We start from the raw sequence: 60,948 nt of genomic DNA on the forward strand, positions 1-60,948 counted from the left end.
TGCCTGGAAGTGCCACCAATGCCGTGAGCACTATGGACCAGGTTTTCCATTTGCCATTGGGGATGGCAGGTGCCTTCTACTCCCTTTTAAGCGGATTCTGCTTTTAAAACATACCAGTCAGGTGGAACATTGCAATATTCTGCCCCAGACTTTACAATGTCAGCTCAGGACTTGCAAGTGTGAGTAAGCAGCAGTGAACTTGCTGTTTTTAAAGGGGAGAAAGTAGAAGTGAAGAGTGATTCTCCTCCCACAGAAATAACGTGCACAACTTCCCAAGAGATCGGAATAACTTGGAGAAGACTCAGAAGACATTTTTGCTCCTCTGCTCCTGGGAAGAAGTAATTTGCAGCTCTGTCAGAAGCTGTGAGTCCCAGCAGGTACCTTGGGCCCTGCAGTCTGGCCTTTGCAGCGACCTCAGAGCACCCAAATCTCCACAGACACAGAGCTGCTTTGCCTCTCACCTCAGAGAGGTGACCACAAGGCAGAGCTCTGTTCTTATTCACCTCCAAAAATTATTCTAAAGATTGACTTTCAGTTTACTCTTCTGGCCTAAAACAAGAGCCAGATCTACAGCTCAAAATGGGTTCACAGGCATCAGTACCTACCTTTGATGACTTGAAAAAAACCACCATTTTCATAGAAAAATGAGGAATAAAAGATCACAGGCAGTAACCACATTATTTTGAGTATCTTGTGCTGGATTACACTTTATGGGTATGTCCATCACCTGGCAGCACTATTTTCTGTGGCTGAGAAGAACAGTTTATTTGGAAGAGAAATTCAATAGAATGTCTTTTCTAGAAAAACTGTGTGCCATAAGCATTATTTTGTAGGAGTTTATCCACTAAAGAAAGAATTTATAGCAGTTTAATTCCCTGAGTTAAAGGGGAGAGAAATGTAAATGATGCTGCAAAGGTAACTAGGCTACCAAGAAGCAGATGGCTTTAATTACCTATTTACAGGATTGCTTATACTGGGAATTTGAAAGAGACACACAGTTTAGAAACAATACTCATTGTGGGAATACTCTGTACATTTTAATTAAGCTGGATTTTAAATGGGAATGAAATGAGATTATTGAATGCTACCCAAACTCAAATTGGAACCTGAAAACCACGTGTGCCTTGCACACAAACCTTGTGTGATATCAGACGTGCACCAGGATGCACAAATCCGTACCTGCCAAGGCTCCCCCTCGTGTTTGCTCCTGCTGCACCAGTCCTGCCCAGAGGCCAGGCTGTGGGGCAGCACCATGCCCAGAGGAGCCAGGCTCACGTTTGTTCACAGAGCAGAGCTGTCTGAGGTTAATTTACACTCTCGTGCAGGACCTCAGTGACCTGAGCGTCCTTTCCTGAGCATCTGTCAGCAGTGCCAGAACCCAAAGCAGAGAGGCACCTCCAGCCCCCCAGGTGAGCACCTGCTGGCCTGGCCCAGCCCTGATTTGGGGTGAAGTTGCCTGGAGCTCAGTGGGGAGCTCACAGCAGTGCTGGAGGGGAAGGTTCCACCCAGAAGTGTTGCTGGCCTCTCTCACCTGCTCCCAGACATTTTCCATCTCCCCTCGGCAGCTGTCTGACCCCTCAAGGAGTGAACCACTACCCAGACACAAAAGTGACTCAAGCCAGAAGAAAAAGAGTTTGTTTTTTTTTTTTTCCAGAGGCAGCAGCAGGAGCAGCCAGCCCTCCCTGCAGCAGCAGAAAGCAAAGCTGCTGCCCATGAAACACCAGGGGGTCACACCAGAACCTGCAGGACACCTGGAACAGCAAAGCCCCTGGGACTGCCCAGGCTCTCGATTCAAGGGTGTTTCCCTTCAGGTCTCCTGTCCCACTCGTTCCTCTGAGTGCTTTCATGGTGCCAACGTGGGCACAGAGGACAGCAACCATGCTGGCAGCAGCTGAACCAACCAGCCTGAGGGTGCCCAGCCCTGCACATCCCTCGGCACACCAAATCCCAGGAAAAAAGTGCTCACTTTGAGCACTCCCACCCACACCACCTCTCAACACAGCAGTCTAAAATTACTCTTTAAATTAAGCTGGTTAATCAATGCCAGGCATTATCTACAACTCAGGCCCACAATGAGCCCTTTTTTATAATCAAGATCAAACAGAAGGGGCATAAACACACTAATAATTTAAGTGAGCAAATTATGTCTGCACAGAAAATACGCTTAAGGAAGGGCCACTCAGCTTCAGTGACTCAGTACAAACAAACCCCTGGGGCAAAGAATAATTACAGAACACTGTCTACAAATGAAGAGAATAACCAAGTCAAGACAAAATTCAAATGTATGGCAGAGGCTCTGAGGTGCTCCTAGGTCAGAACAAGAGAAGATATATTGAAGATTTTGCATATGAGACAGAACAAGAGCAGCAGAAGCCCCACCTCTCTGCATTTCCTAGAAAAACTGGAAATATTCATGACCCCACAGAGAAAAAGCCTGAGCCAAGACATTGGCTATTAGAAATTATAGACTATTAGAAAGAGAAAAGGTCACCAGGAATTTCCCTGCCAGTTTGTAGTATAACATGCCCTCCACACATTCTGCCTGACATGAAGCAGCTCCATCAGTCCCCAGAACAGAGGTGCACACCAGAAAGGGATGGCAATTGTTCTTTGGGACTCCACAAATGTGAATTGAAAATTCCTCTCTTCAAGCTGCTGTATGCTCTGGAGGCCATGACATTAAAACTCACTCACTTCTGGCTGATGTTGCAGCAGGATGAACCTAAACTCAGTATCCATGAGCTTTTCTGCCCTCACAAACTCTCTGCACACAGCTGCACCTTGCTCTGGGGTGAAGACCATGGAAAGGAGACCTCAGCCAGTTCTGGAAGTGCTCACTGTGAGGGTCTGTTCACACACCAGGCTGCTACAGACACATGGATCCAAGATCACCTGCAAATTCTCACAAATTGGGAGATTTTAATCCCACGTGTAAGCAATCTAAAAAAATTAAAAGGGAAAAATAAGTCTAACAGGCATCTGAAGCTTAGCCTTGTATTTTTTCCATTGCCAATGAAAGGGATTACAGCAACAAGGGGATTGAGTTATTTCCTTTGTCCTGTAAAGTCTGAATGGTCCAACTTGCTGACATTGATACGAAGGACTGCAGAAGGTGCACAGCCTCAAACTGGGTCCATCCCACGTTGTTAAACCACGTTAGAGCTCCATGGAACACCACGGAGCTGCAGCAGCCTGGGCCAGCTGGGGGCCCACTCCACGTGAAAAATCCTGGCCAGAAGATGGAAGGGCAGAATTTCCACTGCATACAACAGGACTGGATGCTGCCACTGGCAGACACTTCTATTTTTTAATCAGTGACCAGTTTCCAAGGCTTATCTCTATCACACTTACAGATTTCAGGTACAGGTCCCATTTTATTTACAAATATTGGCTTTCTATAATTTTTTTAATATTTTATTCGCCCTGCCAAAACCATTTTTTGGCATACTGACTGCAGCCTTCTGGACTATCCTAATCCCTGAGAAGACTGAGACACAGAACTAACTAAAATTGTCTAGTACAGCCAACACTGTGCTTAAAATAGTTTCCCATGCTTTTAATCTATTTTTACTGGCTAGGGCAGGATTTAATCCTTCAGTTACAGGGTTGTGCCTTCGATTTTATTTTTAAATGTGTTAGAAATTTTTAAATATCTGTTTTACTACATGTATTTTCTGATGTGTGTTAGATAACTTCAAACCGATACAAAATTAGGAGACACAAGTTAGTCCTCAGCAAGCAGAAATACCACATAACTTGTCTTTTCCAGAAGGGTGCCTTACACTGAAAGTCTGATTATCTTGATGTCAGTGCGTGGTTATCCCTGGAGGACATCCATGTTTGTAAGGCATGGCCACCAATGCCTCTGCACTGTGGTTTATTCTTTTATTTTTCCCACAAACCAGTTGCCCACGGTGCCATTTGTATCCACCTTATGCTACCAGAAAAACCAAAATAATTGTAGTTATTTAAAAATATATATATATATAATTGCTCAGAAGTTTGCTCTGGTTTCTGTTGGCTCTCTGTTCAGCTATGGCAAAGGGTGAGAGCAAAGACCTGCAGGAATATCTCAATGGCAATGTAATCAATTTTAGGATTATCTGGAGGACAGAGCTAGCAAAGGGTATAGACAGTGACAGAAGTTATGCCACTCAAGTCCCTTACTTGTATTTAAAACTGCAGGCTCATTTTGTCTCTCAGTGTCCAGAAGCTATGGGATTTTTGGTTACCAAGCAGTAGCAATTTGGAATAATTTTACGGCGTTTGCAATTGAATTTTGGTGTTTAAACTGTTTCGCCTTTCAAGGCAAGCAGAGGAGGAAACCCTGAGAGCAGGATCCCAGGGCTGAAATGCAGTAAGAGGACTGGGCAGACACAAAGCCCGTGATGTCCGACCCAGCACACCAAAACCAGCCCCTGCACATCGTGCCTGGCACACGGCTGGCATGGAGGGAGGGTTTGGTGAGGTCCCACGGAAGAGAACCTGGCCATCAATTACAGGAAACTGAAACAAGAGCCTGCAGACCTGCTCCAGCGCTCCTTGCAGCTCCGCAGCAGCAGGCAGGGCAACAGGAGGTGCCAGAGCCTGCAGAGCAGCAGCCTGGGCCACCCCAGCCCTCCGGGGGCCACCCCAGCCCTCCGGGGGCTGTGCCCTCCCCACAGCCCCACAAAGACACAGAAATTCAGCTCTGCCTGCTGCAGGGAGCAGCAGGGCATTCCCTGTGCCACAGGCCACCCAGGGCTGCACAAAGGCAAACCTGGCCATCCTTCCTTCCCCAGTGCAGTGGCACACAGGAGGCTCAGCCCCCTTCCCCGGGGGTTCCAGGAGGAGAATTGCTCCATTTGGTACCACAGCAGCCTGAGCCTTGCACTGAAGGGTCTCTGGTTAAACTCCTGCTCTAGAGAGGGCGAGAGTGAAGTTTGAGTCTGCTCCTCATGGCTGGAAAACCAGCCCTGATAACAAGAACCTTGGTCTCCTGCTCTTGGCTCACAAAGTTTAAGGTACACTGAAATTTTTACTTGTAGCGAGACAAGGTTGGTTATTCCGAGCCCTACACACATTAACAACATTTGTTTGAGAGAGTTGTCCTTAAATAACTTCGCTTCCAGCTCCTCCTCAAAGCTGGGCAGGTAATGCCAGCCTCTATCAGAAGTACAAGAGTGGCTTAATTAATTTTTTATAAATCCATTTGAGACGTCAGAAGTACTACTTAAATATCAAAAGCTCAGTATGAGCTTCTTCCAGCCTATTAGAAGTGGAAAAGTAATTTTCTCCAGATTTGAGGAATCCTCTAGAAGTGATCCATGACTGAAATTATGAGACATCAGTGATATCTACACAACTAATAGGCAGGCAAACAAGCCTACAACTTGCATTAAATATTTATTAGGGTTTTATTAATTTACAAGTACATACTCATTAGGAAAACTCCTACATTTCTAACACTTGACAAGCAGTGCCTCTAGCATAACACTGTAACTGGGACCTGTGATCAAAGATATCTGCCTCAAACATATTGGATCCTAATAATAAAGTTAACCATTAGAAACAATACCAGTTATTGAAACAGACTTGTAAATTAGTCACTGGAATATCAAAAAGTCACTTACATGTAGCATATGCATGAGTCAGAGATGCCCTTTTCCTGCAGCTCCTTCACATGTACAAAAAGCAGGGCTGCTTCTGCCAGACGAGTTCAGCAGCTTTTTGCTTTATCACTGTGTGGACCCAATAGTAATTTCACATCTTTTTGGAATTAGAATTGTCTCTTACATCAAATTCTTTCCTGTGAAAAAATGAGGTTTTTTCAAGGTCAAGGGATGGAGGGAGAGGTGTTTGCTCAATTTTAGGGACACTTGATTTTCTCCTCATGTGTTTTCCATTTACTTCTTGTAATTGAAAGAGAAGGAAGACTTCAAGAAAATTTTTTAAAAATGCAATTGCATAAAAATGCAGAGTACTTTCTTTAATTATTAAAATGAGGATAATTTAATATTTCCCAAAAACTAACAGGAATGCTTGCTGTCTTTTTACAGGTTCCAAAACTGCCCCAATGGCTGCTGGGTTACAGCTTAATCTGTGGGGCAGTTATAACTAAATATTCTTGCAGGAAGCACTTAAAAATAGCTACTAGTTTCCATTTGTAGAAATGCAAATTTACCTGACTATGGAAGAGGAAAGCTACTCACAGAACATAGATCAACTCCTAAAATACAGCTGATCACTCACTAAAAGCAAATAAAAAGCTGATGCTAACATTTGTGTGCCTTGAAAATGTAAAACATTGCATTCAACAAATGCCAACTATAAACTTGACAATATTTGTTAGTTAAAAATGAAAGAATAACTTTTATTATTCCTATGTTTCTTTGTGAATCCTCTCTCATTGTTTCAAGTTAACATACTGCTTTGCTTAAAAAGATAAGATTGTAGGTAAGGAAAAACCCCTTCATTTCAACCTTAAATAAATACATATAAAACATGGCCTCATGCAGGAGAGCTTTCTTCATAGCAGACCAGTAATAGGGACACATTTGGCATATGCCTTATAAGCATATATACAAATATGCATATTTATTTTACTACCTCCAAAACATCTGATGCTCCCAGACTAATGCACCCATAGCCATCCTCCCTAGAAAATGAGGCTCTAATAGTTTTATTAGTCAGCTGAATCTGGAACTGTGGCTTCCAGGCTCTCTCTCTTTCCCAGTCCTTAAAGTTCAGAAAAATAATCATGACTTGTAAAATTAAGAAGACTTTTAAAGCAACTTTTCAAAAACCAACTTCCCACGCACAAAAAAAAAAAAAAGAAAAAAAAAAGAACAAAAAGAAAAGAAAGTGCTTTCTTCCTCATTGGTTTAATAAATGCAAAACCAAGTTGCTAACAACACACATTTTTAAACCACGTAACAATCAATGCTGCAGAAGTGACTGGCAGCTCAGGTGCACTGACTTCAAGGTGATGGAGATATTCCCAGGAAGTTTGCTTTAATAATGAGGATGTATTTAATAATTTTTCCCATTGAAAACCTTGGCCCAGGCTTCTCCTAAGCGTCAGTGCAATGGAAGTTGTGCCCTGATTTCTGCCTGAGAAAAGATGCCTTTCTTCTCCTGTGCAAGCAGGGACTCCATCTCCCTGCCACCTTCATCTCCTTCCACCATAATTAAGGCTGACTTATCTTATGTGGGCCATTCACCTCTTGTTTAACAAGAGCAGCCTACTAAAATAGCTGAGAGGTTTACAGGAAGGAAGCAGTTAAATGATAAAAATGTGAAATGTTATGCAGCAAGCTGTGTACAATTAACTAGAATTCAAATATACACCTTGTTCCAATCCAAGCCATTTATGAGATAAAAATAGTCTGCTAGAAGAATGTCATGATTAATGAGGTGAGACTCCAGCTAATTACTGTTTCCTCCAGAAGTAATTAGGTTGGCATTGCTAATCAAGATGAATGAACACTCTGACCCGCTTTTTTAAATGTAAAACTATGAGCTGCAGCAGCAATAACATCATTTAGTTCAGGCAATGTAGTCTTTATTAGGCTTGTAGTTTGATTAAATTCTTTTGTTATACCAGGCTTTCCACACATGAACAGATGAATGCTGTGATGTTCAAAGAGTTTGTCACCCCTAATTAAAGACTGAAAAGGCTTGTTCAATTCACGGGGCAGTACACAGGACAGCTCTAAATTGATAGCTTTTAAGTGGGGGATAACTGGGGGAGTCAGAGGGTTTCCCATCTGCAAGAGGATCCTTCCACAGTCTCCTGTCATAGTAGTGGAAAATTAGTATCAGATATTCTTGGATTGATTGCATTAGGCAGCACTCATTTCATCCGAGCACCTTTTCGTACACAACCGCACAGCTTCACTTTTACGGAGTGAACCCATCACGAGCTATTTACTGCTCTGTGTCTGACTGTGGCCCTTTGTACCCAGAGCAGCCTCATGTCCCACCATCCCATCACAGCTACACCATTCCACCTGGGAAGGAGGCTGGGAAAGCGACACCGGAATGGTGTAGAGATTCAGCACGTTGTAGTGCAGTTAACGCCTGGGACTTTCCTTTTTTACCTCTTACAGGCCGATAAAGCACCCCCTAGTAACCAGGATTTATTGCAGCCGAACATCAGGTCCAAATTTCCACCTAGCACTTTTGATTAGAAGCATAAATGAGCGGGTAAGGAGGAGCCCCTCAGCCTGTTGGACGTGTTTGCTGCTTGCAAGCAGCACAGCAGGTGACAGAGGGGGCACAGGCCCCAGCCATGGGCACAGGGAGGGACAGGGCCTGCTCCAGCAGCAGGTTCCCTCCCTTGCCACACGGGAAATCCCTGTAAATGTGGAGCGCAAGGACGAGCCTGAGCTGCTGCACACACATTAGTCTGGGCACAGGGAGGGACAGGGATGGTGGCGCAGGCGCCCTGGCCTGCTCCAGCAGCAGGGGCAGGCTCCCTCCCTGACCATACTGTAAATCCCTGTCAATGTGGAGCACAAGGACCTGCCTGAGCTCCTGCACACGCGTTTGTCTGGGTACAGGGAGGGACAGGGATGGTGGCACAGGGGCCCTGGCCTGCTCCAGCAGCAGGGGCAGGCTCCCTCCCTGACCATACTGTAAATCCCTGTCAATGTGGAGCACAAGGACCTGCCTGAGCTCCTGCACACGCGTTCCTCTGGGCACAGGCCGTGGATGAGCTGGTGCCGAGGCTCCCCAGCCCGGCCTCGCTCCGTGTCGCCCCAGGAGTGTCACACTGACCGCAGAGCCAGCGGCCCCCAGCCCTCCTGTGCCTCAGCTGAGGGCACAGCTCCCCACAGCTCTCCCGCCTCGGTGAGGCCTCTCCGCACACACAGCGGCCACCCCCGAGGCAGCCTGCAGCTTCCCACTCGCAGCACAGGGCCGCTGGGACCGGGATAGCCCCCGCCAGCACAGACAGCAGCTCCCTGAGCCAGCTTTCACTCATTCTCATTTTATTTAGTGAATCAGCTGGCTGGTTACAGATTCCTGCAATGGCAAACTCGCTAGGAAACCAGGAAACATCCGCCACTCCTAAGAGCTGCATTTCGCCTTCATGGCTGTAGGCAGGACTTTGCACGCTCACCCTCTGCCTTACAGCTCTGCCTCCTTTCACTGCTTCAACAAGAAAGTCTACAGTGTGGAAAGTAATTTAAAAATGCAAAACCAATAAAACACACTCCCTATGGCTGCACACCTTGTTTCTCAGGCAGGCTTGCTGAGCTCACAAATCGTAGAGTCACTTATGTTGGAAAGACCGCCAAGGTCACCAGCCAACCTTTAATCCAGCACCACCCTTCTTCACCACCACACCACAATCCTGAGTGCCACATCCAAATGTCTTCTGGAAACTCCTCTGAGCAGCTGGTTTCAATGACTTACCAAAATTTCAGTGTGGAAGTTTTTCCTTCTGTCCAACCTAAAACTCCCCTGGTGCAATTTGAGGCCATTATCTGTCATCATTTTCACCTGCTGCCTGGCAGAAGAGACTGATTTCCCTCCCCTGCTCCCCTCCTTTTTACAGCCCCCTTTCAAGGAGTTGTAGAGAGCCACAAGGGCCCCTTCTGAGGCTCCTTTTCTCCAGAGTAAACACCCCCAGCTCCCTCAAAGTCTCCTCATAAAACCTGTGCTCCAGATCCGACCCCATCTCTGTCACCCTTCTCTGGACACACTCCAGCACCCTGATGTCTTCCTTGCAGTTTGGACTTTGCAGTCCCAAAACTAAAGACAGGATTCGAAGCGCAGCTGTGTCACAGCACAGGTCACAGCTGAGACGGCCATAATACACAGAATATCCCCACACAATATCAGAGAGCTTCACCCCAAACCTCTTCAGAGGGCTTCACCCCAAATTCTTGTTTTGAGAACATTGGTTAACTGACTCCAATTAAAAGAGGTGGCCCCATAAAGCAAGCAATTCCTAAATCCCCTTTCCCTGGTCACAGCTGTCCCACGAAGGTGTTTCCCTTTGTCTCCACACATTATTTCCACGCATTCCTGCTGGGTGTATTTCAGGGTTCTCCAAAGGGCCTGCTGCACAGAGCATGGGCAGCAGCTCTTCTGCTGCTGGAGCATAATCATTTCCATCTCCCAGCCTGCTGCTGCCACAGGGCAGGCATGGCATCAGTGGTTTTCCTTGGACTCCTTCAGATGCATCACTCTGGGCTGCTTCTTCCCCTGAGAAACAGTCTAGTGTATAGGGACTGTTGGATGTTTTTTGGCTCTTCCCTTCCCTACATGCCCTCTAAATATGTCACAGTGAGGTGTGATGTCTTCTCTAAGGTCTGCCAGGAAACAAACCTGGATAGACAGCGGATGTTGAGGATGAACTCTTATTTTGTATGAGATCTGATTGGTTGCTTCTTCTTTTTTTTTTTTTTAAGTATTTTTTTTAGTAGAACTACAAACATCTTTGCTGCCAAAGACTGATCTCTGCCCTAGCAGTGTAAGCAAAATTATTCTTAGCTCCACTTTTATTTTTTTTCTGATAATAAGACCCAAGAGTAGCCTAAGAAATACTGAGAGAATTAAAATTTTGGATGGCTAAATGAAAACTTCAAGCAAAAAAAGGCAAATGAAGTAAGAAGAATGAATAAGCCCATGAGGTCACTGCTGGTGTTCAGCTCACTTGCAGTCATGCACATGGCAGCTATCACCCAGCATGGAGAAAGGAGGGTGGAGCCCACATCCCAGCACTGAGCTCATCTCCACTCTGATCCTACGCTCCCCAGATTTTTGGAGCACAGCTGCTGCTGTTTGAGCAGGAACTGAGCTCAGCCCTGCCAGCCAAGGGGTGCAGAGGGTCAGGAATTTCCAGACTGCTCCTCAGTCCAGTCCACCCCCACCAGCTGATGGTGTTTATAAGTCCCTGTACCCTCTCTGCTTAAAGAGAATGTAGATCCACCTACTCTCTGCACTTCCTGAGCTGTTGATGTACCACAGAGCTGACCTTGGCCAGCCTGGGAATCTGTCCCACAAATGCTGGTTTTCACCAGATTTTGGGTGTTAGGTGTCTGTGAGTGCCTGAACCACAAGGCAAATAAAGAGATCAGTCACATTTCTCAGACCCAAAGTGTATTAACCTGAAATGGAGAAACATTTATGCAGTATTCAGGGGGGCTCCCAGCTCTCTCCCCTACAACCAGCCAAAGCACCCCATACAATGTTTAACTTGCATTGTGCACTGCACTCAGTCTGGTTTGGACAGCAGATAGCAGAGGGAGCTGGTTTTCCCACCTGCATAAGCAGCTGGAAGAGCTTGCCCCATGCACAAATGAGGAAGAGCAGCTTTTTATATCAGCAGCAGAGCTGGGTGTACAAAAGTGGGTTGGGTGTACAAAAGTGGGCACAAGGACCATGTAGTTCCCTCTTCCCATGGAGTTTTTTGGGCTGGCTTTTTTTGGGGGGAGGAGGTAGAGCTGGGTTTTTGGTGGTTTTTTTGCTCCTTCCTGCAGTTTTCCAGCCTTCAGAGCTTGTCAGGTTTGTAAAAAGAACAGCTGGGATGTGAACAAAATTGTTGTTCTTTTTCAGAGCCCCCTGCTCACGGGACTGCTGCAGCGATGGCTGAGAGAAGATGGCACACAGCTGGGCTTGTCTGCTGCAGGCTTCCTTCAGCCAAGTCAGGTTCTGCAAGTCTTGATGTGAGTTCTTCTCCCTGAAAGAGTAAAATTGAAAAAGTCACTGATGATTTGTTCTTTGGCTCTATTTTGGTGCCAATGCATCATTTAGCACCACAGCAACCATCAATACCCATTCAAGCACTATCACAAAGCTTTTCCCTAACATTCACTGTGTCATTTAGAAAGTGATAAAAATCCCAGTTACAGCAGTATATTCTTTTGTGGTCCCCTAGTTCCAGCAACCTTTTAAGGTACTGGACAAAATTAGCAACAAATTACTTTATGAATACCAAGTCCTTTTGTTGCAGTGTTCTGAGAGTTTGCAATACTGTCAGATTTGAATTAAATATAACAAAAATTAAGCTACTTTGTGTGGCTGCTTGCTTAGACAGTGAGGTAATTATATATAATAAGGAGATCTGATTAACAATCACTCCTAGTCATGGCAACCTCACACCATTATTGTGCTTAACATGGAGACAGATTGTTATATTGTTTTGGAATGTGGGAAACCAGCAATAGCAGCAGCACACCATAAACTTAATACATAGAGTAGGATTTTTAACATTGCCAGCTGCAGTGAATTAATTGTTACCAATATTTTATTTTTTCAGGGAGTATGGTTTTGCACACAGGTTAAAGAACTGTTAGATGCTCAGTAACTTGTACGCTGTTCCTTCAGCAAAAATACCATAATGTCCAAGCTTTTGTTGCCCAAAATAAAAACAGCTCTATGGCTACTGGTTCTTTCTTCTTTTGAAAGGAGACCACAGCACAAAATAGTCATTGTCCTATCACAAGGAGATGTGGTGGCAGTAGTAACAGCAAACATCCTGGAAGAGACATCTTCAGCACAGTCCTGCCCCAGCAGTTGCCCAGTGCCTTCCTTTGAGCCATCGTGCCATGGGCTAAGGTGACTGGAGTGTGTGCTGCCGTGAATTCAAGCGCCAGTGATTGTTTCATTTGGGCAGACCAACAGAAACAGGGGGTTCAGACACAAGATTTCATTCACACATGGCTCAAGAGCTTTTGTTCCCTCTGCCCGAGCAGCCCTGAGGGCACACACCCTGTTTGCCCTGGAGGAGGGAAAGGGGAATTTTATTAATAATGCATTTTTTTCCTGTGTTGGTAAAGTGTCTTGTCCAGGGTTAGAATAAGCAGCTCTATTTTGGGACTCTCCTTCACAAGCGTGTGGCATTTTAAACTCAGGGAAGCAGCTGGAAAAGAAAATGTCACATTCCATTCTGTTCAGGACTGAGTTTTGGATCTTGGCTAAGCTTAACCAGCCCATCAAGGAGTGTAAGTCAGCTTGCTGATTTGTGCCTCTGAAAAGGAAACAGCTCCAGCCTCAGCACACACAAAATAAACAGCGGTGCTTTTCAAAGGACAATACACAAAGCTGTGAAACTCTCCTCAGCAGAGCAGGAGGGAGGCAGCATCAGGGAAAACTCCTTTGTACTGGGGGGATTTATGAAACATTTGAGACACATTTCAAAGCTGAGGGTGAAAACAGAGCAGAAAGCTCTCACAGGCAGCAGTAGCCAAGTCGAGCTCCCAAACATCCCAGAGCAGCTCCCAGCTGGGACTGGGACACAAGCCAGCACAGACATTTGGCAGGGGCAGCATCTCGGAAATCCAGAGGTCCATCTGTGGGAGGAAGTTATTGGGTGAGGGGGTGATAAGGTAGCCAGGAAAAGCACATGGACACCAAGAAAAGCAAGAACTGCACTGGGGCAGGGAGTCATCGTTCAGGGAAGGGCTCAGTGTCACTGTGCACAGCGCCACTGGGACATCCAGCCGTGCTGCAGGGGGGCTCACAAGGCAAACGAGGCACACAGAGCCGTGGGGCAAGGGAGGGCAGAGAGAACAGAAAGGACCATCACTGTAATTGTGTCTGCTTCAAAGCCCTGTTGTTACCCTTGAAAATGACACAGCACATATAGAAATAATGCAGCAACAGCTGGATCCCTGTCCAGACCAACATTTGTGTGGGGAACAGAGGCACCCTGGGACTCTCCAGCCTGGAGGAGAGGGAACTTCATCTTCCATGTGCTGGTGGCAGAAGTGAAGAACAGGAGGGGGAGATCTGTGGCTCCTTCTCAGTATCTAAGTCCTAAGGACATGAAATGAATTATCTTGCAACAGAACTGGAATGAGCGGAGGAAGCACTTTTCCATGTGGCACATAATTAAGCTCAAACACAGATAATTCTGGAAGCCAAAAGTATAATATGGTTGAAAATGTAGTTTGACAAATTCATGGAGGAAAATCTATTACGGGCTGTGCAACACAAAGCCACAAGTCTCCAGCTCAGAAAATCCCTGAGCCATGGGGAGGGGAAAGTTGTATGACACATTAGACCCCTTCCTGCACTCTTTTTTTGATTTTCATAGGAAGCAGAAAATGTTGTCTGCTCTGACACACTGCTGCTATCCCAGTGTTCCCAAATGAGCTGGCCAGCCTGCTGTCACTGGAGTGTCCCAAGACCCAGCTGGATGGCTGGCTGTGCCCTGCAGGGTCTGTTGGGAAAACCTCCTCCCTGCACCTATCTCCCCCGGGTAGGGGATGCCCTGTGCCTTTCAGATCTCAGCTGTACAGAGATTTTTCTACTCCATGAGGAAGATTATATAGATTACATGAGAGAGTGCAATAAAATACTAGTTTGAAAAGCTTGATCAGGGTCACATCCTAAATTAAGTAGAAGGAAGATTCCTGTCCAAATCCTGCAGACGGCTGGGGGTGGCAACCAGTCTGCCTCAGGTTTCAGTCCTATTTTCTCCTAGAGCACACTGAACTCATCATCTCATTGAACAAGCTTTAGCAGTGAGCAACTGCCAATAAGCTAAATCCAGAGAAGTCTGCATGGATAGAAGGCAAAATGCAGTGTTCTTCTCCAGGGAGCAGAGATATCCATGAAAAAAATGTAGAAGCAATCTAGTCTTTCTCAAAAATAAACAAGGAAACATAAAATCTCCCTCTTTTCTTTGATCATAGTGATCTTCATATAATCACCTTTGGGTGCAAGGCTGGCATGGAAAATTCCAGTCCAAATGCTGAAAGTCTGAGAAAGTTAGAGACATGAAACAAGGAAGCTATAGATGAAACCAGGCTTTCAACTACCTCGGGCACATGCAATCAGTCTTCTCATCGAAGGGTGTGAAAGCCTTTCACTGAGAAGCCAGCAAGCTGAAAACCCCTGCTCTTGTGCACAGCACCTAGGGTGTGCAAGGGCACCCTGTCTGCCACAAGCTGCTGTGCCCACCCTGCTCTTCTCCACATTTCACAATTGCAGGGTCTTACGTACAGGTGTAATCAACATTTCATGTTGACTGGACTGAAAATGTCCTCTGAGCAGCTTTTCACAAGGGCAAGTAGCGGCAGGACATGGGGAAGAGTTTTAAACAAAAAGAGGAGAGATTTATGTTCGATGTTAGGAAGAAATTATTTACTCAGAGTGTAAGGAGGTACTCAAAGGGTTCACCCAGACAAGTTGTGGGTGCCTCATCCCTGCAAGTGTTCATGGACAGGCTGGATGGGGCCCTGAGCAACCTGGTTTAGTGGGAGGTGTTCCTGCCCAGGGCAGGGGGTTGGAGTGACACCATCTCAAAGGTCTCAGCCAACCCAAACCATCCTGTGATTCTGTGATTTGTAACTCCTCTCCTCTGTGTCCATCTGAAAATATCAGTTCTGCTCCTACACTGCCCAGAGACCTTGGGGAGACTTTCTATTTAGAATTAATTCTGTATTACTGTTTCACACATTTTTTGCTCTCCTTGGACAGGCTGGGCAGGCTTGGAGGCAGCAGAAGCAGTTTCTGGAATACAGCTGACAGGTGCCTGGTCTGCACAGGCTGCCTCTCTGGGCAGAATGGTGCTGTGACAGCCTTGCTGTTCAACAGCATTCTCCTGAGGAGCTTCTCCTGAGGAAAAGAAGAGAATTGCATGTACCTGCTCATGCTACAGTGAGGATAAAGCACAAACTGAGCACTAAAGAGGTTCATATGTTTAATGCTTCCAGGGGTTATGTGGCCTTCCTGCTTGCACTTCTCTGCTTACGTTTCTTCAGCATCTCTTGTTACACGACTGCTGGTCTTGTTCAGGTTGAATGTTTTCCTAATTCTCTTTCACCCTTTGCTTTCTTTGCATTTGTTAGGTATTGCTCTGGGACACAAAGTAAGCAGGAAATCTTGTGAGGCACCTTTTTGTCTAGTTGTGTGAAATGTAGTTTGAGAAGCAGAGCCTGTGTCCTCTTTAGACAGAGGAGCCAGAGAAATGGCACAGTGCATCTATCACTGCACAGTTTGGCACTAAGCTCATGTATTCTGCTACCAGCACTGAATGTGCTGCCTAAACACAAAAATTCAGGCCCCTGTCCCAAAGTCTGTAAGCACCTGAATCAAAATCAATCACTTTCCTGTTCTGTCAGTGCTCTTCACTGAGTGCTGTAAGCAAAGCATCCTCCTTTTGACCACTGGCATTAAAGGTCCCTGAGGAAAAGTTAGGTTCTCCGTCAAAAATGTGATTTATTGAATTTGCAGGGGGATATAAATAAAGTTTAGTAAAATTCTCTTCCTGAAGCAAAAGACCATCTAGGTCAGTCATTGCTACTGTTGCTCTGCAGTGCTAATGAGAGAAAATGCAGCAATTTTTTGTCACTTGGAACATGACTCAGAATCAGAGGCAGACGATCTACTGATTAGGAAAGGGGGGAGCTGTTAATTTAACTAAGGAGCCACTTAATGAGTTAAAATGGTACTTTAGATCTAAGTATCTATGCCTGCAAAAATTTTAGGAACATTGTCAGCTTTTGTATTTCAAAAGCAGCTTGGGTTAAGATTATTTATCCTTCAGAGGTGACATCTCAGCTTTGCAGATGGAGAGAGGACTTGGAGTTCTAGAGAGATTAGTCACTGCCAGTAACATCACCACTATACAATAAAGAAAGTATATTTTTGGGTATAATGTCACTGCTACACAGGGAGAGCAGTTTGAGGTAAAAGTTTCTTACTTTTAATGAAAAATGTTGACACAGTAGGCAATGAATTTTTTTTCTTCAATATTCTTTTGTCCAAAATATCAAACCATAAAGGTTTGGATGTGTACAAGTTGAAATACTGAAGCTGAAAATAGCATGCACAAGGTTTTAGCCAAATATTTCACCAGGCTGGATACTTAGTGGCTATTATTAAGGAGTTTTAAAGTTTAACTGTACTTTGGAAATAAAATTTTTCTTTTTAAAGAAAAAACAAATCAAACACTTGCTAAGTGTTTTTTTTTGGTTTTTTGGTTTTTTGTTGTTGTTGAGAAGACCAAAACAGTAACAGATTTCAGTCTTGGTGCATGATACAGAATTGAAAACAGACATTTTCCCTAGGAATGTCCATTTCATCAAGTTTTCCACTTTGACCAAGCTGTTGTTTTTCTACACACAAGGTGGGGGAGGAGTTTCATGACCATTTTTCTCTTACCTCTACTATAATTTCTTACTTTCCATATTCTGCCCACCTTCAGTTGGGTTACAGAGCTGCTGGCTGCCCCCAGCCCATCAGGTTTAGGCACCTGCTGGGAATCACAGAGTGGTTGGTGATGGAAAAGCCCTTAAAGATCATCTTGTTCCAAACCTCTGCCATGGCAGGGACACCTCCCACTGTCCCAGGCTGCTCAGAGCCCATCCAGCCTGGCACTGGGTATTTCCAGGGATCCAGGGGCAGCCCCAGCTGCTCTGGCACCTGTGCCAGGGCCTGCCCCACTCACAGGGAGGAATTCCTTCCCACTATCCCATCCAAACCCAGTCCCTGTCAGTGTAAGCCATTCCCCTGTGCCGTCACCCCAGGCCCTTGTGAACAATCCCTCTCCCCCTTCCTTGTGGCTCTCTTTGGGCCCTGCAAGGCCACCAGGGTCACCCCAAAGCCTTCCCTTCTCCAGGGGAGCAGCCCAGCTGTGCCAGCCCCTGGTGCCAGCAGAGCTGCTCCATCCCTCTGCTCGCCTGGAGCTGCCCTGGGCTCTGCAGCAGCTCCAGCTCCTCCTGGGCTGGCCCAGCCCTGCAGGGGCTCAGAGAGGGGCAGAAGCCCCTGCCCAGCCCAGCCCAGGGCTTGGGGTCCCAGGCACAGCCACCTCTCACCCTGCAGCACCCTCAGGTCCCTCTCCTGGGGTTTCTTGGTCACTTACTGCTTTGGTGCTCTCTTGCACCACAGCTCAACAGCAGCATTTCCTTCACACGTTTATTAGTGAGCAGGTGCCTCCAGCTCCTCTGCAAGGCTAAAACCTTCAGTCAGCTCCCTTTGGCCATTTACAATCCACCTCCTCCAAGAGGCAGGCTCTAGAGTGCCTCTCATCCCACTGTGCCTTTCCAGGCTCTTGCATGGAAGGGAAGCTGTTCTGCGGGAGCTTTCCCAGCCATGCCCTGTGTAGCAGCAGAGGTGGCTGGGGGCTTCACATGGGGGCTTCACAGGGGCTGGCCCAGCCCCAGCAGCGGGATTGCTCCTTTTTCCCTTTGTCAGGCAGCTCAGCCGGGTGCAGCAGGGGCAGAGGAGGGCAGTGAGAGAGAAGAGCCAGGGGAACACAGAGGCTGAAATGAAGAACCTGTAGGACAGCCAGAACCTGCAACAGGAGACGGGATGGTGCCTGGCAATCCATTCCTGGGCTGGCAGGAGCCCAGGCTGTGTTGGGCTGGGGTCCCGGGGTGGAGGGGAGGCAGGGCAAGCCCAGCTGTGCCCCTGCTCAGAGCCCAGGTACAGCGGGGCCCGAGGGTCCGGACTGCAGCTGCAGCCTCTTAAACCACCGCCCTGCAGGGCGAAGAACTGCAACAACACTACTGGAATTGCTAAAGATTAGGAAAAAGAACAACCAAAACTGTAAAATACATATTATTCCAATTGTGAAGAGACAAAATGAGCTCACTTTAGTTGGTGGATAAATATGATTGGATAGTTGGTGGATGAATGTTGTAACTAAACCACTGTTACTGCTTATCATTTCCAGAGAGGGTGTTAAATAGCTTAAGATTGCAAATTTACCTTGTGGAAAATTCAGGGCTGTGGAGAGGAGCTGAAAGTTTTCCAAATCAGAGCAAAATCTTATGACTTCAAAATTCAATAATGGATTAAAATTTGCTTTCAATTTAATTTAGAACAGTGAACATATTTCCAATAATTCATTTGGATAACATTTATCCATCTCACTTGAGCATCTCTTATGTGAAAAAGATGTGTTAGCTGGTGTATTTAATATGAAACATGTTAAAGATACATTAATATAGAAATAAAATGAAATGAAAACATGATAAAGTCAAAACAATTTTATCTTATATCCAAAAAATGTTTTGATATTATTAAAATAAATCAAGAAAATAAAAATGAAATGTTTTGACTTTTCCTTGTTAAAAATATTTGTCAAAATTGACATGTTCTTGCAAAACATTTGGACTTTGACAAACAGAATTCTTTTTTACAGAAGAATTGTTTTTCTGAGCTCTAATTAAAAACTGGCGAACTCACAGATCTCAAAAATAGGTGTCAGGGTGAATTATTGCTGGGAGTCAGCTGTGTGATAAAGGGAATAGTTCATTGGCCAGTGCTACTTAATATTCTGACCTGGGATCCTGAAATAAATACAAACTCACTTCTGAGAGGTTTCCAGGTGCCAAGGAGGGCAGCAGAGTGACCAGGGCCATCAGAGTGTGGTGGGGACCTCCTTGGGACCCGTGACTCAAACATCAGCTCTTTCCAGTCAGGAAAATCCAGACACTGCCCCACAAACAGCTCTGCCTCGCCCGGGCAGGACCAGGGGGTTCAGAGAAGGAAAGCAGGGGAGAAACAAGAAAGATGCTGAGGGACACCAGTGCAGGAACCTGCTCTGACAGCAGCTTAAAACTGAGAGAGTGGGAAAACACACTGAGGAAAGGATAAGTCAGTTAGAGCCCTTTGTTGTTTGCCCATCAAAGTCTGAAAAGTGATGAGGGAAAATGAGGATAAAAGGTTACTGGGGGTTCTTCAGGGACAGAGTTTAAAAAAGGAGTTTAAAGCAGACAAGTTCAGAGGAAAAAATGAAGTAACTTCTTTTCCTGGTGACAGTAGAAACATGGTAATTATCAGCATGATAAACTCATCATTTCAGGATGTCTTTAAATCAAAACTTTACTGAAGGCACAAGTTACTTTGGCTCAGCCCAGGAGAAGGGGAAAATTTATCTAACCTGAGGTACAGAAAAGAATTACAGTTACAGATATTTTTTATATATCCACTACATTTATAATCTATGGGAGTCTACACATCAATTATTTGAACATGGTGAGTAACCTGAAGATAGCCAAGATTTTTTAACTGAATCAAATTATGCCAAAAATCAGGAATTTATTATCAATGCTGTCAACAGTTGTTGAAAGTGGATGATTGGATTAAAAACACTATCCTGGACATGGTTTCACAAAATTCTTTCTAACTCAAAATTTGGTATTAAATCTAAGGAGGCTGAGCTTTTAACCTTGGTTTTAGGAATAGAAAAAGAGAGCAGATCTAGCATGACTGCCCTGGTGGCAGGGAGACACGCAGATGCAAGAGGGATACCTCTTTCCCTCCTGATTCAGAGCTTCCCTGGTGCCTCCTCCACTGCCCAAGACCTCAGGATATTTTCAGCAAACAGAACATTTCTGTAGAAACATTTTGCTCTCAGCAAGCACCATTTCACCAGGAAAGAAATTAAAACTTGATCAATATAATATCAATGTTTAATTCCTGCTCGTGCTACAAAACTAATTGTGCAGAACTAGGTTTGCAATTTATGTTTCTATTATGTTCTTCTCTGCATGTAAAATGGGAATCTGAGCTTCTTCTACCTTTATATCCTTGGGTGGAAGGCTTTCTCCCTGTGTGGGTATACTTACGCACAAAGTAAGCAGCATATCAGCTCATTTGTAACAGAGATGATGCTTGTCCTTCTACTGCTCTATTTTAAAAAAATACAGCCAACAGCTAGGAAGGCAGAGATTTTATCTGCCATCCGTGACTTGAATATTATATATCTAAATAAAATATTGAATTATTTGAAGAAATGAATTTATTGTATGCCATATGTTTCTTTGCAGAACAATGTGACAGTGGGATAACATTTTGCAATTTCAGATTGTTTCCCATGGCAAGGAAATGACATTTGCCAGCCAGCTGGTTTCTTTTACTCCCTTTAATGTACACATGATGGGTACTGGTTAGAGTGGGAGACAAGGAGCCCTGCTCACTCCAGCTCAAAGCAAGCCCTCTGGGACAGGTTCAGCTGACAGCGAGGCACAAACCAGCTCCTGGAACCACAGCTGGCATGTGCTTGCCACTCTCTTCACTATCTCCTGCCCCTCATCTTGGCTGCTCCCTTTCATTTCATGTCCCTGTTTTTAAACCCTCCCCTGTCTCCCATGTCAGTGCACCTTTTCATTAATCCCTTTTTTCCACTACCTGTACCATTAATCTTGCCTTGCCCTTCTCCTCCACAGTGGTAGCTCCTCTTCCCATCAGGGAGACATTCTTCTTTCTGATCCCTGCAAATGAAGATCCTGTATTTCAATATATGAATATCCCTTGATACTATTGTTAATATTGTTATCTGTGATATATTAAGACATTACTTGGTACCCAGTGCTTTAATTTAGTTGACAAGGTGGTGGTTGGTCAGAGTTTGACTCATTGATCTTGGGGGGTCTTTTCCAACCTCAATGATTCTGTGGTTCCACGATTTTACTCCTTCCCCTATACAACTCTACCTCAGGCCTCTCCTCTGTTTTAACCACAAACATTAGTATTCACATAGGTCAAGATCAGAGTAAAACATTTTCTTGGTCTAGTGCATAAGATAGAGAAAATAGCGTCTAATAATTCTGCACAAGGAAAAGCATTTCATTAGTTTTCTTTGGTTCAATCTGTTTCTGAAATCTTGCTTCTAGTCAGCAACTGCAGTGAGAGACTGCACCTTTTGGGTCAGACACGGAATCAGAACCATTAATGTGGGAAAAGACCCCCAAGACCACGGAGTTCCCTTTTGGCTGAGCACCTCCCTCTCAGCTAAAGCAGAAGTGCCTCGTGGAGTCACCCCTAGAGCACTTCCAGGCTGGTGACTCCAGCACTTCCCTCGGCAGCCCATGCCTGTGCCCGACAAGCCTTTGGTGAAGAAATTCCTGCGGGTGTTCCAGCTGAGCCCGTCCTGGCTCACTGAGGCCATTTGCTCCTGCCCTGAGGCTGGCTGCCTGCCTGGGACAAGCCTTTGTTCCCTGCACAGCTCTGCCAGGCTGGCACCTGCACAGCACAGAGGTGCTGAATTAACAGCTCTGTTTTGTGCAGAAGCATCAAGGAGCTTGAGAGAGTTTGGTGCAGATAAAACACTGCCACTTGCTCATCACCAGAATTGCTAAATCTGGACAAGTGTGCTGGGACAGCCAGGAACCCGCTGCTCCTTCTGTAGCTTTTCAACACAACCTCCTGCACAACCCAAAAGAGCTTAAGACCTGCCAGTAGACCTCTAGACGTCATGCTTCCAAACTTATTTTCAAGTTTTACCTTCAAAGCTTCACTGAATTCTGTGCTGTGTGAATTGAAGGCAGGGGAGCCCAGTGAATCCACGGGCAGAGGCTGGATGAGCACTGCAGCTCGGAGCAGCTTCAGAGCTCTCACACTGTCACCACAGCCCAGAGCAGCAGCTGCTCACAAGCTCGAGCTGCAGCACAGCTTTCAGAGAGTGGCTTAAGTACTTAAAAGGTCAAATAAAAGTTCTGTGTCTCCCTCTCTCCACAGTTTTTTCTTGTTACTTCACTGATAAAATCTGGGGAGGACATGCTGCTGTTGTTATAGTGCAACAGGACTGGCAAAGCCCCACTTTAGAAAAGTGTAGGTTGTGGCATGCATGACTAATGATTAATGATGCTCATTAAAAAATGAAGTTCTGATGAAATTCATTAATGCTTGGCTTGAGTCTTGCTAACAGTTATGCAACATTAAGAGCAAGGCAATTACAGATCTTGGCTGCAACTCATTGAGAGATAAAAGAATACCCTTTTTCCTGTTTAACTCAATGTATGACATGCTGCACTACAGAAAAGAGCTGTCTTGAAAAAGCTTCTCCAACAATGAGACACAGCCTGCAGCTCCATTGCCACCTGCGGGTAAGTGCTGGAGTCTGTCATCCTGCTTCAGTTCCCAGAGCACGGGGGAAAAGCATCCACAGAAAAGGAGGATGAGAAGTAAAAGCCGTGCTTCTGCCTTGCCCTGGGGCTGTGCTGAGCCCGAGCAGCAGGCCTCAGCCAGAGCTGCCTTACAAGATGGACCCTGGGCACTGTGGCTGACACCATCAGTATTATTTAGCTAAAAATACATGACTGAGACGCTGATGCTGTCTGTTTAACACCAAACCAAACTGCTTTGGTAACTTTCACATAACCTTGTGTAGTTATCTGCAAGAAATGCAGCACTCCAAGGACCTTTCCCAACTGACATGAACAGACTTGGTTGTAGAGCATTTTACAGAAAACCCTCCCAGCCAAGGCGAGGGCCCTGGCCAAGCCCTGCTCCCTGCTGGCTGGGAAGTGTCCAGGAGTTTCTGTGATAAAATACAATCAAGCCACTTGGACTTGCTCATTTGGGCCTATCAACGCTGGTCCCACTTTTGGGGTGAACCTGGAGACCTCACCTCTGGGTGGAAGCACTGTGTAGGATTTTCCCAATTGCCAGGAAGGGTTCTCCAGGTCCTTGCTGTGAAATGGGGCTCCCCAGCACTGTGGGCTCTGGATGATGGAGTGTTTAGGCAATTGGTGATGTATCTCTCTCTCTCAATCACTACTCTTTCTCTTGTACAGTAACAATTAGGTGCATTACCTTTCTTACTTTTGCTTGCTGCTAAAGCCAAGCATGTAGTGTTATTGGATTATCATTTCACTTTTCTGTTGCCTTAAAATTCACAGTAAAATAAGACCATTCTTTCCATTGTCATCTGTGTCCTTTAAATTGCCTCCATCAAGTGGCAGAACACCTGGTCAGCCAGAAAATAGTTTCAAGTAGACATCACCTTTGGCCTCTCAGGTGAGGACTTCTACTTCAACAGTTTTATACATTGATTCTTTCACACTCCTAAAAATCTAGAAGCCAGATGAGCAGCATTATTCTAAACAGCACAGCAAGAGAGCAGGGTAAGGGTAAACTCCCTATTGGTTGTAGGGAATATTAACAAGAAATGGGAAGGAAACATATATAGATATTACTGTGTCTATTAACAATGTATTCATGTCAAATATATTAACCTATAATCCTACATACATCCTAAATAACCCAAATCAGCTTTGCATTGTTATTAAGGTTAAATGTGCTATTTTGAATTCACTCAGGAGAACTCCTGGGAGTGCATACTTTATACAGCTGACATTTAAGTGTCCTAGGCATTGGAGCCCACTACACATGCCATTGTTTTCCCTCCTGTTTTATGTCTGTACTATGCTCTTTATCTAAAGAATTATTAATAACTTACTCAGGACCACATTTTCTGGGCTGGCCTCATAAAACCTCTTCATTACTTCCCATGGACAACTTCCATCTCAGTCTGAGCTTACTCTGAATGTTCTGGCCAACCTGTCAATGAAGGGTTTTTACTTAGGGAAGAAAAGAAAGATTCCAGGTTAACTCGAATTAACTCACCAACACAGATCTCCTTTCCACTGCAACCACAACAGTGAACAATGATTAGCCACAGCTTAGCTCTCCCTGTGGAGGATTTGGGCAGTGGATGCCAGAGAAACACCCATCTCTGGGCTCTGAGCAGCAGCTCAGTAGGGACAGCAACCCCAGAAACCCAGCCACAGCCTATTTCCTATTAAACTGAAGTCATAGGAGGTTTGAAGGATCCTAGAAGAGCATCCAGTTCCAGCTCCCTGCCACGGGCAGGGACACGTTCCACCACCCCGGCTTGCTCAGAGCCCCATCCAGCCTGGCCTTGAGCACACTCCAGCTGATCCTCAAGCTGTGATCCAACCCAGTGCCACCAGCACTGGGTGCAGAGCTTATTTCCAGCATCAGGGATCAGCCTAGAAGATGTTCCCCCAGAGGGAAAACAGCACTTGTGAGTGTAAATTAAACTCCGGTGCAGCCCTGACTTTGCACGCTTTCCTCCTTCTCCTCAGTGGCAGTGACCCCTCCTGACCATCCAATTCCTGTCTCCCACATTACATTTCAGCAATGATCCATCCAGTTCCTGTCTCCCACATTACATTTCAGCAATGATCCATCCAATTCCTGTCTCCCACATTACATTTCAGCAATGACCGAGCTTGTTTAACATGCAAAACTGTTAACAATTCACTTGGTGCAAGCCAAATTCTGGTTCAAAATATGTATTTTTAGGTGCATTGTCAATCCCATGGAGAGGTATGCATTTGGGCACCTGCCACAACCCTTTGAGAACTCTTGACAATTCTGTAGCAAGAGTTCTCAAACCTGGGGAAAGCAAAATCATCACAATATATACCAACAGCGCCATTAGAAACCAACTTTATTGTTGCAATTTCAAATTATTTACACAATATAAATCTCTTTGAAAGGTACATTACTTCATTTAATCAGTGGTAGAAGGCCTTAGAATAGTTTCAATCACATTTAGCTCAAAAGAAATACAATTCACTCCAAGGAATAAATGATGCACCTAAACACCACAACATACAAGAGGCATGGGGACTCCTTTGGGGGATGACAGTGCTAGAGATGACAAAGGCTCTTTTATAAACTGAGCTCAGTTTACTCACAGGACACGAGTGGACTTGTGTTTAAAAGAACACTGAAAAATCCGCAGTAACAAAGAAAATGACACAAAATGGAATCTATTCCTCATATGCTGTGGCCCTGTGTCTGCAAGTGTTCAGAGGGTTTTAGTGAAGAGGCTCAGAACCAAGGGCTCTGACTTGAAGCCACAGCTCAAAGACTGGGTACATTCTCTGTGCTGAGACTATCCAAAGCACTTGTGTACAAAGCAGCAGCATTAACTACCACACTGTGATACAAAATGGTAAATGGAAACTTGCTACAAAATAAAAACTTTCACACACTGAAGGCTGGACACTTATTTTCTGACAACACTTAGGAATTACTACTACCAAAAATTTAGAAACACATACTTTCTCTCCAGTTCATGCTGTATTTCATCCATTTTATATGATATTTTTCACATTTCTCTTCCAAGGTCTCTTTCATTTGCATTTTGCATGGGTCTCTATGTGGGGAAAAATCCCAAAACAACTTAAGAGAGGAAAAGCACAGTTGCAATGCCAGAAAACCAGGCTGGTGCAGCACCTGAAGTTATGTCAGCATTTAGCCTCAAAGTTTGCTTGTACATTTCAAGTAACTTGTTTTCCTTTCCTTTTCATTTCCATGAAGTTTCCCATCTCTCAATAAACACCAAATCAAAGACACTGGGGAAGTCCATGAACTGAATTCCACAGCACAGGGAAACTGTGATAGCAGCTTGACATCTTCAGAAGGCTGCACAAACAGAGTGTGAAACCCTGAACCAAAAATTCGCTCATCTGGCCAAGTCTGGCCATCTAAGGTCCCAGTGGTCTTCATGCCAGTCAGTTCTCTGACATTTCCCAATAGCAATAAAACCCTTCATGAAAGAATTCCGTGCACAGCACCAGCCACACTATTAAATACACAGAAAAGCCCAAAACAATGTATTGCAAACTAATCAGCTACAAAGGTGCTTCCTTTTTTTAGAAATGATTTTTTGAACAGTTTCTTCCCTCTCTCCCCAGGTTGACTGGTTTCCTAATTATATAATCTCTGCAGATCAGACCAACTGTAAAAGTCACTTAAAAAGAAAAAAAAAAATTAGAAAAACAATGCCTTATCCAGTGCCTCAGCACTTCACTTGGATGGAGCACCTCCTTACAACCAGCCTGTGCAAACATTTCACACATTTTCCTTCCCACTGAAGGTCTCTAAGCCACAAAGTCTGGTTCAATCCAACACTTTCCATCTGGAATGGTGTGATTTCTCACTGTTGAGAGCCCCTTTCCTAAAGATCCTGTGTCTGGTTAACAGAACATCTACCCTCCACAAGCTCAAAGGTCTTGGTTTTTCCTATCTTTCACAGCTATTGAAAACAATCAGTTTGCCACTCTCAGTCATAAAGAGGGAGGAAAAATCATCTGCAAGACTGCTCCACATCAGCCTTGCACTTCCCTTAAGGTCTGAAAAAAATGCTTTCTGCTCCACTGCCATGATTACAACCTGCTGGGTGTGGAAGATGACAGTAGATAGTTGCCAAGTGCAGCAGTTTAGCAATCTTAACACACAACAAAAAAACATGACAACAAGGAACACACGAGCACCTAAAACACAGACACGTGAGACATGCTCAACCTGCTCTGCTAACTAGAACAAGGACTGCCCCAAACGAGACCACAGCATCACTGTGGTTTGGAACAAAGTTTTATTTAATCAAAAAGTTACCCAATTTTAATATTTATTTTGGTATGAGTAACAAAAGAGTATTTGGAAGCTTGTTACCCACCAAAGGCTTTAAAAAAAAATCTGAGCTTCATTCTGAAACAAACTTTACCCTTTATAATTTGCTCTTGTCCTTATACCATGAGAGTAAACAAGCATATTCGATACCAATTCCAAGCAAAAACTTGAGATTCCAAGTGAGTGATTTCCTTTTACTTACATTTATCAAGCCCATCCCTCCTCTTGACTAGCACTTCTTGGATTAACTCACTTCCCAGGACCTTTGTAACCTCAAGTGTCACCACAGGTAAGGCTGAGAGGTTGTACAAACTGCATCAAAAGCAATGTGTCAGATGGAGAGCAAGATTTGCAAACCAGAATTTTCCAGCCGAGGTACTCAACACACCAGTGAGAAGAATAAACTGAGAGCTTGAAGGACACCATGGAGTTCAGAACAGACAATGAAAGGCAACAGTGATGAAACACAGTCAGGGAAAAAACTAACCTTTGTTATGTCTGTGTTTCCAAGGTTAAAGGCCTCTTTAGAAAGGGACTGCTTACACAAAAAAATTCTGATAAGTCATGCACTAACAAAGCAGAATGTAATTTTAGTCCAAAAGGAAATAGTGATAAGCCAAGTATGGAAAAGAAGATCTAGATTCATGTTTATGGTAAAAGAAGTAGGATTGTGGGCACAAGGAGGAGAGGGAAGGAATCACACACAGGGAAAATATCTCAGCTGTAAGTTTTAAATACTCTAAAGGGGTACAACAGTTCTAGAGTTGAGGTAAATTAATTCACAGAACTCTATGAGTGACTTGGGCATTCAGTATAAGCACTTACAAGTTAGCACCTAATCCTATCAGGAGGCTATATCCACCAAAAGCATTTGAGGGACTCTATCACAGCTACCTCAACCAGTGTCCCCATGGGAGCACACACTTCAGGAGTGCTTCAATCCAACACCCTCGCTTTAGAAGTCAACAGCATTCAAGAATGTATAGGAAATGTTTGGAAGTTTAAAGAAACAACTTCAACAGCTTTCCCTATCCCACTGGTACTGCATATACCTCTGACACATGGTTTGCCCTATTATTAGAACAGATCTTCTCTTATCTAAGTACTGTATAAATCTCTTTATTCCCAGAATCATTTCCAAGAGCAAGATTTCAAAAAAGCTAATGGGGGAAAAAAGACACTGGGTGTCCAAGGCTATAAATGGATATCTTAACAAGAAAGTATTATGCTGCGTTATAAATCAATTTAACAAAAGAAGTCCGCACACAGAGTTAGATTTCTTCTTTACAACAAGATTTCTACAAAATAGGAGAGAATACAATGCAATACACAAGTCCATAAATGCAAGATAGAGTACAATTCACACTAATTTACAAATGGTTATTTACACTGTTGTATATACATGTACAGTCAGACCTGGTTAATGCAAATTTCACATCCTTTTAAAAAGCAAATCAACAAGTGTCAATGAAGGTATTTAAAATGATGTGACAGGAGACTAGTGACCGTTCAGAAATCTTTAGTGCTTGAGTGACCTAGGAAATTAGGTCTGGATTAGCCAGATCTGACTGCAGAAATGAGAAGGAAAAAAAATCACTCTATTCTGCTTTACAAAAGCAACCAGGCCACTACAGTCTATTGACTTGATGCTATTTCTGCAAGAATGCCCAGATTAATGATCCTTTTTATATTTACAATATAGCTTTAACTACAGCAAGAATTATTAATGTTGGCATTCGTGCCCTTAGCTTAACAAAGGCAACAGAGTATCTTCTTGGCAAGTCACAGTCAAAACTACTACAGGATGTTTCTAGAGCTCAGTCATTTTTTTGTCCTCCTTCCAGTATCTTCATGTTGCTATTACAGAGACCAAGATAAATTAAGTGAAACAATTACATGTTTTCTAGTACCTGACTTACATTCAGAATGTCCTGTATTCACAGTTTCAAGCTACCTTACCATCTGCAATGCAAATTACTACTTCCAACTGAATGCACCTGTAGATATGCCTCAGGCAACGAGGATATCCGAGTGCTACTGGCTCAAACGGGTGTGGAACAAGGCTCAAGGCAACTGGCATTTCATTTTGGGAGATGCTTTACTCTGTATTTCCTCAGAGTGATCACAAATGGATTTAAGCTGCACTTCTCTTGAGAGAAAGCTGATGCAGAGCAGTGCTGAAGTGAATTCCAACGTGCAAACTTAAAGCCTTGACCAGTACTGCAAAGTCAACCACTGTAACCTGTGACAGTCCTCGTGCTCCTTCAGTGGCTCAGGGACAGCTTGGGCTATTTGCTACCTGCCTCAAAGTGCTTTCACAGGATTCACTGCACAAGGATGAGACTGAGCTGCACTCAGGAAAAGCTTTGGTTCTGCGGAAGCAAACTTCCACTCCTGCAGTTATTGCTACTTGAGCTATACAAACAAAATACTACTGACAAAAATTACAGTAACTCCAAACCTAAGTAGTACTGGTACCTGAAAAGGGAATGTGTTTTGCCAGCCATTGGGAAACTTCGGATCTGTCAGCTGTTGGATTTCCCAAGACCAAATGAACTTCACAGCCTTCTTTCAAAGTATTTCATAAATACAAAGCAACACTGTCAGAAATAAAGCCGCTGCTTGGAAGAAAACAGTAACAAAGAGTTCAAAAATCTTCAGCAAACTTCGTTCCAAGGACATCTTGCTGAACTTAAAGGAAATACAAGACAGCAGGGTATTATTCATCAAATGTCAATAATGTCCATAGGGAGAAAGTACAGAAGATTAAGGACTTCAGTGCCTTCATGAGCTCTAGCAACATCCTTGATAACTGCTACAAAGTAAATTATAAATGTCTATTTAAGCTATTTGTTTCAAATCAAAAGAGTTTGTCCAGTATAGTAGCCTCCAGCTAAAGAAAACGGTCACCTCATTTCAAGTTACAAAAAAATCCCAGCTCTCCCATTTGTATAAAGATTTTTAAGGTTTTGACTGAATAAAAATAAAATGAAAACATTCATAGATTAATATAAACAAGAGGAAAAACAAATCCTAAACGGTGCTTTTGTAAAACAAGAGAATACCATAGGAAATGGTCTTTATTGGTGAAGATTTTTCATTCACATGAGTTTTCTTTGTCCTGAATCACTCCAAGCTTTTGTAAAGCACATGTGTATGTACATGTGTACATGCTATACACACATACACACACTGCCAGGTGCCATAAAGCAATTTTGAATAAATATCTTTGCTGGAGTCTGTACAACAGACTCCCCAGCTAAGTTTGTGTTTGCACGTGCTCGTGCACATGCACAGACTTTGTACACGTGGGCACTTATGTGACCAAAGTGCAAAGTTTTTCAGAGTATCATCAGAGTCGAGCTCATGCCTGCCCCAAACCGCACTGCTGGGCTTGAGCTTTCTGCTGTGGGTTCCTTCCCATCTCCTGCCCCCCAACCCCACCCTCCCTTTCACAGTTAAAGCCTCTTTTCCACACAAACTTATGCATTGTTCCAGTAGGTAAACATTTTGTTTTCAGTTAACATTTTGTAATCCAGACCATTCTTGGTATAATAGCTTTAAGAAACGAAGAGTGAGATGATCAAAGCCTCACTGCCAGTCATACGCTTTTCCACACTCTCCTTCAAACTGGAGGCTTTGAAAAGCAATTTGCTGACAGAAAAAAAAACAAAAAAAAAAAACAAAAAAAAAAAAACAAACCACCAGACATACCAGAATTTGCACAACTACAAGACCAGGCATTTAAGACTTAAGAGTCCAAGGTTAGAAGAGGACAAAGCAGAAAGTTGTCTTCCATACAGGAGCTGTGGACCTGTGTCTTGCGCCCCAGTGCCACAGGACCTCTGCTCTCCTATCGCAGGTCCAACAGTCCATTCTGCCACTGGAGCACAACAGATACAGACACCAGAACGGTGCTCAAATCCACATCAAGATGCAAAATGGAAGAGAGATTTGGAATAGTGGTCTTTTGATTCTAAGCGTACAGGTGATAAACAAGCAGCTTTCCCAGGGAAGTTGGGAACGGCAGGCTGCAGTTGGTACAATATTCTCAGAGAATCTTGTGGTCACAGAACTTGAACATTTCTACAGCCCAATCCAGATGAAAAAAATCAAAAATGTTATTTATAATTTCAACAAGCTGCTTGATTCTTGTGCAAAAGAAAAGTACCATTGTATGGAAAGCTACCTTTAAAAAAGGGGGTGGGGGGAGAATAAAGATCATCCTAACCCTTCTCCCTAGCTTTACCACACTAGAGATCTCACAAGTCTACTGTCACTCCTTTTGCTCGTAGGCCTCTAAAGGAACAATTGTCTCTGACATGTCTTCTTCAGCATAAGTGAATGCAACTTCAATAAAATAAGTTGTTAAACAAATCCTTTGGAACAACTTCACTGTCTGCACCCAACTTCAACAGAAACTGATGAAAGCAGCAACGGAATCATGTTAAACGTATAATAAATAATTCACATACAACATATGTTAAATTACAAAGAAGGATTAAATTGCCATTTCTACAACTTTTTATAGATTTAGCAAGTTTCTAATCCGTTTTATATCAACAGCAGTACGTATGTTCTTCATAATAAATTTAACATTGAAGGACTGTCTAGAGGCATTATTTATAAAGCAAGAACCACCAAGTGAGCATTACAGCACTTCAACAAATGTTTAGCTTTTTTCCAGTATCTGTTCTCAGAAAAGTTTCAGGGGTTGTCCATCCACTTGGTAAGAGTCCTCCTCTTCATTACTCAGGAAGAGTTAACGTCATGACCTCCAGTTTCATTTTGAAATACTGGTTAAACCGAACAATTGCATACCTGGTCAAAGGGAGACAGACATTCCAGGTTAGGAACAGCGAACTCTTCATGTGACAACAGCCATGCTAAGTAGGACTAGTCACTGACCCCAGCACCCTGTTTCCAAAACTGACTCTTAGCAGCTGCCAAAGGAAGAAATTAGGAACAGAACAATGACATTATAGAACTTCTTCTGTACCACCCCCCAGTCCCAGCTTGCAAACAAGATGCTGCTCCAGGATTATCAGGGGTAGTGGTTCAGTGTTTAACTGTTCTTAGTGGACTGTCCAACAAGTGCAGCGCCAGAGGAATTTGATCCTGGTGGTTAAAACAGAAGTGCCCAAGCTGCCAAGTTTTAGGGGTTGTTGTCACTGGTGCTTTCCCTCCCTCTCGCGGTGACTGCCAGGTACTGCGGCTGGGACAACCAACGCACCACCGGCCTCACTCACAAAAACGGCATTACACAGCCCAGAAAAATGGCCTGCTGCAAAAAATCCTCAAGTCAGGCCTTCTGCCAGGTAAAATTATTAATTTTATCACTTTTCTGGTCCCCAGTGGAGAAATTAATTCCTCTGCTTGTTGCCATGAAAAACCATTTATAAAAGGCCAAAGATGCAGGTATCTTCCTGAAACAGAACATTCATTGGTGGTACAAAGACTCTTTAAAACAAGAGCAGCAACTTCCAGTTTCAACACTCCATGCAGCAGGTAATCAAGCCCTTTTGTACTGTATCTTTGACTCTCACTGTTGGACATGTAGGTGTTGTATGTGACAGACAGCACACCTCACTGACCAACTTGCCTTTTACGCCTTTGTCTCCCCAGCAAAAAACACTTGATTCCCAAAAACATGCTCCTTGCCTTGTAAACCATGTGTTTTAACCCAGGGGCACAAAATTTAGAGAACTTTCCACAACAAAAAACACTGACAGACAGCTTTTATTGCCTTGTTTTCCCTTAAAAATGAAAGGTTTTATTGCATGATCACAGAGGCCAGGTGTGTTGCTCAGATCACGGTTTCTGAAAGCTGGGGTGTTGGGCTAAATGGCACCACAAGCCCCTTCCACCCTCTAGCATTCCATGATCGTACACAGCAAGCACTTACCCTAGAAAATCAAAATCAATGGTGGAATATTTGGCTTGAATCAGAGCCCACAATCCCCAAAAGAAGTGCGAAGCCTGAAAGGAAAAAAAAATTAGCAGAAGAAAATTAACCTTATCTTAAATCTAACACGCAAACATATTCTCACAGAGACAAAACTTCATCTGTAAGACAACACTCAAACCACAAGCTTTCTGTAAAGTCATTTGATCCCTCTACCAAAGAGATTTATACGCAGTATTACAGAATAAATTACTCACAAGCAGACAAGGAAATCCATTGCAGTCTAACTCCCTCCCCCCATGTTGAAAGCAGCAACTGATTGCTGCTTTTCAAGAGAAACAATGTTCCATTTACAAACTGTCACCTATTAAGTAGATTGTTGTATGACTATATACACCATGCTAAAAAAATGCACAGAAATGTAACCACCTCCTCTACTGCTGTAAATTTCTATTATTCCACATGTATTGAACTCCAGTGCAAACAGGAAATTCCTTTTGAATTTTCAATTACACCCTTAGACTGTATAATTACACTCACTTTTCCAGCCACTGTTGGCTTGGACAAAGAGAGATGTAATGCTTTAAGAAAAGCTCTAATTCATCAGCATCTACACAAATTTCTCATCTGTTCCAGACTTACTTCCATTAGGAGTACAGAGAAGTAGCCTGGAGGCCTCTGTTCATGTTCAGATTGAAAGTATGGATCGTATTAATGGTGTGATGGTAATACACTTCAGCATGAACATGTGATGGCCAGAAGCTGCACAGTGTCCCTGTGGAAGACACTTCTGGACAGACTGTGAACTTCAGTACATGACTGCTCACATGAATTACCTAAATGGCTTCCTGAAGCTGGCATGGAACACTTGACCAGGAGCTGAGTAGACACCCACGGACACACCTGACAACACCTCAAAACTGCAACTGATGTGTGCCCACGTGAATCCTGTGCCTCTGGTTCACATAACTTGGCCAGAGAGCTGCAGTTCACCGCTTCACATCAACATCCATGAAGTTCATGTCAAGTTTTCCCTTACCAAAGCTCCCCACATGAACTGACACAAGAGTCACGGGGTGTTTGTGCACCACAGGTACTCTACAGGCAAGTCCTGACCTGTTATCTGAACACAGCTCCATCCTCTCAAACACTGCTATGGCCATTGTTTGAAACTGACAAAAGAGTGCTATTTATTTTCAAACAGGCCACCAGCCTGCTAAACTGCAGCTCTCAGTATCCTACATGAATGGGCCAGCTGAATTTGACAGTAGCAACTAACATTTTAAAAGAATAGCAGCACACAAACCGTTGGTTTTAAAGCTTGTTTAATAATCAGCCTCCTGTTAACTCTACTTCCTCACTGCAGCCAGTAGCTTTTGCCAGAAAACTCAGGGTATTACAGTAACAGAAGTGTGCCTGAATTAGTAGGAAAGAGGACTAAAATAAGGCCAAAGTGGCTACTTTAGCCTTATTCCTCCTACAAATAGCTGGGAATGTTATTCTTCAGAAGAAGAAAAATACAAGCACTTTTGCTGTAACATTTCCTGTCACATCACCTAGACAAAAGAAGATCAGCAAGAGACTCTAGAGAGTGACCTACTTAAAGAAAAAATAAAATCCATATACTCTAGTTTAACAGAATCTTATCATCTTATTTTTAAAAAGGCTTTAAAGCTTCTAAGTCTTCATGAAGCACTACCTTGTTTTCTGTTTTCTCACCACTACAATCAAAAACTCAATAAAGACCCACCCTAAGCTGTGGCAAACTTAAACTTGCCAGGCCAATAAACAGCCAACAGAAATCCTCACTCAAAGCTCATCTTGTTTTCTGAATGTGCAGTGCCTCCTTCACTAGGAATATTCTACAGAGAATATTTAATATGCAACACAGAAGCAAGTTTCCATAAAACAGCAAAGTTTTATTTCTCATGGAAGTTTTCTACACATGCCACTACACTCAAATCAGGAAAATAGCAACTACATTTGTTCACAGAGTATCAGGTTTCTCTGCATCATTTAAAATATTCTAATCAAGTGTTTGTTACTTACCAGTGCAAACTGATTGACTTGGACATACAGAACTTCAACTTCTTTTTCACTGACTTCTGTACCAAATCCTTTATACTCTTTGTAGGCCTCAAGGTAAGATCTCAGCCATTGCTCCTGTAATTTTCTGTTGGGATAAAGGCTGTAGTCTACCTCATTTACTCCTAGGAAAAAGACAAGAACACTATCAGAACCTCATGTTGCATAAAAAGACCATGAGAAACCCTTTAGTACTACCATTAGCAGTCCACTACTGTACCCCTTCCCACCCCAACACATGCACAGACTGATGTGAACAAATAACCACATTTTTACTTTGACCTCACCTTAAATTACATGCTGCCAAGAATTTCCCACATACAAATCACAGTGTTCCACATTACAAATTTGTGTTTTCAGCCAGATACAGTCTGCTTGTACGTTGGGATTCAACACCTTGGGTTTTGAGAAAAAGCATCTGCTTTATGAAACAAAACCCCTCACAAATAGACCAAATATTACATATTACATATTTGGTAGGAAAAGAGACTTGTATGCCACAATATCCCAAGCCAAATCCAGATGCATACCCAGTTATCACTGAGCCCATGTTTGAAGAAAACTTACTGTGAGTCTGCCTCTCTCCTCCACAGGGCACTGATAGAATTAGGAGCCCATAACTCATTTTTATCCTATTTTTCTTCCTATACTGGAGGTGCTTAGTCACAGACTATAGGGAGTCGGCTAGGAGCCCCAAACCTGGATCACAGTTCACTTCCATTATCACTCCCAGTGAATTTGGGAATTCTCATTAATTTAACTTGCTTTCCAAATGTTTAAATTACCAACTATACAACTCAAATTACCAAGCACATGCTCTGATTTTTTTTTTTTAAAGTTATGTAAACTTAACATGGTTTGTGAAGTAACTGGTAGATTAAGGCTCCTCATTTCACCACAGTGGCTTTCCATCTGCTCCAATTATTAAGTAGGTTTTCCCTGCTGGCCCATGCTCTGAAATAGTACAGCACACACTTGAGGTCATTTCTCTCTTATGGAGTAAGGGGAATGGGCATTTGCTGTAAAAAATGTGAACTAGTCAATAAATTAATCTAAAACCACCACATTCCCAAAATCCCACCTTTTCCCTATGACATAGTCTTAGCCTTTACTTCTCCTTTTAGGACAGGCCAAGTACTTAGTGCACACATTGAAACCACCAAAAAACACAGAATCCTGCCTTTTGGCACTGTGGAATCCCACAGAATATTGTCAACACATGCACAGTATTGCACCACAGTGGGCTGTTTCCAGCTCTGGGTTAGAAGACCTGCAAAGGAAGGGCACAACTGGTCTGCAAAATGAGACACCAACACATCCTGAGCTGACAGCTTAAGTGTGTAACCAGATACACAAAAAAAAACAAGAATCAGTTTGCTGGGGTTTTTAGATAGATCAGTCAACTCTTACCTCAGAAACCCAGTTCTTACCTGCAAATTCATTGAAGTGATTTCCAATGTCATAAGCCAGGTAGTTGTACCCAGAGTACTCATAGTCTATGAACTGCACATCACCTGTGTGAGAGACAACAGCAGCAACATTAGAGTCCAGATCAAATCAAGTACCAGCCCTGGTCCTTTGGTGTCCTTTGAAGATTTTTGGGGAAAACAATTACAGACCTACTTATACCCAGTTGTGTGTGCTCAGACACTTCAGGGTAAAGCTGTGACTTCTACAATATGAGATATTTAAGGGTAAATATTCATTCAGCAAAGCTCTTAAATTTAGAGTTTACAATTCTCTCTGCTTCAAGTCTGAGCAAGAGAATTCCAATTTTAACTTCTACCACATGAGGGCCTCCCTCACTCTCAAAACGAGAAGTACAGCAGCACGTTCTTTCGTTAAACTTGATGTAAAAATAGCAGATCAATTTCTCCCTGACTTAAAAAATAACAGTCCTGTTTATTTATCACACAAATGCGCAGCCACAGTGGACTAACACACTGCAACATGCTGATACTTGCTTTGTAAGAGTGGTAGAGGAAACGGGAAGATTATTCGTAACTGCTGCTTTTTTTAAGCTGGATTCCACTAGCCTCAAGTAACCATCAGACTAAGGTCCCCAAAGTTACCAAACTATGTAGCATTGTGTAAGCAAGGTATTGCTGATAAAGCAGCAAAACACAGACCCAAATGTTTCCTAATTATGTTTACCTGCACTGAAGCTGGGGAAAACGCATTGAAGCTGCTCAAGAGTGTCTACAGCACACAGAACAGTCAAAATGTAAATGAGATTGATCAGGTAAAACTAGAGCTCTTGTATTTTAAGGGAAACCAGCAAAATTACTAAAAAAAAAAATTAAGCAATGGGCTAACCTAAGATCTGTTTGCACTAGAACATTAAAATGAAAACCTTACATTTCTCACTGTTGTATTAAAATAAGTAATTTTCACCATTGGGTGCTTCTCCCTCTCTGTAATCTTTTTTTATCACTACCTACATTATTTAATTAACAAAAACATTCTATTATAATGACAACTCTTTTAACATTACTTAAAACTCTAGGCTAAAAAGAAAATCAAGAACAATGTTAATATTAAGTACATTATGTATGTGTTTCCTAGACTAAGGATTTTAAGTGCCTACTACACTACCTCCTTAAGATTTAGGAATATCGTACATCTCCAGTAAAATAGTTTCACCAATGGCCTGACCAAGTTAGCACAGAAGTTTGTTAGAAGTGTTCTTTGCTATGCAGTTCATCTTTGACATTCTTGGACTCCTAACACAATTATGTTTGCCAGATGGACAAACCTTTTTGTCTAAGCACTTAAAATGGAAATTAAACTCTACAACACAAATACAATCACTTAGCCACAAATCCTCCAAGTCTGAGTTCACCCTTACTTCCACTGAAAGAAAGGCTTGCTTCCCAAGGTTATGATGATACATCTTTTAGGTTCTAACAAACCAACACCCAAAACATTGAAGTTCTCTAGAGCTTTGAAGCAGCAAATCCTACAGCAGCTGCAGGCAAGATCTTACTGTCACTGATGAACTTGTGCTCTGCCTGACTGGCAGATTCCCAGCCCTGCTCTTCCCACTGCTGCTCCAGGGCTGCTTTTCACAACAGACACCTCTAAAGCCACCAGCCAGTTAAAACCCCAGCCCTGACTAATGTTCTGCTACACAAGTGATCTCCTGTCCCCCTTCTGCCCTCCAAACATTTAATATCACTTGTATTGAGAGGCTTGTTTTCTTCCTTCCTCACCTAAAATCCAAACACAGCAAAACATTGAAGTTCTCTAGAGCTTTGAAGCAGCAAATCCTACAGCAGCTGCAGGCAAGATCTTACTGTCACTGATGAACTTGTGCTCTGCCTGACTGGCAGATTCCCAGCCCTGCTCTTCCCACTGCTGCTCCAGGGCTGCTTTTCACAACAGACACCTCTAAAGCCACCAGCCAGTTAAAACCCCAGCCCTGACTAATGTTCTGCTACACAAGTGATCTCCTGTCCCCCTTCTGCCCTCCAAACATTTAATATCACTTGTATTGAGAGGCTTGTTTTCTTCCTTCCTCACCTAAAATCCAAACACAGCAGGTCAAAGTCTGCTAGTAAAATATGGACATAAATACCTTAAATTTTCATGCACAGATCTCACTTAGAACATCCCTATGTGTCATCATGAATTTTTAATTGCATTTAAACAACTTACTTCCAGATATAAAGAATATTACATAGAAGCAGAAATTGAAGCTAACAAGATATGGGTGGGGCTGTTACTAGGCACTGTCCCCACAAAGCAGGAGCAAGGACATACCCAGCCCTTGGGTAGCAGACACAGAAAACGTGGCAAATTCCCATTTTACAAGACAAAAGTCCAAAGCAAAAAAGCTTTCCACTTACACTGATCCATTTCAGACTCATACTACTGTGCAACTCAACCTTTTAAATTAATTTTTGCACAATGCTCAAAATAAACATGCAAGTTCTTTCTGTGGAACTGAAAGCGAAAACTTTGACGTTTGCTGCTTCAAAAATGTGCAACATAGACATACTTATACATATAAGTACACACACACACACACACACATCTACCCTCCTTTGGAAAAAGCAGAAGGAAGTCTGCAGGCATTGTTTAAATAATCCGTGTATTTTAAGATTTGCTGCAGTTCATACAAGAAAGCCACTTCTAAAAGCTACGGCTTACATTACTGGCTTAGCAGGTAGCTGTTGTTTCAAGGTTTCTAAAAGGTATCCACAAATTGGGCATCCCATCAATATCCCTGAGAGCAAGAGACACTGGTCTAAGTGTATTTGTGCTTTATTGAAATGAGAAAATCTGCAAACAAGCTCTCTGGAGAAGCTACTGCTATTGACAGAAATAGGCACGTCAAGAGTGTGGAATATTTCAAGCTGAAACACATGACTTTTTTCCAGGCATTTCCTAGGGCAGACAACATGCAACGTACCCCACAAAAAACACAGGATCATACAAAATGGAATTCACTGTATTCCATATCCCAGAAATGCACTTTTACATAGATCAAGCAGCAATCAACCAAGCATCTGCTGGATCTCCTCAGGGATCTGACAGGTAGGAGGATGAGGACCCTCTCTTCCTAGCTGCTTTTCCTTTTCAATGGTTTCACAGGGAAAGCACTTCTCCTGCCCAAGTCTTGGCTGTAGCTACCAGAGCTGAAGGATGTATCCTGAGTTCTGTCCCATCCTGCTCACTGAGCCCCTGGAAAACAGCTTCAAAGACAAGGATCTGTGCTAGGAACATGCTTGAAAATTCACAAACAGCTCACCCACCCATAGGATAATTTTAGCTATAAATACCCAAAAGAGCTCTGCAAAACAAAACAGGTTTTCAGATCAAAACCAGAAGCCTTAAAAATACCTCCCTCTTCAGAAGCACTGAGCACCCACAGACTCCTACCAAAGATCATAGAAAACATCAGGCAGGCAGAGGGAATAAACAGAACAAAACTATCCATCCACCTACACACAACTCCCTGCTGCTCATTTTCATACATGCAAAAAGAGCACACATAGAAACAGAAAAGTACTCTGATGCTGCATCTTGTTGAATAGCAAGTATTTGAATACTCTTAAAATATCAGGTATTTTTGGAAATTTCCAGGTCATGCTGGAAGAAAAAAAAAAAAAAAAATCAAATAAATTTAGGAGCATCAGAAGCTGGAAGAAAAAAAAAAAATAATCAAATAAATTTAGGAGCATCAGAACACAAGGTCTATAAATAAGCAGCACCAAGCTTCAAGCATATTTTGAATAGTCAAAACTGCAATAAAAAGAAATGTGAAGTGCTGAACTATATCCTTCAAAGGGTAGATGACAGTGATAATTATAAGTTATGTAAAGTACCACTTGCAGATTTCCATATCCTGAGTGACTGAGAATGGACATTAACAGAACAGCAAGAGGCAGAGTTCTCTCAGCCACAGCAGGAGCAAATTCAAATCAGATGAGTGAGACTCCATTAAATGAAGTTAACACTCAACATGCTCTTCCAGGCTCATAAATAAGGACAGGAGACTGATTTTCTTAGAAGCAGTATGTGGCATAACTAGGATTTTTCTTTCAAGTCTGAAAACTTTATGTGAATTTAATGCAGAGGACAAGTCTAAGGCAAAGCTCATGAACAATTTATAATTATTCATACTGCATTGGACACAAGTCCTAGTATGTCCTGATAGTCTGCAGCTTAAACACATTCCCACACATCTCCCCAACTAGTAAGTGTGCAAATTAAGCATTCAGAAACAAAATTATAAATACAGTATTACTAAAACAAATAAATTAGGTTTTCTTTGTGACAGCTTCTGAAAACCCAGACAACACTACCAATTTTGCACAAATTTTAGTAAGGAATAAAGAAAAAAATACGGTAGTTAATCTAGAAAATCAATTTCCTCTTGTTTTCAGTTTAGGGTCACCAGGGTCTTTTGAACACACAGCTTTTCTAGATGGAAGAGTGTGTTTGTAGTCAGAGTACTACACTTACCAAAGCTGTTAACTACCTTCAGACAATTTAATGCCATTCCTAGTGAAGCTCATCTTTTAAAAGATTACATTTTGCGCTCTTGCAAAATTTTTTTTATACCAAGAAAAGCTTTTGCTCTGCTGAACACAATTCCAGTTATACATGTTACTTTACAGTTAAAGCTGAGCTTCCTGCTGATGCCCTGTAAAAAGTGTGCTATAAAAAACAGCTTCCAAATGACAACCATCCTTTCCACAGATGGCATTGAGGTTTGGTTACTATGAAAATGGTCCCTGCTGTACCCAGATTGCACAAATTTTACAACACAGTACATGTACAGTGTTCAAACATAAGTTTAATAATATATTTATTACTTCACATTTCCAAGTGTTTCCCCCAGCTGTTTACAGCTTGCTTGAAGCCTAAGCACTTGACAAACCTCCCTCTCCCCACCCAGTCTCCAAGCTCTAAACACGCACACACTTGTTACTGTAGGATTGCTCACAAGGGATGCACTGCAGGCATTGTTTTTTCCCCCATCCTGCTTACAAAAAGAAAAGCACACAGCATTTGTTTTTTCAGTTAGGAGCTTCAAGCTTATCGACAAGAACAGGGAAGCTTTTAAAGGAATTCCTCAAATTTTTCTTTTTGTTGCATGGTTCCGCTATGAAAAGTGACTAAAAAAATAACTTTTATCTCAGTGGGTCTGTTTTGGAATGCTAAAACCCAAGGTAATTTCAGCACTAAAAAAATCCACATGGTAAAAAGATTTAGTGTTGGTACTGCAGTATCACAGCTCCAAGTGTGTAAGACCACAAGTCTGGTCTTAAGCACACCTACGTGTCATGCTTTCAAAAGCCCCTTTCTCTTTTTAAGCAGAACTATAGTCCATCATTGAAACTCAGCAAAACCTCTCAAGCTTGGTACTGAACTCACAGAATGTAAAGTTTTTGTTAATAGCATTGTTAGGCTGCACGTACACACACAGGCATACATAACTTAAAGCAATTCCCTTCAAAGGTGGCATTACTCACAGGGAAACTTGTATACAAATCACCAGAAGAGTTTATTTCCTCAGTTCACATGGTGATGCAGAATTCACACATGATGCAGAAATGTGTTAGCAAGTACAGCCAGTTTTCATACTAGAACCAGCACCAGCTTAGTTTTGTTCTTCTTTTTCTTTAGGAGTTAAGGCACATAACTTACATACCAACAATCTTACTCAACTGGCACAAAAATATGCAGCTACTAGAAGGAATGCGTCATCCTTATTTCAAGAGAAAACCTTGTAATCTGATTAGTCACATTCAGCTGAGCTCAGGTATTTGAAATGGGAGGAAAATTGTGTATTTTTACTGCACAGTGGCCATTTCAGTGTCACAAGTTTGCGTTGTTTGTTTTAATTCCTGATTGATTCACTTAGTAACCGAGCCCCAAACCACTAAAATCAATAAACTGTGGGTTTATATGGAAGCTTTAACAGATCTTAATAACATTAACTGTGAGGTAAATGTATAATAATAGAAACAAAACTGTAATTCATTTTTGCCAAGACGTGTGCTGCCTACAACTGTTTAAACAAAGCATGTATTTACAAAAGAAATCTTTCAAGATGTCTGATCATACAGGAAACAAATTGAGCTACAGAATGTAGTACTCAGGATCAATAAGATTCCTCATTATGAAAGTGTATTCCCCACAATCACATACCAGAACAAAATGTTACAGGAGACAATTCTCGTATTATTTACTATACTTGCATGGTTTTCTTTTCTTCCTAAAAGCTTTATACAGCCAGAATAGAATTAGCATTCAGCTACATACTTTGAAGCCCAGGCATACAGGCAAGCTGGGGATTAACAAATTCATGAGGTCATTAAAGAAAAGCAAGGAACACTGATTTTCTTCCTCTATACAGTAGCACACAGATGAGAATTAGCTAATTAAGTACAGGTATCACTACCATTGCACTGGGTCTCAAAAGCTCAAACTGAGTTCACCCCAAGAAGTGAGTAAAACACCACCACTGATGCAGCACAGCAATTACAGCACAGCCAAAGCCCCTCACTACTCACACCTACCTCTTTTCTTGTTGTAAATAATATTCTTACACAACAGGTCGTTGTGGCAGAGCACCACTGGCGATCCTAAATTTGACAGTCTCTCCTTCATCCAGGCCATCTCCTCCTGAAGAACTTGGGGACTTGGAATGTCCCTTAAGAACCTTTCCAGGTAGAAGGAAACAGAGTTAACATTTAGTGCTCTGTGTTCCATAGCAAGCATTTGTGATGAATTCTCTCTACATTCTTCCTGCAAATAGTACAACAGACCCTCTCCCAAATCAGGGGATCCTTTCCCAAGGCACAAAGCAGTCAAATTATGACAATCATTTTTCTCTGTCCTCCGCAGAAAACAATTTTCTGAAGATCATCTGTGCTGTAAGCACAATAGCAGGCCAAGAACCAGGAGCAGAACATGAATACACTCCCACACATTTTAAAGGTGCAAAGCTTAAAATAATTACCATGTGAATTTCATTGGAGAAAGTACTGGAATGTAAACAAAAAGTGAATTTCACTCACTTTTTGTTCACATTCCAGTACTTCCTCCAAGCAGAATACACAACAGGATAGGTAACTATGTATCTATACCGAGGAAATTAACACTAAGTTTTAGTCTAGTCACAGTATACACTTCAATGGCCATTTTTTGTCCTCTACATTTTAAGCTACCTATTCATGTTTTCTCAGTCTTATAAGAATTTGACATTGTAAAGTAAAAACAACTTTGCTAGAGCATTCTTTAATTACAATGCAGCAAGAAGGGCCTCCACGATTTCAAAGTCACATGAAGACTATTTTTAAGCTGTCTCAGAAGGAGTCTGCCTTCTGAGCAAGATACCAAGTCTGATATACTGTACAAACACAAATTCCAGCAGAAGGAATGTGAAGTCTGAAAAGAACATGAGGAAATACCCACCTTTTATTTACTTCCTCATCTGCAAATTCTGTGGGTATGAGAGAGAAGTATTTCCCCATTTTCAGCCACAAATTAGATTTAGGGATCCATCCATTGTGTGCATGAATAGTATGGATTTTAGCAAGCTGTCTAGCAATGAGCCTAAAAAAAATGAAAATTAAATTAGTGTTATATTTAACTGAAAAAAAATCTAGAAAATACAGCTCAGGAACTGAAAGAAGGTTTAAACAAGAGTAGCACAGCCACAGGGTAGCACATTTCAAGACTCAAAAGTTCATTAGGATCACAACCTGTGTGAAGGGAAGGGGGAAGGACTGGAGTTCAGTTACAGCACACAAACTTCACCTGCATTTACAGCCTACTCTTGCTTGTTTTTCCCAGTATTGATTTAAGTTAGCTGCTATTTTTAGGCAAATACATTTCAGTGCACACATGAAAAGCTAAAATCTTACAACATCAGCACTTTCTGCTCACTGCTAACAATTTAAAAATCATTTCTCAGTGGAACTTTCTGGTATCTATTCACAAAAGGAATGTCTTGGAAACAGCTGGAAGTACTTGAACCAAGTCCAGCCCCCTACAACGCCACCACATGCAATGACCTCTGTAATGGTGACGTGCAAGTGTTAAACACAACAACCAGCCCTCTAATGAGTACAGTGCTCTGTGGAGGCATCAGGGATCACCGCTCAGCACTGAAATAGCACAGCTAAGGCAGTGTGAACAGCCAGAGCAGGCTTACAGAAATAGACATTTTCTGCTCAAACTCAACTCTAAGTCCCTCAGGCCAGGCAGAACTTCATAAATGCACAATGAAGGGAGATTTTAAAGAGTTTAAAAGCCTACCTGAAAATGTCAGGATTGCAGACGTGCTCTGGATCCAGGGCCTCTCCCTGCATGAACTCGTAGCACAGGCCATTGTTGAAGGTGCAGTAGAGCTGTGGGGCACAGCCGTGGGCCTGCAGCACGCGGAAGCTCTTCACCTCCTCGTCCCGGTCCACCAGCAGCTCCGTCTTGTTGCCATAGATGCGAACCAGCACCACATCGTCCCTCGTGTCACCCACGTAGCAGCCAATCAACTTATTGGTGATGCCGTCGGTGAACAGCTGCAAAGAGAAACAACGCTCTAAGCAACGCGACTCTGCACCCAAAACAAGCAGGAAGGGAATGCAGAGTTATCCCTTAGCTCCCAAAACACCAGTGTTTACCTGACTGAGCGCTAGGAAATAAAATCTTGAAGACAGAGGAATGCCATGAAGAAATGCTTGAATATAAATGTGGTGGGTTCTCTGTAGTTACAGTCATCTCTTCTTCCACTCTGTGCCCTCGAAACCCCAATTCTTCAATACCCCATCCTCACAGTAAAACAAGCAAGCAGCAAAAAGCAGCTTCAAGTTGGATAACAAACATTTTTTAATTCTTAATAGCAATGAGGTCAGAAAGTCAGCTGAAGAAAAGAAACCTATTTATCAGGATCAGAATACTAAGTGTTCAATGATGACAGTTCCATTTCCTTATTTACTCATGGCCAGTCATGCACCCTCTGACATGACTTTGGCTTCAAGCCCTAAGTCAGGCCCAGAACAAAAATACTGACGAACACAGTGATCTGTCGTGTGTCAGACATTATTCTAAGCCATAGTATTGAATGAAAACGTGCTTTTGCTAAAAACACACACCACCAAGAGGAAACATACCTACAAACTTCACAATTCTTTAGAACCTTGGACAGTTCAGGTGGGGTTTTGATACGGGCTGGGGGAGAAAGGTGTTTAGGGGGTTTTTTGTGTGCTTTATAAAACAGTAATACAAAATTCAGGAAGTTTGACTTCTATCCCCCTCCGCCTGCTTCAAGATATACCCTTTATTTTGAAAAGTAGTATCACTCAAACACAAGTGATGGATTATTTCCAAATCTCAGGAGTTTAGAAATATTGAGAATTAGGGGCAAATTTTTTTAATTACTAAAGGAAAAAAAAAATCTGAAGTTGGGTCAAGTCTCCCTCTGTCTAGGAAAAGACAAGACTTTCTCAGGAGATGTGTTTTAGCTCATATGCCTTGCTTTCCCCAACACCCCTAATTTGATGAGGTCAACAGATTCATCAATAAACACAGAAAAGAAGTGGGGAAGTTTCAGTTGTCATCACAAACTAGAAGAAATAGCTCTAGCTCCTGAGGAAAGACGCAGAAGATACAAAGGTACTCTATTTTCTTTAACAGTTACAAACACTCAATCTTGAAGAAATAGGTATAGCAAATTACATAACTTCCATCTAGACAGCGTAACCATAAATTCAAATAAAGCTGCTTACAAGGGCTCTTTGACTGACTCAAAACTAAGACTTTACAATTTCTGGGCACATCTTACTATTAGCTATGACTTTAGTAACTCAAGATGAAGAATGAAGAATCCTGAACAGTGTTCACAGTAACTGTTACAACGTTAAGCACTGCAAGTAAGAACACTGTTCCACTTAGCACCGTAGATACCGGGCTTGAGCAGGTACCAGGGATCTGAACAGGCAGTACTCCAACGCATTTCAAATGCTTGTAAACCACAAATTACTATAAACGTGCCCATTTATAACCTTCCCAGTCATATATGTATGGTCACAGAACTGCTCAGATGAGGAAGGGACCTCCTGGGATCCTCTAGTTAAACCTCCCTGCTCAAGCAGGAGGACCAGGCAGCGCCAGCTGCCCAGGACTGTGCCCAGGGCAATCTCCAGGAATTCTGGAGACTTTATAACCTTTATAACCTGTCTGGCAGCACATTCCAGCGTTTGACCACCCTCATGGTAAAAAGAATTTTCTTTTGTTGAGATGAAGCTTCCCACGTTTTATTTTGTGCCCATTGCCTTGTTTGTCACTGGGCTCTGAGAGGAGTCTGAATGTCTCTTCAATTCCCCCTCCCCAGGTATTTATACATCTAAGACCCCTGCAAGTCTCCTTTTTTCCAGCCAAATATGAAAGATTCTCCAGGTCCCTCTGTAATCTTCATGAACCTTTGCTGGACTTTCTTCAATGAGCATGTGTCTTCCTTCTACTGGGGAGCCAAGAGCAGGACACAAGCACCTAAAGATGGCAAATCAACACACAAGTACTGATTCTCATACATTTTAACATAAACCCAGAATAAATTTGTTTAAAAAGTATGAAGTTCACTTTGCAGAAGTGATTAATGTTGAGCTGCCCAAGTCAAAAAGTCTCTTTTCTGCCATACTTAGATAAAAACTTCCAAAATGTAGTTTAAAGAAAAAAAAAATGTACTATGAAAAAGACAGAGCTCTAAGGTAATCAGAAATCGTGATACTCCAAAAAAATATGCTAACAGTGCTGATGCAAAGAAACAGTAAGAATTTGAGTTGTTATGCTGTTGAACAGAAACTCCTGGGCACATTTCACCTTCTGTCATAGGTCTCTTATCCCCTTAAAACAAGTTTCATTAGCACTAATAAAAAGAAATCTGCAACAAGGAAATTGGACTCCCTCAACTGTTAATTTAGGAGCTCTACTGATTAGCATCTATTTGTAACATGCTGCTACAAATAATTATTTATACCCAGGAGCATTTTAGCTCTTGCTTCTTAAAAAGGAAGAAGGGTTCACTTACTTTTCTAATAACATTATTCAAAGTAGACAACTTCCATATTCCATCATAAGAAAACATCTAGTGTTTACTACCACCAGTAAAAGAACATAACAGTCACTTTACCCTTTTATTCAGAACACCTTTACCATTTAAAGAATCAGCTTAGAAGGCCTTGCCCAAAACATAACCTGAAATGAAGCAGAGCAACACAAGAGTTCTATAGCAAAAGCATCAGTTGAGCATGAAAAGCAGAGAACAGACTCTGACAATGTGGGTAAGATAATCAGTAAAGTATCAAGGCCACATGGAAGAGGATGGAAGAATCTACAGAATGCATGAAGGTAGAAAATTCTGGGAATAAATAAAAAAAAATGTATTTACAGAGACAACAGAAGAACATAACGCAACACAGAAAAAAACCCCTCCAGCAGCAAGGTTCTGACATGCCTGTAATCCACAAAAAGTTAATTACTGTGATATGTGCTTATCACAGATTAATACATACTTTCACATGAGATGATCCAAAGGTAAAACTAAACTCAGAAACCTTTCTGGAAACTGTATTTATACTGCCCACAGTCAGATCTAGCTTGAATCCAAGGCTTTCTAGAAAAAAAGAAACTCTTTAATGAAATGCAGACTTAAGCTGAGAAAGCCACAAATAAGCTTCAGCTACTCAAGCCTCAGAGAGCAGCACACGGTACAAGAAAGACATGAAGCACCTTTGAGACAGCTTACCCTAAAAGCACTGTTACCAGGTTATTGGGTTCCTGGAAAGGGCATATGATGCATCTGCTTCCATCTAATAAGCAGGTGTTCCATGAAAAGCTTCTCTCTAATCCTTTGTTCCAAACATTCAGAAGAATGAGAACAAAATTGCAATCACATGTAACAAGAACAAATAGACAGAAACAAGTGTCATGGGGCAAAGTAGAAAGTACTTATGACTCAGAAGGGTGACTTTTCCCTTCTAGACTGAGTTATGACATCCACAGGAAACAGTACTGCAGTGCCATAAAAACACAACAGTGATGTGAAACTGCAGCATCAACAAGCAGGAATTCCCCACATTCTGCTGCTGAACCCCAGACTGACTTTACGATCTCCAGAAAGGAAAATACTTCAATAACATGCTTCTTCAATGCTCACAAACCTTCAACTTTGTATTGTAAGTCTAAGTTGATGTTTTTTCTGGAAAAGTACAGTCTACACAGACACATCCACAGGTATACAGGTCAAGAACTGAACTCCTTGAAACAAGGCTAGTCATTTTTCTCTCTCTGTAGCTACTGTAGCTGCCTTTCTGCAGCTATTCATACAAGAAGGACAAAGTACAACTGCTGGAAAATGCCTCGGGTAGATTCTCACATGACCAGCCTCACTCAGAGGTCTCCAGGCTCTGGAGCCACATCCTCCAGGTCATTTCACCCAGCAGGTGAAAGTCACTGTCTGCAGGATTTAGGGGGTCAGATGATCAGGAGCAAGATTGTCTGGTGTTAAAAATACCTAAAAAAAAGCAGGAAGCAAGCAGGTCTGCATCACTGCTCTGTGCCAAGTTCAGCAGAGGCTGAGCTACAGCTCCTGCTGAGCTGCTGGGGCGCCGTGCAGGACAGCAGCACAGAGACAGCAGTGCCTGCAGCACACCGAGCTGCTGTAACCTTCACACGGCTCTTCTGGCCTACAAACCACACACACTTCAGCTGCAGGGTGTGGGGGTTCTGTTTTGGGTTGAGGGCTGGTTTTGACTGCAATGGGTGACAATACGGGAAAGTTTTTGGTGCAGTTTTTCTTTTGGTGAAGGGGGAGGAGTTTGTTTTGGGGTTTTTTTAATGCCAGAAAAAAAAAAAAAAAGTTACTTATTTTTCACCTTTGTTTCTGAAGAATATTCCTCTACCTCAAAACAGTCAACATCAGGTAACTAGTTAACATTTTGAAACTGATGAATTGGCTTTAAAATTTTGTGATGCTGATTAAAACAGCTACAGATTTTTAAATAATAATAATAGTTAAAAAAAAAAAACTAATAGGAAAGGAGCCTAAGACTTTATTCTAAATCCAAGAACTAATTTGCTGTTCCTCCCCCAGAAGATTTTGACATGAAATGCCTGGGGGCTGGGGAGGGAGGGGCAGAGGGACAGGAACGAAACTATCTTGCACTATTCCCTTCCAACGTTACAAGACTGTAGCAGAAGTTATCTCCCTTTACAGGGACTCCTCCAAGCTGTGCCTGAACAAACATTGATTCCCTGCAATCACAGCCTCAGTCATCAATAAGCACCCCTCTATCCCGCACAGCTGAACTACATCAGGCACACATGGCATACCACTCACATAAAATGCCACTGCAGTTTCTGCCCCACACAAACCTTTAGAAACAGGGACCAAGACCGTCAAGCTTCATCAGAAGCTTCCACAGACTGGAGAAACCAACCCAGCCTCCAAGGACATCCAATCCTGCTGGCATTTCCCACTGACTGTGACACTGCGTTCAAGGCACACCTCAAATTACAGATTTTCCACAAAACATCAGTAATGCAGCCCAGTCTGCAGCCCTAACTTTTCTTATTCTTCTCCTCACTCATCACTTCTCCATTTGGAGCCATCAGCACTGCTCTGTGGATTCAGCCCTTCCTCTTTATGTGGCAACTGCTTTCTCAACTGCTGAAGTGGGTGATGTGCCAAAACCAGCTGAGCAATAAACATCTCACTTGAAAAATGTTAACAGCACTGAGATACACAATAAAGTTAGTTTCCTTTGTTTCCCAGACACTAACATTTTCAATTATTTCAATGCTTTTAAACCCACGCTCAGTCTGTTTAAATAAACTAAAAAATATTCTGACAAGTTCAGAACTCTGAACCAAATGACAGTTTGTTATAAAAAGAATACCATGATCAACACAAGCAAATAAATTAGATCAGCAGCCAGAAAATACTGCCTGACGAAAAGCTACTGAGTGCAAGTCAGGATGAAAAATCCAAGAAAAAAAGATAAAAGCTAATATGGCAAACATAGAAGTAGGTGGGTGGTTGTTTCACTGGCGAAAGTACAATTTCTTGTAAGCCTTGGGTCCATCCCATTCACATTTTGTAGCTGCAGGAAAAAAACCTTTGCAAATTACGAAGTGTTGCAGTAGTAAAATCATGCAAAGTGTTGATAAGTGCAAAGACATGTAAATCTAGGAGAAAAAAAACAAACAAAAACCAAAAAACCACAGTAGCAGGTTATGGAGTGTCTTTATGAAAAATTTAATCCCCTTTGCAAAACACATTCTTTCCACCTCTCCTCAGGTTTCATCCAGGACAGGAGCACTGTTTGCCAGCCTAACACGTTCATGACTTTAGATCTTTGAATGATTCCTCAACAAATGTTTTCCCACATGTATCATTCCAGTCTACCCAAATAATGGTATAAACTAACACTACTGGTATTAAGCCTTTTCACCAACAAAAACAGGCAGCCTTTATTGTCAATGCTAAATATTATTTCAGAATGGTAAGAAACACTGATGGTTTTTCCTGCACTGTAACATTACACTGCAGAGAAGAAATTGTGTATTATCCTACTGAATCCCTCTCTGCCACCAGACTTACAAGAGGCAGACAACCACGGGATAAAAGAACCCTGAATCAGCACTACTGAAGTGCTAACTAATTCTCCCATACTGTAAGCAAACATTGATCTTCCTTGAATCTCCTCAAAAGAGAACAAATAAGGAATTCTTAAGGCGGGCAACAAAATCCAATCTGCGAGTGCATTTTTACATAGGAAGGGTAATACCTCTTTAAAAGAGTTAAAACAATTAAGTTTCTATATTTCATTAAGAATCATGCAGAATATAATAACTGGAACACCCACTGTCAAAATTCAGGCAGTTTACAAAACTCAGAAGCCCTGTTTTGAGCTAGAAGAGCATTTTTAAGTGAAATTTAAAAAAAAAAAAAAAAAAAAAACCAAAAAAAACCATATCTCATGTTCACAACAGCCAGTTTCTAAATTCAGCAAGCAGTGAGTTTCTCAGCAGGAGTTTGGGAGAGATATCCAAAGATTCCTTCCAACCAGAACTACTCAACATTGCTATTACTAAAAAACAGCCATTCCAGAACCAAAAGTGTGTACTGCAAAAAGCAGGGAAAGCAAACCTCAAAGTTCAGGAGTTAGAAAATCAAGCACCCAGTTCCATACAGTTCCTAGGACATTTTTAGCTGACAACTGCACAAAGTACACAAAGATGAGTGTTTAGGCAGAAAAATTCTATTTCTCCCTAGCAATGTGGAATAACTTGAGCATTTCTACTGCCCTGTAGGGACAAAATTCACCTATAACTTCATATAAAGGAGATACATTACAGTATAGCTGCTTCCATTTCAAAAAGTAACAGGTGATGCTACTGATGTTATAGCCTTGCTGATAAATAACACAATACAAATTCAAATCTTCAGTGCTTAAATTATTCTATTTTCATCTCCCAGCCTACCTTTATGTTTTATGCTATGGTGCACAAAAAAAATTTCAATGTTAAGATATATACCTGATTTCAGGTACTTATAAATCTTAGGGAAAGCAAGGATTAAGCATTAACCTATCCTAACTACAGTTTAAAAGTGGTTTAGCTGACTAAACAAATTAACACTCAACAGTAAATTTTTGCAAGAGAAGTTAATTAACTTTTTCAAATCAAACTCTGGACTCTTCAACTGCTTACTAAGTGTTCTGACCCAAGAATTACTAAGAGCAAAGGTAGCAAATGGCAGAGTTCACCAGAAGAAGCAGCAGTTCATTAAACCTATCCTTGTCCTATCATTAAACCTATTCTTTGTCCGCTTTGCTGTTTCGGATTAGTCAGGCACATTCTCCATGCAGCACAGGAGTCCCACCCTCATCTCCCTGCTAAACACACCCACCTACAGGGAGGACTCCAGGGCAGCATCCTCCTGCTCACTGACAGAGAGAGGCAGCACCTTTCTGCATTCTGCAGGCACACCACGAATCAATCTGCACTGCCACCGCTGCTGCTGGAGCCTGCTCCAAACCACGGGCACTGCTGCTCGTTACACACTCAGCGCAGCCTCAGCACCAGCCACAGTGTCAAAAATAAAAATAAAAGGCCACTGAAGGGCCTCGTGAATGGAATGCTCTTCCACTGTTCTAAAGGAAAACACCCAGCTGAAAAGTTGTGTTCTTAAAGTAACTTGATAAAACTAAACTCAAGACATCTTTTAGACAGAAACCGCTAACCACAGACGGTGATCTCCCACTTCACTTCCGTGTGACCAGTCAACAGAGACCCTGTTCCACACCAATGGTACTGGTATTTTTTATTCTGTCAATTGTTTCCTGCAAAGGGAGTGGCAGAAGGAGGCAACATATTTTTTCTTAAAGCTACTACCACTTTACCCAAAGGATAGAGTCATCCCTGCTTAACAAGATAATGTTTCGGTTTCGTTTTTCAACAATCCCAAATGAAAGACACCAAAATTTTTTGCTGAGAACTGCAGTCATCAGAGAACCATAAAAATAAAACTATTTATAACTTTATGTAGCCCTGCAAGGTGCAGCAAGTTGGATTATGCTTATGGACCCCTTCCAACTCAAGATATTCTATGAACTTTAACAACCTCATTTAGCTTTACACGTTGTAAAGCTATTTCCATTGCACCTCGAGATATTGGGACTGTGCATTACTTATGGCCACTGCCTCAAACAGATTATTTAGAAAAAGCTCATTAGCTTTATTTCCAGGCTAACGGGACTGTCACGTGTCAAGTTCCATTTTTCTTTCAAGACATCAGAACATTTCAGTCAAATTACATGCCATTACCTCAACGTGCTCAGCTTTCCTATACAAATTAGTTCAGCAGCTCTCCGAAGAGGAACTCCATTGAAATGAGACACCTCCACGTAATAACAGCTGAGTAACACAGCTGAGCATATAACAAAACGCTCAACTAACCACAGGCTGAACCGCTATTTCAGCCAGACAAATTGGCTAGAGTTTTTAAGTCCGGAGGCCATGTTAAGTATATTCTAGAAGCACAAAAGCAGCCAAAGCTCCGGCAGATGACTCGCCATAAGTCCGAATGCCTGCTCACCTAGAGAGCAGCAGGCAGCCGCGGTGCTTCTGCCAGGAGCAGCGAGCACGGGCCTTAGCGGGGCTGCTGCAAACGAAACCGCCAGCCTAAGCCCCAGCCCGGCTGCGAACACAAGACAGATATTTATTACGGTTTTTATTGCAGGAAGCACACGACAAGGCTGCGCCGCCGGTGGGAGCGCCCCGGGCTGCCTTATGGCCTGCTCCGACGGCCCGTGCCCCGCTCCACGAACACGCCCAGCCGGCAGCGACACGGCGCGGGGGACGCCAGCAGCGGCTCCCGTTCCCTCCCTCGGCCCGGCTCCGGAGCTCTCCCCGCCGCCAGCGCGGGCAGCCGAGCTCCGGCGGGGAGGGCACGGCAGGAGGAGGACGCAAGCGGGCGGCGGGGAGGACGGAAGGAGGGAGGGAAGGAAGGAGGCAGCCGGGGATGCTGCGCGCCGCCCCGCCCCGCCGCCGGGCCGCCCAGCAAATGGGGCTCCGCGCAGGGGGCTGCGGCGGCGAGCGGGGGAAGGAGGGAGGGGAGGAAACAAGGCGGCAGCTCCCCCGCACAATGGCCGCCCGCCCTCGCCCCTGCCTCGCCTGCTGCTCCCCTCCCTGCCGGCCCGGGCTGCCGCATCCCCGCGCGAAGCGGCCCGCGGAGCCCCGTACCTGCAGCGTCACCTCCTCGGGTCTCCAGTGCGGGCGCAGTCGGCGCAGGAGCTGCAGGGCGCCCTGGCGATAGCCGGGCCCCTCCCGCTCGCTGACCGTGATGTCCAGCTTGGGCACCTCCGGCGAGCCAGGCGGGACGTGGATGTAGTTGGACATGACAGCGGGCAGGACGCGGCGAGACACGGGGACACGAGAGTAGGCGGCCCTCGCTGGTGCTCCCTCCGCGGCGGAGCCGGCAACTGACGGGGAAATTTCCACTTGGGCTCCCGATAAAGCGGCTCCACCTCCCCGGCTGCAGCGCGGAGCAGCTTGGGAGAGCGGGTGGAGCCTGCCCCCAGCCCGCCCCCCTCAGGCACCCGCCCCCCTCAGGCACCCGCCCGTCCCCCCCGGAGCCCCGCTGTCCCCTCAGGCGCCCGCCCGTCCCCTCCGGAGCCCCGCTGTCCCTCAGGCACCCTTGCCCAGGAAGGGATTTACCGAATATGCCCGGGGCTGCTGCGGGACAGCGGCCGTGAAGGAATGCGGGCAGCTCCCGGGCGAGCGGCTGGCCCTCGCCGGGCTCGGAGCAGGCACCCGCCCGTCCCCTCCGGAGCCCCGCTGTCCCTCAGGCACCCTCCCGTCCCCCCCGGAGCCCCGCTGTCCCCTCAGGCGCCCGCCCGTCCCCTCCGGAGCCCCGCTGTCCCTTCGATCACCCTGCCCAGGAAGGGATTTACCGAATATGCCCGGGGCTGCTGCGGGACAGCGGCCGTGAAGGAATGCGGGCAGCTCCCGGGCGAGCGGCTGGCCCTCGCCGGGCTCGGAGTTGCCCGCTGCGGTTGATTTTTTGTCTTTGGTTTGACTTTCGGAAGCCCTCACGGCGTCTCCCCTCAGGGCGCGCACCTGCTCGGCGCCTTGAGCCGCTCCTTCCACGCAGCAGCTACGTTCTTTCATTTTTCCCCTCACTTATTTTATGCTGGAAATCTTGTTGCCTTGAAGTTATTTTCGGCGGAAGAAAAAAAAAAAAGTAGAGCTCAGACTACACCACAAGTTGTGTGGCGGAAAAAAAAGGAGAAGAAGAATCCCATCTTTCTTAGAAATATTTTGAAGCTCCCCATAATAGTCCTACGAGTACCTGCCTCCTTTCATATTCTGTGCTCTTCCCACAGAGGAAACACCGACCAAGGTGTTCTCTGTAAGAAATGAATTGAATTAGATGAAGACACAAGAACTATGTAAACAGAGGTCCAGCTGTCCCCTGGAGAGCTGTTACTCTGAAACAGACCCAGATCAGGGCATCTTTAGTCTCAGTATTCTCTTCCATCTAAACTTTGATTCAGACCAAGTATTTAAAATCTTGAGAGCCAGGAATCTGTCTGCGATCACCCTGCCCAGGAAGGGATTTACCGAATATGCCCGGGGCTGCTGCGGGACAGCGGCCGTGAAGGAATGCGGGCAGCTCCCGGGCGAGCGGCTGGCCCTCGCCGGGCTCGGAGTTGCCCGCTGCGGTTGATTTTTTGTCTTTGGTTTGACTTTCGGAAGCCCTCACGGCGTCTCCCCTCAGGGCGCGCACCTGCTCGGCGCCTTGAGCCGCTCCTTCCACGCAGCAGCTACGTTCTTTCATTTTTCCCCTCACTTATTTTATGCTGGAAATCTTGTTGCCTTGAAGTTATTTTCGGCGGAAGAAAAAAAAAAGAAAAAAAAAAGAAGAAAAAAAAAATTAGAGCTCAGACTACACCACAAATTGTGTGGCGGAAAAAAAGGAGAAGAAGAATCCCATCTTTTTTAGAAATATTTTGAAGCTCCCCATAATAGTCCTATGAGTACCTGCCTCCTTTCATATTCTGTGCTCTTCCCACAGAGGAAACACCGACCAAGGTGTTCTCTGTAAGAAATGAATTGAATTAGATGAAGACACAAGAACTATGTAAACAGAGGTCCAGCTGTCCCCTGGAGAGCTGTTACTCTGAAACAGACCCAGATCAGGGCATCTTTAGTCTCAGTATTCTCTTCCATCTAAACTTTGATTCAGACCAAGTATTTAAAATCTTGAGAGCCAGGAATCTGTCTGGGAGAGCTCGAAAATAATTTTTCCTTCTGCTGTATTTTAACTTAAAATTTAATGTTTATGGGTTTATGTTATTAGTGTAAGTTTGTTATTCTACATTAATAGGATTTTTTTATCAAGCATTGAAGGAGAAGGAACTTCGGGATCTGAATCAAATTTCAAATGCCACAAAATTTCACCCATTTCTTCCATTAGCCCATTTCACTTTTCCTTGTTTGAAAGTAACGATATTTTGAAATCCAAATGCTTTGAAAAATAGTTTTCTTTTAACACACTCACCTTCATACACTGTTTAGCCCTACAAGTCAATATTGCCATAGAGGCATGATATCACCCTACCAGATCAAGCATGTGATTCATAGTGGCCTCTGCTTCTGCTTAGGCAGTTTGGTAGATGATAAACTAAGATTTATTTATAGATTAAGGCCAAAGAGATGTTTTGTTGAAATAAAAAGGTTGAATGCTCCAGCTTCCAAATGTTCATTTCAGCAAGAACTGGTCTAAACAGAGATTCCATCTTGCTAATGCTGGGAATAATGAATACACCCACCAGAATGTTTCAGTTATTAACTCTGAGAAGCCTTGTGAATTTACCCAAGTCTGATTAGATTTCCATAAGTTGTATTTTTAACATAGAAGGGGGAAGCTGGAGCAGTTATGGTGCTTAGATTGCTTGGGAATGATGAGAGCTGAACTTCTGTGTATTAAATATTTACAAAGGACATGAAAGGACCTTGAACATTTAGACAGTAGCACTCCCATCTTTCTGGTCATGGCATAAAGACACATCCTTTTGGCTTGTCCTCAAGGTGCATTGGGAATTCTTAATTCCTAGGTTTTTATTTTAAAAAAATTCCTTATTTTCTTAATTCCTGTTATTTTAATCAAGAAAAGTTATAGTTAGCTACTCACCTGGTTTCTTTCCCTTTTAATCTTTTATTTCCCACAAATATCTGCTGTGTCCAGATCAAACCCCAGAAAATGTGTTTTCTCTTAATGCTTGGTACGTTTGCAGGTACACCACACCAAACCAAACTCATTCCAAGGCTGGTCAGAGATGTTCACTGCAAGGAACTGAAGAAAACAGGATGTTTTGCTTCTCTCCCAGGCCTGTGCTCTACCAGTCTGACCTGCTTATCCTCCTTGTTCTGCCACTCTCTTTTCCTTTTCTGCTATTCAGGAGCCAGGTTGTGCCATTTCATTTATTCCTACACTTTTCACCTTGCCTTTATGTCAGTGCTGGATGCTTTATAAATGCTTAAAAAAAAAAAAAAAAAAGAAAAGAAAAAGAAAAGGCATAAAGAACAACATCAGGATCAGAACCAGTTTTAACTTCCCAGGTGCAGTGCACCTGGCTGCTTTCCAGAGCCACTAATTCAGTAATTGCTTCAGAAGGACTCATTGCATAAATGTGACTAGAAATAGGACCCCTTCTAGCCATAATTAATTTTAATAGCCTTTTGCATAGTAGTGTTTCAAAATGCTTTATATCGTTCTAATCTCACAAGTAAAAAACTGAGTCATCAGAAGGTTTAAATCTGCCATTAGACCAGACACAATTTTGGACTTGGACACAATTTGGCTTGGACACAATTTTCTGACTTCCAGTCCTGTGCTTTGATCACAGGATTTCTTTGGTGAATTCAAGCATATCATTTCTGTTCATTGTCTCACATGTATTATTTGTGTCAGGATGAATCACATCTCTGTACACATGGTATAAAACTGTAAGTCAGCTCTTACATATTTATTTATTATATTAATTTTTTAAATGCCTGGTGGCTTAGCATCCACCCAGCAGCATCCAACAGCATCCTAGCAACAACTCTTGACACACAAAGTTGATCATTCTGTCATGTTTATTGTATTCTGTAAACAGATTTTGTTTTAATCTCAGGGAAGATGAGCTTGAAATAGTTTATTTTATAAAAATCTTGACAGTTTAGAAATGACTTAAAGATGGATACTGCTTGGTATGTTGTTGAAACGGTAAAAAGTCCTCTCTGGTGCAAGTTGCTTGACACAATAATAGGTTGTAGCTTTTTCAAGTGTATTTTGAAAGCTGTATGAGACAGAGTAAAAAGCCTCAGGGCCCATTGCAGTTTCCCAGCTTGATTTTCCAGCAGGCTCTGGGCTGTCACTCATGTGACAGTTCCACAGGAGAACCTAGTTCCTGACCACCTAAGCCCTTTTTCCAGCATGGCAGTGCTGAGGTGCACAATGCACTGTGTTACAGGGGCTCCTCCAGCTCCTCCAGCTGCTCAGGGTTTCACAGGGAAGTCTCAGAAGCTTCTGGAGGAAGGCTGGACATCTGTGAACGGCCTTGGTTACCCGCAGGGCCTCTCCAGTGAGTTCCCTCCGTGCTGTCATGAGCTGTGTGTGAACAGTGACCCAGTCACACCCTGCGGGAAACCTCCGCAAACTCAAGCAGCCCCTGGGCCAGGCCTGCTAGTTCAACTCACCAGCAAGAGGCAAACCTGATAAAACCTGCCCAACCACAGGAACAAAGACATGCTTGCACTTCAGCAGGTGCTAAATCAAAACAAGCAGCTTAGAAAGGAATTCTGCAGTTTCTCCATTTTCTGCACGCTGTATGTTTGTTTAGGTCTATTTATAAAACAATATAGCCACTGCGTTAAAAGAAAGAAGAAAAAAATCTTCATTTTAGTTACACTACTCAAAAAATACCTGTATCAAAAATAAGGGATTAAACAAAGCAACACAAAATCATAATTAAGGCCAGTGCCTGTATTCATTTTAATAGATTAAGCTGCATTTGAAAAGTAGTTACAAGTTGACCGATCCTTGACTAAACTTGAACGCTACAGGTGTCCAATGATTTACCCTATCCTGGTGTTTTTCTCAAGGGCAACAAGTACACATAATGCATAAGTACCCAAAAAGAGTCTACTTCAGCAGATTTAAAATCTCTTGCATTCAAGAATAAATTCTCCTGCAACAATACAGGAGGAGGAGTTGAATGGCTTTTGTACTTCCTAGAAATTTATGCTTTTCTAACATTTATTGACTAACCAAACATCCTCCTACAATGGAAAGTTATAACCACCAGCAATTTAAAACACAGTCTGTGAAAAGGACAGTATCAACTATGCATTTAAATGTCATGCAAGCTGTAAAAGAAGCCTAGAATACTTTTTCCTCTTTCTAAGGAACTATCAGAATGTCATTATGTGTTCTCTAGTGAAATCTCTAATCCATTTTACAGTATAAAGCGGGGCAGAGAGGAGATGTCTGAACTAAATTAAAACAATTAAAAACTGTGTAGGGAATTACCTTGAGGGACCGAGAGCATGGTTATCACACGTAAATGACCGCCCTTTACATTCAGCCTGAGTCAGTGAGAAGGGAGAGAGAAACCTCACGGACGGAGCGCTGGCCGAGGGGCAGCTCTCGGGCGCTGGAGACCAGAGTCCAGCTGGAAGCCCGTAGCTCGGTGTCCCCAAGGGCCAGCCTTGTTCAGCTCACTCCCAGTGACCTGGGCGGCCATCGGCACGTCTGCTGATGATACAGAGCTGGGAGGGGTGGCTGAGCCCCCTGGCAGCCCAGCTGCCTGTCTGTAGACCTTGGACAGCCGGGCACAGCAGAGTTGCACAGGGGCAGACACGGTCCCTGCAGCGGGGGAAAAAGAGCCCCAGCACCAGCACAGGCTGGGCACGGCCTGCTGGAAAGCAGCTCTGCAGGGAAGCACCAGGGAATCCTGCGGGACCAGAGGCTGTCATGAGCCAGCAGTGTGTCCCTGTGGCCAGGAGGGCCAGTGGCATCCCAGTGGCAATGGGAAGAGCAGTGCCTGCAGGTCAAGGGGCCTTCTGTCCTCCTCCTTTCATCTGCCTTGGTGAGGCACCTCTGGAGGGCTGTGACCAGTTCTGGGCTCCCCAGGACAAGAAGGGCTAGGAAATGCTTGAGCCAGCCCAGTGGAGGGCTGTGGAGACCATGGGGGTCCGGAGCTCCAAAGAAAGGCTGGGAGAGCTGGAGAAGGGATGGCTGAGAGGGGACATCACCAGTGCTTCCCAAGGGCAGAACGTGCTGCTGCTCTGTGACAGGAAAAGGGGCAGTGGGCACAAACAAACACAGGAAGATCCGTCTGAAGAAAAGGGAAAACTTTACTTTGAAGGTGACAGGGCACTGGACAGGCTGCCCAGAGAGAACATTGGGTGTCCTTACATGGAGATACTCAAAACTCACCTGGACCTGATCCTGTACAACCTGCTCCAGGTGAGGAGAGAGGTTGGACCAGAGGATCTCCAGAGGTGCCTTCCAACCCCAACCATTTTGTGATTCTGTGAAAGGCAAAGAAGGGTGTCAAAGAGGGCAGATGAGAGACAGAAGGGAAAGAGCAGGAAATTGCTGCAATTCTGTGTTAATGAGAGAAGAAATTACTAACCTGGTTTATGTGTCTTCCTCACACAAACACCATTCCCAGCAACTTTCTTGGTAGTTTCAAGAAGTCAAGGACTAAACAAATGAGAAATCATGCAAAAGTTGCACTGCATTCTTGTGCTTATGACCAGCTCCTTTC

The 60,948-nt window shown here is 43.3% G+C and overlaps 1 protein-coding gene across 1 annotated transcript; it reads right to left on the bottom strand.

Annotated features, from left to right (window-relative positions):
- Positions 1-25,130: 25,130 nt before the first annotated feature.
- On the bottom strand, positions 25,131-54,931 carry ETNK1 (ethanolamine kinase 1). Its single transcript, XM_041484353.1, has 9 exons — positions 54,845-54,931; positions 54,371-54,609; positions 44,885-45,144; positions 44,039-44,179; positions 43,141-43,283; positions 36,538-36,621; positions 35,072-35,232; positions 33,023-33,096; positions 25,131-31,938 (listed from the first exon to the last, which is right to left on the bottom strand). Exons 2-9 carry the CDS (start codon positions 54,524-54,526, stop codon positions 31,866-31,868), a joined length of 1,092 nt encoding a protein of 363 aa, XP_041340287.1. The 5' UTR covers positions 54,527-54,609; positions 54,845-54,931; the 3' UTR covers positions 25,131-31,865.
- Between the last annotated feature and the right edge of the window lie 6,017 nt (positions 54,932-60,948).

Source organism: Pyrgilauda ruficollis, unplaced genomic scaffold, assembly GCF_017590135.1.
Source record: "Pyrgilauda ruficollis isolate IOZ18807 unplaced genomic scaffold, ASM1759013v1 scaffold66, whole genome shotgun sequence".
NCBI classification, from domain to species: Eukaryota; Metazoa; Chordata; class Aves; order Passeriformes; family Passeridae; genus Pyrgilauda; species Pyrgilauda ruficollis.

Coding starts and splice junctions, on each gene's coding strand:
- ETNK1 (XM_041484353.1), bottom strand. CDS start 54,526: ATGTCCAACTACATCCACGTCCCGCCTGGCTCGCCGGAGGTGCCCAAG. Junction 44,180..44,884: donor TGCAATCCTGACATTTTCAG/GTAGGCTTTTAA, acceptor CATTTTTTTTAG/GCTCATTGCTAGACAGCTTG. Junction 43,284..44,038: donor GATGAGGAAGTAAATAAAAG/GTGGGTATTTCC, acceptor CTACCTGGAAAG/GTTCTTAAGGGACATTCCAA.